Source organism: Rutilus rutilus, assembly GCF_951802725.1.
Source record: "Rutilus rutilus genome assembly, chromosome: 24".
NCBI classification, from domain to species: domain Eukaryota; kingdom Metazoa; phylum Chordata; class Actinopteri; order Cypriniformes; family Leuciscidae; genus Rutilus; species Rutilus rutilus.
This window is the reverse complement of record NC_140228.1, coordinates 939,699-1,001,143: the sequence shown is the minus strand read 5'-3', so window position 1 is coordinate 1,001,143 and position 61,445 is coordinate 939,699. Positions and strand designations below refer to the sequence as shown.

At 39.9% G+C, this 61,445-nt stretch overlaps 2 protein-coding genes across 2 annotated transcripts; one reads left to right on the top strand and one right to left on the bottom strand.

The window, feature by feature from the left end:
* Window positions 1-3,755: 3,755 nt before the first annotated feature.
* Window positions 3,756-31,867, bottom strand: LOC311284168 (uncharacterized protein). Its single transcript, XM_084399048.1, has 8 exons — window positions 31,845-31,867; window positions 16,640-16,706; window positions 16,443-16,538; window positions 16,260-16,309; window positions 5,332-5,486; window positions 4,693-5,156; window positions 4,353-4,558; window positions 3,756-4,224 (listed from the first exon to the last, which is right to left on the bottom strand). The coding sequence occupies exons 2-8, from the start codon at window positions 16,653-16,655 to the stop codon at window positions 4,015-4,017; spliced, it is 1,197 nt and encodes a 398-aa protein (XP_084255174.1). The 5' UTR covers window positions 16,656-16,706; window positions 31,845-31,867; the 3' UTR covers window positions 3,756-4,014.
* Window positions 31,868-50,615: 18,748 nt separating this feature from the next.
* On the top strand, window positions 50,616-56,093 carry LOC311284390 (uncharacterized protein). Its single transcript, XM_084399396.1, has 7 exons — window positions 50,616-50,654; window positions 50,728-50,794; window positions 50,895-51,079; window positions 54,172-54,326; window positions 54,502-54,965; window positions 55,100-55,308; window positions 55,627-56,093. Exons 2-7 carry the CDS (start codon window positions 50,779-50,781, stop codon window positions 55,834-55,836), a joined length of 1,239 nt encoding a protein of 412 aa, XP_084255522.1. The 5' UTR covers window positions 50,616-50,654; window positions 50,728-50,778; the 3' UTR covers window positions 55,837-56,093.
* Window positions 56,094-61,445: the final 5,352 nt, after the last annotated feature.

Below are 61,445 nucleotides of genomic sequence, written 5' to 3'. Positions count from 1 at the left end.
GACTTCAGTGTAAACGCCCTCTGCTGTGATTGGCTGCTGAGAGACTTCAATGTAAACGCCCTCTGCTGTGATTGGCTGACATGCTTGCATATGAAGTATCTGCATTACATGTGGAACTATCTGGAAAACTTTTACTATTACAGCTATTATACATTTTTACTATTACAGCTATCGGGATTAACGAATCGTGAGAAGTTTTTTAAGTATTTAGATCTATTTCAATCACATAAAAGATTGCAGTGATGACTGATGAGCATTGAGCAGATGACAGTATGTTGATCGCGTGAAAAAAGATCTTATCATGGCAAAGCAGTTTCTGCACTCTCACTAATGATTTCACCAATGCAAACATGAGGTATATAAATACAGTAAGAGCTTCGTTGTGCAGTGTAACAGCGTCATTGATTTCATAACGAGTTTTGGCAAGTGTCCAGATAAACTCGCACTGTGTGATTGACAGCTTGGACGTTTGGAAAGTGATTGTTCTTTGATCGCTTTCTGTATTTTAATCACAGTTTAAGTAAGATTATTTTCATCCTACTAAGAGAAACGATGTGAAGTTGATCGCTACTTCCATAGTAAATCACTACTTACTGCTTGCTGGAATATAGTTGAAATAGTCCCCTTCGTCAGTATGAAACGCTGAGAGAAGTCTGCTTGATATTATCCCAGGTTAGAAAAACAGTCCGTGGTGAAATGGACAGAGCAAACTAACAACTTCGAATTAAACTTTTGCGGTATCCGATTATAGATAAACATCAACCGTCTGTTGACATTTCGCCATCAATACGCCTGTGTTCCTGTGGGCGGAGGTCACAGACAGTATATAAACGGCGGAGGTTAGTCTAAACACGGTTCTGGTGATGTCATTAATGAAGGAAGTAGAGGGGTGTAGTTCAATCGAGCCGTTTTTTGTAGTCGACTTCTGTTAAATAAAATATCTCGCTTGGCATTGAACTTTGAGCTTTATAATTTTACAGATATTATTTATACTCTAACAACTACATTACACACTAACTAAAGTTTGAAACATGGGATCACATAGAACGGGACCTTTAAGATATGGGGATATCAGTAAGGAAAGTTACAGAAACTGGGGAGGAGGAGTATAGTGTCAGAGAAGACACTATAAAATGTCTGTTTTTGTTGAGTCTGTTAGGTTCTGTCTTCCTGATACCGGGTAGCTGCGGTAACTGTGAACAGAATTCTTAACTTTTTCCCTTTATACAATTTGTCTCTGAAAGTTTTCTTATGCCTTTTGATGCTGTTTGATTAACCTTTGAAAATTGCCATTGCATAGGCCAATTTACATCTGTGTACTAACCCTATATATATATATATATATATATATATACACAGTACAGGTCAAAAGTTTGGAAACATTACGTGTTTTTATATTTTTCAAAGAAGTCTCTAATGCTTATCAAGGCTGCGTTTATTTGATCAAAAATACAGAAAAAAAAAACAGTAATATTGTGAAATATTATTACAACTTAAAATACTACCCATACACAAAAGAAATATATTTTCAGAGTATATTTTGGAATATATGCAAATATTTGAAATTGGCCCAATAAATATATTTCACACTTAACATCATATATTTTTGTTATATTTCAGAATATATTTCAATGTATTTGGAATATATGCAACATATATTTTTGACACTTTTGGGGACCCATACAGAAAAAAATACATTGAAATATATTCCGAAATATAACAAAAATATATGATGTTAAGTGTGAAATATATTTATTGGGCCAATTTCAAATATTTGCATATATTCCAAATATACTCTGAAAATATATTTCAAATATATTTCTTTTGTGTATGGGAAGTTTTCTATTTGAATATACTTTAAAAAATATAAGAACCTCAGGAACTCCAAGGCACTCGAAGTAAGTAGAAAAAAAGTTTAAAAGCCTTTATTTCATTCATGGCTTAAACATTAAAATTGGTGACAGATCCACCTACGTGTTGCGGCTTTACATGCCTTCGTCAGGGTGTGTGTAACCAACAGCATCTCAGGTTCATTTTTAACAGCAGTTAATTAGGCCTAATCAAATTACAAGCGATCCCGTTGAAATTGAGAAAAAGTGGGTCCGAATACCTACGTACTATAGGAAATGGCATTCTTCGTGTCACCGGTCTGGATCTTCGCTCTACGTTGTGTTGACAATTAAAAGAGACCGGACAACAGGAATTCCGCAGACCACTTTTTATTCTGGGTGAATAAAAAAGGAACATTTATGAAAAAGAGGCCTTTCTTCACAGTTTCGCCATTGGCCTGTCAGTCAAAACAGATCATTTTAGCCACAGATCTTGGTTAAACACTTCAAACGAATACATACTTCATGTTCCATAACCCTTCAATAAGATTAACTTCATTTTTAACATAAAAATAGATATTAAATGACAAGAAACTAACTCATCTATCTTAAAATTTTTAGAGAGAGCTCGAGCAAACCTCACCTTTGCCCAGCCGCGCTTACCAATGTTAGTTTTTTGTGACAGCGCCACCTACCGAGTCGGAGAACCGCAGTCCCAGGAAAGCATTTCCAGGACCCTAGTTTTGGAGGACCGAAAAATGTGCCACCAAAGCAGTATTTCCACCCAGTTTTAACCATAGATATCATATTAATAAAGGCTAGATGTCTTACGGCGGAGTCACTTCCGGCATCACCGGCGGCCATCTTACTACAGGGCTCTGTGAATTAAGGTGAGTGATCAGCACGCACACAAATCCTCTTATCTCGCTGATATCTTGACGGATTTACAAACGCTTTGGTTTCATACAAACGTTATTAACGTGGCTATAATTCTTTCATATGGACGTCCATTGTTATAATTATTCATATGTATGCAGTGTAATAGCTACATCTCTGATGTTAATAACAAACCAAACCGTTTGAAAATCGGTAGAAAATTGAGCAAGTTATGGTTATTTAAAAGTGCATGCACCATGTTACGAGTGAGCGAGCTCCCTGTGGCAAGATGGCTGCCGTGTGCGGACGTCGACCTCCATTGGCCAGCAGCGCGGACGAGACATCTAGCCTTTATTATATGATATCTATGGTTTTAACATCATTAAAGTTTTAGAGGGTTTTTTTTATTAAGTTTTATTACACTCAAATGCTACTTTCTTTATTGCAATCAAACCTGGTTCATAGGAATGTTAAACAATTATTGGGTCTAAGTAGCATATTATAATAACTCAAGTAAAATAAACAAGGAATCATGTTATAGTCTTTTCAGTCACTAGATCGACCACATTTTTAAGTACAGAGGGAAGACAAGGATGATGAGAATTGGGTTGTAGCTCGTTGTCTAGGTTACTGTGAATGTAAATAGGTGCTGTTTGTGTTTTAATAACGTTTAGCTCAAGAATAGGGAAGTTCGAATAGCCTATGTGAATATTGCCAACTTCACTAAACTCATTGAGTTAAGCACTGACCACATTTCTTTATGTTTGAGTCCAAGTTCAAACACTATGAAACGATCCGTTAACGTACGGAGCTCTGAAACACTGCCAGCGGGACATTAAACAGGAAGTGTCTGTCAGAGCTCAAAACGGGTTTTGCATGGGAACGCAAATAACTTTGCAAAGAAACGCAGAGTTTCTCGGGGGAACGCAAACGTTTCTCGAGGGAACGCAAGATTTGGAAAAAAAAATTCCCCCAAATACATTCAGATACATTTTGGTATAGTTTTTTTTTCACTAGGTATGTAAGATTTTTTAAAACAAAAGTCAATAGTAATGTTATCAAACTTTATTAGTAGGAGCATTCGTCCATTTTTATCCATTCAACAAGAGTCTTTTAGCAAGAGCTCATAAGAGATGATACATACAGAGAGGAGTATATAAAGAGTGTTTTAGGCATTAAGTAGAAAGGATTACAGAACTCTAGTTTACAAGTACAGAGTTTATAAAGGCTAATCATCATCATACCAGGTTACCAGCATCATGAGGCAGAAAACTCAAAGAGGACGGTGAGTGTGTCAGCGCTCTGTAGATCATTCAGTAATGGCAGGTGTAGCAGAGGATGACACACTTTGTGGTGCGTCTATTTTCTCCAGTTTGACCTTTACACGTTTGTACTCTATTTGCCACTGCTCCTTGGAGAGAGAGGAAGGACTGACCTCCAGAAACCTGTAGGCATCTTTGTTCTGGAGCTGAAAGATGACAGATGCTTTTTTACAGTCTGCAGCAAAACTGCTCCAAGCCTGTGGAATTAAAACATATCAATCATCCCTCAGGTACAAATAAAGATAATAATAATAATAATAATAAGAAGAAGAAGAAGAATATCTTCCTGGAAATGTTCTTGTAATCATGTAAACATTAATTTTACCTCTGTGGCTTTTTTGATTGAATCAATAAATTCATCTTTTAGGATAAGGTCTTCGATAAGATCTTCTCCAGCAAAGGTCTTCTGTTCCAGGGAGACCAGCAACACACGAACTTTCACCCAGAAGTTTAGGAGCTCACCCAGAATGTCATGAATTTTTGTCAAGCTTTTCTGAACTTCAGGTAGATAGATGGGGTCGGGTATGGACTCTGCAGAGGGGAAATAAAGGTTTCAACAAGCCACACGTTCGCTCCTTGTCTTAAACTAGACTTGAATCTTGGCATAGTCTAAAGCATGACTTGTCATATAAGAATACTTAAAACATGAAAGAAAACAGACTCACTCCTGTCAGTACTGGCTCTGTCAACCTTCATCTGCCAATCAATGATCTGGAGTTGGATCTGCCACTGCTTCTGTTTCAGAGCGGTCTTATCAGCGATGAGGATATTCAGTTGAGCTGCAAGAGCCTTCAAATGTGCAACATGTTCAGGATCATGTGCTGCATCATAAATGCTTTTAACAATTGGCCCGATGCATGGAACGACTGCAGCGAAGATGCCGAGGCATCTACTTTTTTGAGTTATGGATTTGGCAAATTCTTGAATCTCGTGGTTTTTGCTGTTTAGCTTTTTCTCAGTTTCATGAAGCTCTGCTGTGGTTTCCTGGAGTTCAGATTTCATATAATTCAGGGCTTTTTCAGTCTGCTTCAACTCTTGGTCTTGTTCTGTAATCTTTTTATCTGTATCTTCTTTTTCCTGGTAAACATTACTGGCGGCCGATACTACATCTTCAACGTGTGAAACAAACCTATACAATGATGAAGAAATGTTGCTGTGAAATTAGCATTTTATAACAATGGGCTGTGTAACTAGCTTAAAAGTTTATCTTAAAATATGTTCATACTTTTGCCTGATTGTAGCAGTTGCATGTAGAAGAATAATTCAATTGTTCAAGGTATTTTTCATGAGGAAAATATTCTTACCTATCCACTATCTTTTCCACATTAGTGATGATGTCTGTGATCCAGGCTCGTGCATTTCCTAAGGATTTGACTGCCAAAATCGGCTTATTTTTCTCCACAGCTGTCATCAACATGGGAAACAGCGACTTAACCAGGTTTTCACTGGTCAAAATACACTAGAATTAAGAGACAAGTATCTTAGACCTTAAAAACCGACAGTCACACTGATGTGGCAAAACCTTCAGAACTCTTATTGCCTGTTGTCAGGGTGTGGTGCAGGCAGAAGGCGGCGAAGAGGCACAGAGCTCCAGTTGGCTTTATGAACAGCTTCCACTACTTCCTGAACATCAGCCAGCTCCTTTGTTTCCTGTCTGCCATTATTGGACAAACTGATTAATCCAGGTGTGTCTGATTATTGTTGGTGTGATTACTGAGGTCAGGCACACCTGGATTAATCAGTTTCTCCAATAATAGCAGACAGGAAACAAAGGAGCTGGCTGAAGTTCAGGAAGTAGTGCAGCTGTGCATAAAGCCAATTCAAACGTTTTACTACAATAATACAATTCTTAACAGAGGCAAGCAGGAACACACACTCTAAATACAACTTACAAAGGACAATGAACAAGGCAAAACACAGGGCTTAAATACATGGGGAAACAGATCAGGGAAATGAGACACAGCTAACAAGACTAACGAGGTAGCAGGTGAGACAGATGAACTAATAATGACACATGATATGATGACAGGTAGACAAATCCAAACTAAACAGAACACAACTGTGACATTACTCCCCCCTCCCGGTAGGCGCGTCCTCGTGCCGTAGAAGACCAACTGTGGGCGGAGGGAGGGGACTTAGGAGAAGGACGAAGAGCAGGTGAAGACATACAGAAGACAGGGGGGACCAGGGTGGTGCAGACGGCCAGGGCGGAGTCGACGGAGGGAGGAGCCATGGTGGAGGCAGGGCTGATGACTCCAGGAGGGCCGACTGACGGGAGCGGAGCAGGTGGGACAGGAGACTAGGGTGGAACCGAAGAGCCGACGCACCAGGGTGACACTGAGGTCCCGGCAGGACACGGCGAAGCTGGCGGCTCTGGCGACTGAAGCGCAGACGGGGACCCCGAAGGACGCGGTGCCGCCGAAGCGGCCGAAGCCGAAGCGGCCGAAGCGACCGAAGACCCAGGTGGAGCTGGAGGGAGTGAGGAGCTCAACTGAGCCTGAGGGACGAAGTGACGAGGCGAAGCCAGGGGGGTAGTCCCAGTGCGAGGGCGGGTCGATGAGGGACCAAGGCAGAGCCGGTGGATTGAGGATCCATGGTGGAGCTGAGGGCGGTTGGAGCCAAGGCTGCGTCAATGGCTCGACGGGCTGAGGTGGAGTCCAGGTAGCGGAGGTGGGAGGTGGAGACCGGGGATCCTCCGACCCTGATGGAGCTGGTGACAGGCAGACCAATGGCGACTCCAGGGCTCCGGGCTGGACGGGACCAGCGGTGAAGAAGTCTCTGGGCTGGACGGGACCAGCGGTGAAGAAGTCTCTGGGCTGGACGGGACCAGCGGTGAAGAAGGCTCAGCGGGCATGACGTTTACAGTCTCTGGCTCAACGGGCATTACATTTAAAGTCTCTGGTTCAGCGGGCATTACATGTACAGTCTCTGGCTCGGTGGGCATTACGTAATGCTCAGGCTCGGCAGGACTGACGTGAAATGCAGGCTTGGCAGGACTGACGTGTGCGGGCTCGGCGGGCAAGACGTGAAGATCAGGCTGGTCAGGCAGGATGTGAAGATTCCCTGGCTCTGGCTGTGCTCTGGATCGGGGCACGACGCTCTCCAGACACCGGATGACAGTTAGAGCTTAGATTCTCTGCCCGAGCCCGAGCCCGAGCCCGGACTCGACCCGACCCGACCCGCGGGCCGGGCCGGGCCGGGCCGATATTGCCCGCCACTGTCCTCGGGCCGGGTCGGGTCGGGCCCTTGATAAAGCACGTCACGTGTCATGCGCAGCGTCTCGTCCACTCGCAGTCTCGCACGCGTGACGCAACACACCTGCTGTGCGTGCTGTAGCCTACTATTCTGTAGCTTAAGTGCTTGAAGAAGCAAAGAAAAAAATTAAAACAGGAGAATTAACTTTGAGCAAGTTTGGAGGAAAATCGGAGGTATGGAAAGTGGAAACATTTTAAACTAGTCGTGGGGAGTGACAACATATGTGTTGTTGGCTTTGTTCTCGTGCAGTAAATGCGGCACGCTGCTCGCCCATGACAGCAAAAAAAAAAAAACGGGGACTTCGACGATGAACAGACACATGAAGTGTGTCTTGCCTTGACAGAAATTTTGATAGTCAGCCTCAGCCCTCGATGTCCTCTTTTTGTTACTTTTCCGATCCATTCAATTATTTCTGAATAAACAAACAACGCAATTTACATGCTTCTTCCTTGTCGCATTATTCATTAAGATAATAATTAATAAATGCACGCACAGTTATGAATGTGATAAATGTTACAGATATGTTTTACTATGCACAAACAAATGCCTTTCAATATGTGCAAAATTCAGAGTTAAATGAATGTGCTGCAATTTGTTCAAAAAGAGAGTCTGTAGTAGCCTACGTGTTTTAGCCATTGAATAAGCACATTTAGTTTCAAGTTTGTTAAGTTTTGTTTTGAAGAAAGCTTTTCTTTAAAGTGAATTTCGTTTAGTATAAATTGTATTTTAATTGTAATAATTTTTTTTACAATTACAATTGCCTAGATTTAATAAAAAGCATTTTACCAGACATCACGACATGGAGTCGCGGGCGCGCCACGGTCACTTACACCATTTGAAACTCGCGCTGTCACCGAATTTAAAAATGCACATCTTGCTTGTTGCTCACAAATATTATGTTGAAATAACAATATGTTGAAGTAACATTATAAATAATAATTATTCTTTAAGAATATTTGATTGAATGCTGAATGTTGTGCTTGTCCAATTTAATAAAATTTAAACTTTAATTGTGATAATTAAAATAATCGAATATTTAATATTGAGTGGCCAATTTTTGCTCATTTATTAATAGTATTTATATAATATATATAACTGCGCAGCTCCCCCCTGTAGCCTAAATGATCTAGCGCAGCAGCACCTGCATTAAAAAAATTATATCGCCGCCCCTGGTTATAACGGCCCACATATTAAAAATGGTCGGGTTTAAATCGGGCTCGGGCTCATAATTACAGTGAACGTGTCGGGCCGGGCCGGGCTCGGACACAACGGGCTCGGGTAGGATCGGGCTTGATTTGTTGGGCACGATCTAAGCTCTAATGACAGTCTCCCTCCAGTCCAGTCCGGTGGTGTCTGGGAGGTCGATGTTAGGGGTGTGAAAATGTATAATTTCTACGATGCATCGCGATGCAGACGAGGACAATTCAGTATGGGTTCAGTAATAGACCATAACCGATTATAATGTACTGACACTTTTCTGACGTCATGCTTTGTCCCGGTAGCATACAATGGCAGAGGGAGGCGAGACGCGAGTGCGAGAAAATAAAAATGCTCCAACTACTTTAAAAGCCTACATCTGGGCACATTTTGGCTTTTATAAACAACCTGGTAAGCACGACCCGCAGAAGACGTGCTGTGTGTGCTCATTTCACTTGATAAACCACATTAGCCGCTTTCACCCCGAGATGTTAAAGCCGCCTTTCCACTGCGCACGACATTCGCATTCGATTGTCGCATTTCGCCCCCTGGTGTCAGTCGCACGGAACTTTGAAATTGGTCGTGAAGCAACCGTTATTACCCTCGGCTATTCACAATGGTAAAATGAATGATGTTAATGAATGTAATGCATGCATGAATATATCCACACAAAACGAATGACCCTCAATACATCTAATATAAAAAACAGTCGATTTTATAGAGCTAATCAATATAAATATTGATTTAATAATGATACAAATATTTTTTCAGCCATAATTATTAATAACCGTCATTTTGCAGGAATAGCGTTTACATTAAAGTATTAAAATATTGGTAATTCTAGCTTCGCGCTCATAGTTTTGATTATAATACATCACATCCGGTCGACCGGTCGCATACGGTCTAGCCGCAGAAGTTCAGATATTTCAACGCATCCGAAGCTCAAATCGGATCCGAATTTTCCGCATACGCATATGATCGGAACTCCCCGCAGCTCCCGTACGACTCTCCATTGGAAATGAATGACTTCCGGTCCGACGGCTGTCGTTTGTCGTTTGCAGTGGAAAGGCGGCTTAATGGCTGCTGCTAGAGAGGCGCGGATGAGCTCCAACGCCGAATACGCAGCCAAAAATAAATCATCCACCCGCCCCAATAATTTTCTCTGATTTATGTATCTGCACCTGATGGTCAAATTACAAATATTCTGTGTTGTTACGCGTGATAATAAATGGATGATCGTCACCTTCAACATCGGATTCGGCAACGGTAGATGCGTGCATCTTTAATGGTAACATAATACACTGATTAATGAGCGCTGCTTTTAAATGAACATTTCTTTAAAACAAAATTTATTTGACAGATTTTCCTTTTCTTAAAGGTGCAGTGTGTAATTTTTAGCGGCATCTAGTGGTGAGGTTTGCGGATTGCAAACAGTCTGTCACTCACAGCCTATCCCTCAAATTGCAAACTCGAATGAGAGGCTACGGTGGCCGACGTAGGATCGGAAGATGTCGTCATCTGAGTCAGCAGAGAGTAGCAAGTCAAGCAATGAGGTTTCTTTATATTATATTTTATACTAAATTATATTTACTTAATTATTCAGTAAAACTACGTTATTGCGATTGTTATTTTTACTTGTTTATCATTGTGTTAGTCTTTTATTCACTGACTTTACCATAGCCTGTTTCCATGCAAGTTGGTATAAGATAAGAGCTATGGTTAAGAGCAGCTAGGTAAGAGGAAATAGCTAATGTTACGATGTCCGAGGCTTCATTCAGACAGCATGTTTTTCTCCACGTTTGCAGAGTCAGGGGCAACCTGAGTATTCTGCTGCGTCTTTTTCTGCTGCTTCTCATTCAAGTTAGTGACGAAACGCGCTCTGTAGCGCTGTCTGTTCGCTGTCGGCTACGGTACAAACATGACGTCATGATATGTCGACCTTCATAGAAGGGGTGCCCGCGGTTATGTAAATTACTCATTCTAAGGTAATAAAAACATAATGGTTCATTAAGTAAGGTCTTTATACACCACTGAAAACATAGTTATGGATCTTATATTGCATATCTGTATAGTTCTCAGAAATATCACACATTGCATCTTTATTGTCATAAACAAGCTTTACTCCCTTGAAACTTAAACTGTTTCTGTCACTGCGAATTCCCGAACAGGCGAGCACAGACATGCGCGCGCACATCACTTTTGAACAGGGCTCTCAAGTCTCACGCATTGGGCGTGAGACACACGCAATTCAACCAGTTCACACGCTCACACGCCACACCGTGTATTTCTCACGCTGAAAAGGCAATGCCAACCAAGTTGTCCTGCGAGCTTTATATATAACGTTGTATACGAGGCGCAGGCACACAAAGTGAAGTTTCCTGCCGCCAGCACGTATCTCAGCACGTATTGCGTTCGTTACAAGGCAACACAGATGCGCGAACACACGGAAGTTGACGGAACATTCTCGGCCACCGGACGTTCGTTACTAAGTAACCAACAACATTGCGCGAACACACGTCGTAATGGAGAAGGTAAGTTGGAAGAAAGCTCGTCTAACGTTTTTAGGCTAGAACATTTAATATATAGCCCATCGTTTACATTATTATTAATGCAGTTAAAAACTCTACAACTACTCTGCAACCAGGCCAGAAGCTTTGGCTCAGTTTGGCTAGCTTACATTTTCTTAAACTAAGGGAATGTTAGTGGGTATGGGAAGGAATGAAGATGTATTTCTTCATTTTATTTTAAATACATTTAAATTTGTTTATTTTATTTTAAATTCTATATTATACTGTATTAATAGTCTTTCTAGTTACATTAAGGCTATGTATTAAAGCAGAGTGCTCTGGGTAATATTTTATATCCTGTCAAAACATACATTAATCATTGCCATTGCATTTGTATTTTTCAAACACAAAACACATTTCATAAGCTGGAGTGTGTACTCTTGTGTACACACACACACACACACACACACACACACACACCTTAATAATACTCTAATATGTCATTTGTTCACAATGTCCCATGCACCACACAATAAATAATTACCGGTATACCATTTTGACTAGACATTCAAAATGCAAAAAGATTTGTTTTTCCAAACTGTTTGGAGCAATTTGTTATATTTTTGTAATTTTTGTATAACTTATTTGTAATTTTGAAATATAACATTAAAGAGTATATTTGATGTGATCAATTGCTCTGTCATTTATCAGATTTACCAATTGTTATAATTTCAATTTGGGCTGGTTAATTATGAACAATGGGTAAAATTGGGGGGCGGGGACATATGGGGGCGTGGCTTCATTAGGGCTCCTCCCCTTACCGCATGTGATCTCACTCCAAGCTTTTGGTAAAACTTGAGAGCCCTGCTTTTGAAGTAAAATTTTAAATTGAGGATGCGGTGCATCACGATGCATTGTGATATCGAATTGAACTGAATTGATGACATGATAATCGTAATCGAATTGTGAGACCAGTGGATCTCTGTTCACACCCCTAGTCGATGTGCTGGTTGAATGTGACCCCGATCCGGAATAAGGTGCTCAGGCTCAGGTCTTCGAGGGTGCTGGTGACAGCAATACACAAAAAGTCCTCCAAAAGAAAATACATTTTGGCTCTCTTGAGCAAGGAGGATGATTCTTGCCCTATCCTCCATGTTGGGCGCTCCGTTGCTCTGTCAGAGTGTGGTGGAGGCAGAAGAAGGCAAAGAGGCACAGAGCTCCAATTCAAACGTTTTACTACAATAATACAATTCTTAACAGAGGCAGAAAGGAACACACACACACTCTAAATACATCTTACAACGGACAATGAACAAGGCAAAACACAGGGCTTAAATACATTGGGGAAACAGATCAGGGACACGAGACACACACAGCTGACAAGACTAACAAGGATAGGTGAGATAGATGAACTAATAATGACACGTGACATGATGACAGGTAGATAAGTCCAAACTAATCAGAACACAACTGTGACACCTGTATTTGTCCTGTAAATCTGTCTGTTCCCAGCAAACATTTGGACGTTTAATGACCGTTGAAAAGACGTCCGTCCGAGACGTCCCGTCATGGTTGAAAAATAGTTCCAAAATGAAAGTTGAACCGACGTGTTTGACGTCGTCTGGCCGTGAATTCCACGTCTTTTCTGCGCGTCCCTGGACGTCTATATGGGTTTATTTTTTAGTTCTTCTGGATGTTTATAAGATAGGCCTATATATATATAATCCTGCATATAAAATAATCACACCCATATTGTGTAACATCGTGAAAGGCAATCATTTAGGCTATTTTTACACATCTTAACTTGACAAAGGTTCTAAAAAGGTCCAAAATCGGTCCGGTCAGACCTGGACGTCTATAAAACCGTTTAATCACGTGTACATCAACACATTATTTGTGGACAAAAGCAAAAAAATGCTATAATTTAGCACAACATTTTATTGTGAAAATTACATTTGAAATGTCTTCCAGTTGTTAAACAGCTACTATTCAAAAAAGATAATAGAAATAGTACAATGTGGTAAATTCTGTGGTAATGGCATTTTCTCTAACAGTTTCACATTAAGGTTAAGCAGACATTAATCAAACCAGAATATAGCAAAAGTACAGAAACAGTCAACACATTCTATTTGTAGAGTCTTTCTATAATATGCCATCATTGATGAATAGAAGTCAGAGCTGTGGCAGTACTAAGTTTCAGTTACTTACAGTCTTGCATTACTGTTAAACAGCCATAAATAAAAGTTTTTAGAGTCTATGAAGTTTGTTTATGGCTTTATGGTTTTTGTTTTGTTTATGGCTCATTTTTTAAATCCACCACCCTCAGCTGTTCCTGGAGCGTTCTTCAGGTGTTCCTCCACTGCTGCAATAATGTCTGAATCTAGCATTTGGGCTCCACCTCATCACAGCATCTGAGGAAAGAGAATATGGTTTAAAAGAAAAAGAAAAAAAAAGGCTAATTTCTAGGTAAATGACGTACTTTTTTTTTTTTTATGTCGGAAATGAACTATGTTATTGTACTGAATAAACGGTCCGTGGAGCACAAACGAGTTGCGCAGTTTCGTTCCGCTTTCATTTTTTATTTTATTTTTACCATTCGCTGCTGGGCAATGTTGCGGTAGCGCGACCTATAACAAAATGTGGTCTCACCGGCAGAAAAAATTAGCCTGGTTCTACCAGACTCTTGTACATAAATGTAAAATTAAATTAAATTAAATTTGTACAGAGAGTCTGGCCCCTCTCCATTGACAAGCGTTAACTTCATTGAAGGCGGGTACTCTGTTGAAGCAGAGAATGTCTAATTTACATTTATAATACAAAATGTACTTACCCAACAGCAGATTTTAGTAATTCGGCAACACATCAATGCACCCTCAAATCCTGCTCGCCTCGTGGTTGTAGAAAAACTGGAAAATGGCTATGTTTTCGCTTTATCGCGAGATAATATATCATATCGTGGGATTTTGCAATATCGCGAGATTTGCTACAACATCCCGGTGGCACAGTTTTGACATGTAAAGCAGTGTACGTCTTTTCAGAACCTCTTAAAAACTACTTGGGGCACTTAAATTCATTATTGCAGTATCAACCAAGGTGTATGTATAATACTTTTGCATATTTCATAAGGATTTCATAGAGGGTCATGATGGACTATAAATGCACGTGTAAAGGACGTCACCTACTGGACGTCCACTTAAAACGACTAAAATGCCGTGGCTTTGCAATCAATTAACCACACTGGGCACTTTGTGATTATAGTTTATTTAAACAAGATAAAGTAAATATATTTACTTTGTATACAAATCGAGTATTTCATAAAGATAATTCCTGTTTTTTTTTTTTCTGTCTTGCTTGACAAGACGTGTAAAGGACGTCAGTGGACGTCTATTCACAGCCTGACTAGACGTGTAAAAGACCTCTTAAAAACTACTTGGGGCACTTAAATTCATTATTGCAGTATCAATTCAGTACAATAACATGGTTATTTTCCGACATTAAAAAAAAAAAAAAAAAAGTAGGCTACGTCATTTACCTAGAAATTAGCCTTTTTTCCTTTTTTCTTTTTTAAACCATATTCTCTTTCCTCAGATGCTGTGATGAGGTGGAGCCCAAATGCTAGATTCAGACATTATTGCAGCAGTGGAGGAACACCTGAAGAACGCTCCAGGAACAGCTGAGGGTGGTGGATTTAAAAAATGAGCCATAAACAAAACAAAAACCATAAAGCCATAAACAAACTTCATAGACTCTAAAAACTTTTATTTATGGCTGTTTAACAGTAATGCAAGACTGTAAGTAACTGAAACTTAGTACTGCCACAGCTCTGACTTCTATTCATCAATGATGGCATATTATAGAAAGACTCTAAAAATAGAATGTGTTGACTGTTCCTGTACTTTTGCTATATTCTGGTTTGATTAATGTCTGCTTAACCTTAATGTGAAACTGTAAAATGCCATTACCACAGAATTTACCACATTGTACTATTTCTATTATATTTTTTGAATAGTAGCTGTTTAACAACTGGAAGACATTTCAAATGTAATTTTCACAATAAAATGTTGTGCTAAATTATAGCACTATTTTTTGCTTTTGTCCAGAAATAATGTGTTGATGTACACGTGATTAAACGGTTTTATAGACGTCCAGGTCTGACCGGACCGATTTTGGACCTTTTTAAAACCCTTTGTCAAGTTCAGATGTGTAAAAATAGCCTAAATGATTGCCTTTTTACGATGTTACACAATATGGGTGTGATTATTTTATATGCAGGATTATATATATATAGGCCTATCTTATAAACATCCAGAAGAACAAAAAAAAATAAACCCATTTAGACGTCCAGGGACGCGCAGAAAAGACGTGGAATTCACGGCCAGACGACGTCAAACACGTCGGTTCAATTTTCATTTTGGAACTATTTTTCAACCATGACGGGACGTCTCGGACGGACGTCTTTTCAACGGTCATTAAACGTCCAAATGTTTGCTGGGTAGCTAAAAGTCAAAATAACAATTATACATGCAACCCCAGAGAACAGTAGACATGTACAAATGAATCTGAATGTATTTTTAGGAAATGTTCTGTGTTACATATTTTTACCGATTAATGCCGTCCTACCGCGACTATTTTTGGCCAGGGACACGACGTTGCCGTCGGACCAATGTTTGCTGGGTTCATAATGCTGCTGCATTAACCGTTGTTATTATAATTTAGGTTAAAGGGATAGTTCACCCAAAAATGAAAATTCTATCATTGTTTACTCACCCTCAAGTTGTTCCAAACCTGTATGAGTTTCTTTGTTCTGCTGAACACAAAGGAAGATATTTGGAAGAATGTTTGTAATCAACAGATCTCAATCCCCATTGACTTCCATAGTAGGAAAAAAATATACTATGGTGGTAGTCAATGGGGACCGAGATCTGTTTGGTTACAAACATTCTTCCAAATATCTTCCTTTGTGTTCAGCAGAACAAAGAAACTCATACAGGTTTGGAACAACTTGAGGGTGAGTAAACAATGATAGAATTTTCATTTTGGGTGAACTATCCCTTTAACAGTTTTAAAAATGTAAGAATTGCATTTAAAATGTATAAGAAGCATATCCAACCAAGATTATGAGTACAAACTCTTAGGTTATAAAAGAGATTTTACCTTAGATTTTTCATGGCTCACATTATGATATTATGACACCATGCAGGGAGAGACTCTCATAGCAGTTTAGCTCAGATTAATCTCTAGCTAAAAGACGGACTATATGACATGCTACTTACTACAGACCCTTCATGTTTGGTGAGTTGATACACTTTCACCTTTTTTCTTTCTAGGAGACAAGATAATGAAATCAAGAGAAATCTGAAACTGTACTTTCAACATGGCTTTATCAGAAGAGCCGAACAGAAGCTGGGTTTCCACAGCGCGACTCCTGATGTTTTTCTCCAGGCCGGTAAACTTGCCCAGGCACAGGTAAGAGAGATGGTAGAGAAGCGCTGTCTTTTGGGCAACAGGGAGAAGATCTTGTACAAACGCCGGGCTCAATGGGGACACAGCCACTGGTGAAAAAAACACATTGTATATTTTTAAAGACTGAAAAGATCACATTGATGGCTGGTATTGTATTCAAATCGGTTTGATGAAATAAGATAATACTTGCTTTTGCTATCAGCCATCCTTAGTAGGTTTACACAAAAATGTGTGCAATGATTTTCTCCTACAATGTACTGAAAGCAGAACAGATGTCTCAGAAAATACAATATGTAACTGGAAGGATATCTGACAATTATTATACAAATGTTACATGAAACTGACTTACCTTTGTTTTAGTAAGTGATATGGACAATGTATCTGGTTCTTTTATACTAAAGCTATAACCATCCTGCCTCCACCCTCTCAGAGAAGGACTTCCAAAGAAACTGAAATTTAACTTATGTCTTTATTTAAGAGAAAGGACCACAGGTGCTTAGGAAACTATAGGCCTAGTTCTCGCCCTGGAGAACGCAGGACAGGAGGCAGGAATCAGTCCGAACACTTTACTGAACTTTCTTCTACTTTCACATTACAGGGCAGATTTGAATATAGTAGTTGCCTCTTAGCTTATATTGATGGAAATGGTTGGTTTACATTATGTATTTGAATGTATTTGTGTCGCTGCAAATAAACAAAACAGTAATAAATGTTACATATACTGTATAAAGTAGCATTATTGATGAAGTCTATCAGCTTAACATTATATCTAACACAATACACCAGCGTAACCAGGTGACTAATAACTTGTGAGTCACCATTCCTTAACGTAATCTGTACAGATAATGATATATCTGTTTGAATAATACAAGCGCAACACATATATATATATATATATATATATATATATATCGATCTTAAACAAGTATTGCGTAAAATGAAACTCACTTTTCTCATAAGGACGTACACAGTTGATTTTCAACACAACCACTGCACCGCGACTTCTGGAACAGTCTTACTGTGGAGAGCACAGCTGTTTAGCACCCATATCACCCTGTAGCCCAAGACTTGTTGCCCACTGAAGCTAAGCAGGGTTGATCCTGGTTAGTACCTGGATGGGAGACTCCTCAGGTTGCTGCTGGAAGAGGTGTTAGTGAGGCCAGCAGGGGGCGCTCACCCTGTGGTCTGTGTGGGTCCTAACCATAGATATTAAAGGCTAGATGTCTTAAGGCGGAGTCACTTCCGGCATCACCGGTGGCCATCTTACCACAGGGCTCTGTGAATTAAGGTGAGTGATCAGCACGCACACAAATCCTCTTATCTCGCTGAAATCTTGACGGATTTACAAACGGTTTGGTTTCTTACAAACGTTATTAACGTGGCTATAATTCTGAATGCTTAAACATTTTGAACATAATTATTCATATGTATGCAGTGTAATAGCTACATCTCTGACGTTTAGAACAAACCAAACCGTTTGAAAATCGGTCGAAAATTGAGCAAGTTATGGTTATTTAAAAGTGCATGCACCATGTTACGAGTGAGCGAGCTGCCTGTGGTAAGATGGCCGCCGTGTGCGGACGTCGACCTCCATTGGCCAGCAGCGCGCACGAGACATCTAGCCTTTATATGATATCTATGGTCCTAACGCCCCAAGGGGACACTATACTGAGACGTAAAAGCGAGGTCCTGACTCTCTGTGGTCATTAAAAATCCCATGGCGTGTAACCCCGGTGTCCTGGCCACATTCCAGCCACTGGCCCTTACCAATCATGGCCTCCTAATTATCCCCTTACATTGAATTGGCTCTATCACTCTCTCTCCTCTGTCCACCTATAGCTGCTGTGTGGTGAGCACACTGGCGCCGCTGTCCTGTGGCTGCCGTCGCATCATCCAGTGAATGCTCACACTGGTGGTGTGAAGGAGAGACCCCTGATATGATTATAAAGCGCTTTGGGTGTACAGTAGTACATATGAAAGCGCTATATTAAAGATATTTCTCGTATCATTTATACGCCAAAATGAGTTTTTGCATACATATGATACGCAGTTTTCGCGTGTAATATGCACACCCTCCTCACCCCTAATCCTACCCAAGGGGTTTACAGTGCATATCATTTGAACGCAATAAATTGGCGTATAAATGATATGAGAAATATAATTTGTGCAGCTATAGATACGTACTTTCATGAGGGCTCATTCTATTCTATTCTTCTTCTATTCTTGATATCATGTGCATTCCTCTGGCAGGCTAACGTGGCTTAAAGCTACAATATGCAAGTTTTTTTTGCCGCTAGAGGGCGCTGCATCCAAACAACAACAACGGCGTAGCCCATGGAATGATGTCGTTTTAAACTCCACCGTGAATGTAAATCAGTCAGACGGGAATCGAAAAATCATGTTAATGGATGAGGCTAAGTTCTGTTTTTATAATGACATGCTTTTTGTGGCGAGGGGGGCATGGTTCAGCGCGGTCTGTAATGGGAGAGAGAAGAGACGAGCGGGACGCAAGTAGGTCAAGTGCAAATGACGAACACCTGTGTCTTATTGCTGTGATCCGCGTGGAGAGACGCTTATAAGCCGCGCTGGAACGAGAGAGAGACTGAAGAGAAAATTGGACGCAGAGAAAGAAAACCGGTGGATCCGAGCTCGCATTTTTTAACTGTTTTATATCGTCGCGGTTGCCACGGTGAATGCGCGTTGTGCACGACTTTGGTTTGTTTTGCTTTATTTTAATAAAGTACGAGTCCCAGTCACGCGACCCCTGTCTTCTTCCTTCCCGACTCTTGAACCTCATCACACTTTTATTTCATTAAAATAAATTAACCGCAAGAAAAGTAAGGTTTAATACTACATTGGTTATCATAGATGTTACTGTATGTCGAATTCATTGTTGTGATAACGCGGCGCAGTTTTACGTGTTCTAAACAATTGTTGTAAAAGTACATTCGAACATACCCACATCATTTGCCAAAATACTGATTAATCTTTATGTATAACACATGCTATATTTATTTACATGGCCATAAACACCAGACGTGATAAACAATGTCAATAAACTAAACACAAATCTAAAGCAATAATACTTCCCTTACATAAACATAACTATTACCGAATGCTACATTTGGAAAATATAACATTAAATGATGTTTTATTAACAAGGTTCGGGAGGAGCACGTTCAGATAATTAACACAAGTGGAGAGCACTCAGCAATCAGTGGTAAGAGGTGTATATATACTCAGCAGTCTCACCTCATTCCATTGACAGTTTTGCAGCACACACTGCAGGAGCTCAGTTTCTCCAGGTAAGTTTATCCACTGCTGCAGCAGTGATGTCTTCTCTGGTCCTGGAGGAGCTCAATTTCTCCGGCTAAGTTTTCTCTAATATTGCAAAAGTGATGTCTCCTCCGCTCCCACTAGAGCTGTTTCTCTGGCTGATGTCTCCACTGCCGCAGCAGTGATGTCTCCTCCGCTCCCACTAGTGATGTCTCCTATACTCCAGCAGGAGCTCTTTTACTCTGGCTAATCTTCTCCACTGCCACAGCAGTGATGTCTCCTATACTCCAGCAGGAGCTCTTTTACTCTGTCTAATCTTCTCCACTGCCACAGCAGTGATGTCTCCTATACTCCAGCAGGAGCTCTTTTACTCTGTCTAATCTTCTCCACTGTCACAGCAGTGATGTCTCCTATACTCCAGCAGGAGCTCTTTTACTCTGGCTAATCTTCTCCACTGTCACAGCAGTGATGTCTCCTATACTCCAGCAGGAGCTCTTTTACTCTGGCTAATCTTCTCCACTGTCACAGCAGTGATGTCTCCTATACTCCAGCAGGAGCTCTTTTACTCTGGCTAATCTTCTCCACTGCCGCAGCAGTGATGTCTCCTATACTCCAGCAGGAGCTCTTTTACTCTGGCTAATCTTCTCCACTGCCACAGCAGTGATGTCTCCTATACTCCAGCAGGAGCTCTTTTACTCTGTCTAATCTTCTCCACTGTCACAGCAGTGATGTCTCCTATACTCCAGCAGGAGCTCTTTTACTCTGTCTAATCTTCTCCACTGTCACAGCAGTGATGTCTCCTATACTCCAGCAGGAGCTCTTTTACTCTGGCTAATCTTCTCCACTGTCACAGCAGTGATGTCTCCTATACTCCAGCAGGAGCTCTTTTACTCTGTCTAATCTTCTCCACTGTCACAGCAGTGATGTCTCCTATACTCCAGCAGGAGCTCTTTTACTCTGTCTAATCTTCTCCACTGTCACAGCAGTGATGTCTCCTATACTCCAGCAGGAGCTCTTTTACTCTGTCTAATCTTCTCCACTGTCACAGCAGTGATGTCTCCTATACTCCAGCAGGAGCTATTTTACTCTGGCTAATCTTCTCCACTGTCACAGCAGTGATGTCTCCTATACTCCAGCAGGAGCTCTTTTACTCTGGCTAATCTTCTCCACTGCCGCAGCAGTGATGTCTCCTATACTCCAGCAGGAGCTCTTTTACTCTGGCTAATCTTCTCCACTGCCGCAGCAGTGATGTCTCCTATACTCCAGCAGGAGCTCTTTTACTCTGGCTAATCTTCTCCACTGCCGCAGCAGTGATGTCTCCTATACTCCAGCAGGAGCTCTTTTACTCTGGCTAATCTTCTCCACTGCCGCAGCAGTGATGTCTCCTATACTCCAGCAGGAGCTCTTTTACTCTGGCTAATCTTCTCCACTGTCACAGCAGTGATGTCTCCTATACTCCAGCAGGAGCTCTTTTACTCTGGCTAATCTTCTCCACTGTCGCAGCAGTGATGTCTCCTATACTCCAGCAGGAGCTCTTTTACTCTGGCTAATCTTCTCCACTGCCGCAGCAGTGATGTCTCCTATACTCCAGCAGGAGCTCTTTTACTCTGGCTAATCTTCTCCACTGCCGCAGCAGTGATGTCTCCTATACTCCAGCAGGAGCTCTTTTACTCTGGCTAATCTTCTCCACTGCCGCAGCAGTGATGTCTCCTATACTCCAGCAGGAGCTCTTTTACTCTGGCTAATCTTCTCCACTGCCGCAGCAGTGATGTCTCCTATACTCCAGCAGGAGCTCTTTTACTCTGGCTAATCTTCTCCACTGTCACAGCAGTGATGTCTCCTATACTCCAGCAGGAGCTCTTTTACTCTGGCTAATCTTCTCCACTGTCACAGCAGTGATGTCTCCTATACTCCAGCAGGAGCTCTTTTACTCTGGCTAATCTTCTCCACTGCCACAGCAGTGATGTCTCCTATACTCCAGCAGGAGCTCTTTTACTCTGTCTAATCTTCTCCACTGCCGCAGCAGTGATGTCTCCTATACTCCAGCAGGAGCTCTTTTACTCTGGCTAATCTTCTCCACTGTCACAGCAGTGATGTCTCCTATACTCCAGCAGGAGCTCTTTTACTCTGTCTAATCTTCTCCACTGCCGCAGCAGTGATGTCTCCTATACTCCAGCAGGAGCTCTTTTACTCTGGCTAATCTTCTCCACTGTCACAGCAGTGATGTCTCCTATACTCCAGCAGGAGCTCTTTTACTCTGGCTAATCTTCTCCACTGTCACAGCAGTGATGTCTCCTATACTCCAGCAGGAGCTCTTTTACTCTGGCTAATCTTCTCCACTGCCGCAGCAGTGATGTCTCCTATACTCCAGCAGGAGCTCTTTTACTCTGTCTAATCTTCTCCACTGCCGCAGCAGTGATGTCTCCTATACTCCAGCAGGAGCTCTTTTACTCTGGCTAATCTTCTCCACTGCCGCAGCAGTGATGTCTCCTATACTCCAGCAGGAGCTCTTTTACTCTGTCTAATCTTCTCCACTGCCGCAGCAGTGATGTCTCCTATACTCCAGCAGGAGCTCTTTTACTCTGGCTAATCTTCTCCACTGTCACAGCAGTGATGTCTCCTATACTCCAGCAGGAGCTCTTTTACTCTGGCTAATCTTCTCCACTGTCACAGCAGTGATGTCTCCTATACTCCAGCAGGAGCTCTTTTACTCTGTCTAATCTTCTCCACTGTCACAGCAGTGATGTCTCCTATACTCCAGCAGGAGCTCTTTTACTCTGGCTAATCTTCTCCACTGCCGCAGCAGTGATGTCTCCTATACTCCAGCAGGAGCTCTTTTACTCTGGCTAATCTTCTCCACTGCCACAGCAGTGATGTCTCCTATACTCCAGCAGGAGCTCTTTTACTCTGGCTAATCTTATCCACTGCCGCAGCAGTGATGTCTCCTATACTCCAGCAGGAGCTCTTTTACTCTGTCTAATCTTCTCCACTGCCGCAGCAGTGATGTCTCCTATACTCCAGCAGGAGCTCTTTTACTCTGGCTAATCTTCTCCACTGTCACAGCAGTGATGTCTCCTATACTCCAGCAGGAGCTCTTTTACTCTGGCTAATCTTCTCCACTGCCGCAGCAGTGATGTCTCCTATACTCCAGCAGGAGCTCTTTTACTCTGGCTAATCTTCTCCACTGTCACAGCAGTGATGTCTCCTATACTCCAGCAGAAGCTCTTTTACTCTGTCTAATCTTCTCCACTGCTGCAGCAGTGATGTCTCCTATACTCCAGCAGGAGCTCTTTTACTCTGGCTAATCTTCTCCACTGTCACAGCAGTGATGTCTCCTATACTCCAGCAGGAGCTCTTTTACTCTGGCTAATCTTATCCACTGCCGCAGCAGTGATGTCTCCTATACTCCAGCAGGAGCTCTTTTACTCTGTCTAATCTTCTCCACTGCCGCAGCAGTGATGTCTCCTATACTCCAGCAGGAGCTCTTTTACTCTGGCTAATCTTCTCCACTGTCACAGCAGTGATGTCTCCTATACTCCAGCAGGAGCTCTTTTACTCTGGCTAATCTTCTCCACTGTCACAGCAGTGATGTCTCCTATACTCCAGCAGGAGCTCTTTTACTCTGGCTAATCTTCTCCACTGCCACAGCAGTGATGTCTCCTATACTCCAGCAGGAGCTCTTTTACTCTGGCTAATCTTCTCCACTGCCGCAGCAGTGATGTCTCCTATACTCCAGCAGGAGCTCTTTTACTCTGGCTAATCTTCTCCACTGTCACAGCAGTGATGTCTCCTATACTCCAGCAGGAGCTCTTTTACTCTGGCTAATCTTCTCCACTGCCGCAGCAGTGATGTCTCCTATACTCCAGCAGGAGCTCTTTTACTCTGGCTAATCTTCTCCACTGCCGCAGCAGTGATGTCTCCTATACTCCAGCAGGAGCTCTTTTACTCTGGCTAATCTTCTCCACTGCCGCAGCAGTGATGTCTCCTATACTCCAGCAGGAGCTCTTTTACTCTGGCTAATCTTCTCCACTGTCACAGCAGTGATGTCTCCTATACTCCAGCAGGAGCTCTTTTACTCTGGCTAATCTTCTCCACTGCCGCAGCAGTGATGTCTCCTATACTCCAGCAGGAGCTCTTTTACTCTGGCTAATCTTCTCCACTGTCACAGCAGTGATGTCTCCTATACTCCAGCAGGAGCTCTTTTACTCTGGCTAATCTTCTCCACTGTCACAGCAGTGATGTCTCCTATACTCCAGCAGGAGCTCTTTTACTCTGGCTAATCTTCTCCACTGTCACAGCAGTGATGTCTCCTATACTCCAGCAGGAGCTCTTTTACTCTGGCTAATCTTCTCCACTGCCGCAGCAGTGATGTCTCCTATACTCCAGCAGGAGCTCTTTTACTCTGTCTAATCTTCTCCACTGTCACAGCAGTGATGTCTCCTATACTCCAGCAGGAGCTCTTTTACTCTGGCTAATCTTCTCCACTGTCACAGCAGTGATGTCTCCTATACTCCAGCAGGAGCTCTTTTACTCTGGCTAATCTTCTCCACTGTCACAGCAGTGATGTCTCCTATACTCCAGCAGGAGCTCTTTTACTCTGTCTAATCTTCTCCACTGTCACAGCAGTGATGTCTCCTATACTCCAGCAGGAGCTCTTTTACTCTGGCTAATCTTCTCCACTGTCACAGCAGTGATGTCTCCTATACTCCAGCAGGAGCTCTTTTACTCTGGCTAATCTTCTCCACTGTCACAGCAGTGATGTCTCCTATACTCCAGCAGGAGCTCTTTTACTCTGTCTAATCTTCTCCACTGTCACAGCAGTGATGTCTCCTATACTCCAGCAGGAGCTCTTTTACTCTGGCTAATCTTCTCCACTGCCACAGCAGTGATGTCTCCTATACTCCAGCAGGAGCTCTTTTACTCTGGCTAATCTTCTCCACTGTCACAGCAGTGATGTCTCCTATACTCCAGCAGGAGCTCTTTTACTCTGGCTAATCTTCTCCACTGTCACAGCAGTGATGTCTCCTATACTCCAGCAGGAGCTCTTTTACTCTGTCTAATCTTCTCCACTGTCACAGCAGTGATGTCTCCTATACTCCAGCAGGAGCTCTTTTACTCTGGCTAATCTTCTCCACTGTCACAGCAGTGATGTCTCCTATACTCCAGCAGGAGCTCTTTTACTCTGGCTAATCTTCTCCACTGTCACAGCAGTGATGTCTCCTATACTCCAGCAGGAGCTCTTTTACTCTGGCTAATCTTCTCCACTGTCACAGCAGTGATGTCTCCTATACTCCAGCAGGAGCTCTTTTACTCTGTCTAATCTTCTCCACTGTCACAGCAGTGATGTCTCCTATACTCCAGCAGGAGCTCTTTTACTCTGGCTAATCTTCTCCACTGTCACAGCAGTGATGTCTCCTATACTCCAGCAGGAGCTCTTTTACTCTGGCTAATCTTCTCCACTGTCACAGCAGTGATGTCTCCTATACTCCAGCAGGAGCTCTTTTACTCTGGCTAATCTTCTCCACTGTCACAGCAGTGATGTCTCCTATACTCCAGCAGGAGCTCTTTTACTCTGGCTAATCTTCTCCACTGTCACAGCAGTGATGTCTCCTATACTCCAGCAGGAGCTCTTTTACTCTGTCTAATCTTCTCCACTGTCACAGCAGTGATGTCTCCTATACTCCAGCAGGAGCTCTTTTACTCTGGCTAATCTTCTCCACTGCCACAGCAGTGATGTCTCCTATACTCCAGCAGGAGCTCTTTTACTCTGTCTAATCTTCTCCACTGTCACAGCAGTGATGTCTCCTATACTCCAGCAGGAGCTCTTTTACTCTGGCTAATCTTCTCCACTGCCGCAGCAGTGATGTCTCCTATACTCCAGCAGGAGCTCTTTTACTCTGTCTAATCTTCTCCACTGTCACAGCAGTGATGTCTCCTCTGCTCCCAATGGAGCTCTTTTACTCTGGCTAATTTTTATACTGCCGCAGCAGTGATGTCTCTTCTGAAGTACTTCTCTAATCTCATCTTTCCTGTCTCCTCTTTCTGTCCAGTGAGCATTGGTCTCACAGCGGACGGAGTGAGAACTTTCCCGGTAGAGCACTTACGTTTTCTCTCTCATCCAGCGATGCAGTGTGAGAAAATCTCCCGGGCAAGCGCTCATTTTTTCCGCTTCCTCTTTCCGTCCAGGGAGCATTGGTCTCACAGTGGACGGAGTGAGAACTTTCCCGCGAGCATTTGGGCTTAGCGGAAAAGCACAAATCCTCCCGATCGGTCACTGTAAACTACAACCGCTCCTTGTTCGCAGACCAACAGGGGCCGTCAGTCCAGGCAGTGAGCCACCATTACGGGCCTCCCCGGTCAAGCATCCAGGCCCCTTCTTGAGATGCCAGCCAGCCAAACTCGGCACTCATTGGGGGGTCTTTAGTCCGGCGGCTGTCCTATGCTCTTTAGCCTTTGGGGGGAGTACTCTGGGTTCGGGCCGAACTCCGAGCTCGGAGCCCTCCCTCTGGACAGCACGCCAAATATGCATTAAACTTTACCCCTTCAAATTATATGTAAGTGTGAACTCATGAAATTATGTTTTATTAACAAGGTTCGGGAGGAGCACGTTCAGATAATTAACACAAGTGGAGAGCACTCAGCAATCAGTGGTGAGAGGTGTATATATACTCAGCAGTCTCACCTCATTCCATTGACAGTTTTGCAGCATCCCTCCACCACCCCTTCTCCACGCTTCTAGTCCTAAACACTTACATACTGGGGGAGTACTCTGGGTTCGGGCCGAACTCCGAGCTCGGAGCCCTCCCTCTGGACAGCACGCCAAATATGCGTCAAACTTTACCCCTTCAAATTATATGTAAGTTTGAACTCGTGAACTGCTTTGTCGACAGAACCAGCTGCAATCGGTATAGAATAATTGTGTTCAATAACGACTGCAAGAAACAAGCTAACGTTTGTTGCTTGATAGACGCTACAACTACAACTTCCGCATTTGTCCTGGACTCCACGCAGTACGAGCAGAAACCGAGGGTAACGCGGATATGACGCAATTGACCGGCGACTCCCATCTCTCCTGCTCTAACGCCCCGTTTCCTTGGTTAAAGGTCCCATGACATGCTACTTTTTGTAGGCTTTAATATAGGCCTTAGTGGTCCCTAGTACTATATCTGAAATCTTTTTTCAAAAATTCAGCCTCTGTGCAGAATTATAGCCACTACAAGCCAGTCCCAGAATGAGCTTCCTTCAGACGGGCCGTTTCGGTGTCTGTAGCCTTAAATGTTAATGAGGAGGAGAAAGGCGGCGCAAGGTGGAGGGTGGGTGTGGCCTTGACCATATTGCGCAACAACGGTATCATGCATGTTTACATTGGATATATTGCAATGGCACGAAGACACGCAGTCGTTCAAGCATTACGACCCAGATTGACCCAGAATCTGATCCAGATGGAGAAGCTGCAACTCAGCGGCTCCAGCAGGACGTTTCCGAATGGTTAGTTTAAAATATTATGTCTGGATACGGCACTTTATTCGGATGGTTTACAGTTATTATTATGTTAGCTAACGCTAACCTACTGTTGCCTTTTCATGAGAGATCTGTAACGTCTGTAATTTATCTTATTACGATTACATCAAGCTCTGCGATCTTGAAATGTGGATATCGCGCGTGCCAAATAACCAACAGGAAAACGGTTATCCAAATAACAAAGTGTACAACAATCGCGTTACAGTGTGTGTATTCACACACATAAACTGCATAGCTGCATAGCTAATGTTACAGCCACATTATACGTGTAACAATCCAGGTAACCATAAACAGTAAAGCAACACACTTATATATCATTAGTTGACTTACTTCGAGGTGTGTAGCTGAGCCAAAGAGAGTGATCCAGACTTTAGTTTCAGACGTTCAGCAAGCCCAGCTCTGTATTAACCCTTCAGTGTTCATTTGTACATCCAACTATTGAGCAATTATTATGCTTCGCTCGCTCAAAAGCCATGATATCTCTCGTGGACAAACTAAAATCGCGCGCGCGCATTCCTACAGTTCCTAGCGCATTTTCTCATGGGTGGAAAATATTCTCTGGGCGGGCAAAGAAGAGAAAGGGGAGGTAACATTTCCTCCTTATAACGTCATAAGGAGGAGATTCAAGATCAGCCTGATTAAGCCTCCATTTTCTCAAAGGCAGAGAAAGATAGCAAAAGCTCGATTTACACCAATTGAAATTTCTAGAAACTTGGGGACCATATACAGGCTAGGGGAACTCGTATTAATGTTAAAAAGTTCCTACCTCAGAAAGTGAAAATTTCATGTCATGGGACTTAAAATTGCAATTTTCTCACGAGTTGGAAACATTTGGGATATTGTAAGTAATCAACTTAACAAAATATATAACACTGGCCTTGAGATTATGGGATATTTTAATGTAAAATTCTTGCATATTGTACCTTGCATTAGACTGATCATTAAAAGAAATAAATGACATTATCAAACTCAGTAAACACCATACTAATAATGCATGCTACAGAAAAGCAGATGAGCACAAAATATGATGAAAGAAAGCAAATTTGTGTTCAGTTCAAATAAACCTGCTGCCTGTGTTTTATTAATTATAACGAATTGTGTGTGTTTTTCTTTTTTTATAACTGTTGGTCCATTAAAGGGATGGTTCGGAGTAAAATCAACCTAGGCTCCTTTGCACCATGACCTCGAGCCAAACCAGAAGCCTTTTTTAATTTCTAAAGACAAGTATTTTTCTGTCTTATTTCAGCTATACAAAGACAGTTCAATAGCAATATAAAAGGCATTTATACATTTTCAACTGACCAGGACAAAGGAGATCCAGGAAGCTTTCACGGGAGGGCAAGCATGAAAGATCTTTTGAGTCAATGTTTGGCTCGAGGTCATGCATGGTGCAAAGAACCCTAGGTTGTTTTTACTCCGAACAATCACTTTAAGCCTCATTAAGCTTTTTCTAGGTTTTCTTTAGGAGGAAAATGCTTAAAGGAGAACTCCGGTCAATTTTAACATTGAGCTCATTTTTTTGTACATTTGGAGTGCTGTCAATACAGAGAACAACGACAAAAATCGGTGTTGCCTACACCGAGTTATTCTATTTTTAAAATTTGCACCCTGTTGACTTCAATGGGGCAAGTACTAAACCTGCTTTTAGCCTCTTAACATCCTTGATGTGTCATTACAAGTGCACAGGTCATGTGAGTGATTCCTTCTGAGTGAACACGAGTGGATCTGACTGCAGTAGATGTGAAAGAAATGTATAAAAATGATGTTATTTAAGCCAGCGCAAATACCTTTGTTTACATCCTGTTTTTCGGTTGAAGTCCAAAGTAGTCGATTGCAGAGTTCACATGCATAGGTTTAATACCTATGATCACGCGCGTGAACTCGGCAATTGACTACTTTGGACTTCAACCGAAAAACAGGATGTAAACAAAGGTATTTGCGCTGGCTTAAATAACATCATTTTTATACATTTCTTTCACATCTACTGCAGTCAGATTCACTCGTGTTCACTCAGAAGGAATCACTCACATTTTCTGTGCACTTGTAATGACACATCAAGGATGTTAAGAGGCTAAAAGCAGGTTTAGTACTTGCCCCATTGAAGTCAACAGGGTGCAAATTTTAAAAATAGAATAACTCGGTGTGGGCAACACCGATTTTTGTCGTTGTTCTCTGTATTGACAGCACTCCAAATTTACACAAAAATGAGCTCAATGTTAAAATTGACCGGAGTTCTCCTTTAACGTACAATTAAACACGTTGCGTTCATATTCTGTGCTCATCTGCTTTTCTGTAGTATGCATTATTAGTATGGTGTTTTTACTGAGTTTGAAAATATCATTTATTTATTTCAGTATCAGTCTAATGCATTAAGCCGTGTAGCGTTTCAGAGAGCGTCCCAGAGGACCGCACAATATAAGTCCCATTTCATTGGCTAGGCGCCCACCAATAGAACGGCTCCTTGGAACACCCCGCTCGCGCCCCCTTTCTTTCTCGCCGCCACTGAGTTGCAAGTGCGCAAGTTAGTTTTGCACCTAAAATATCGCGAAAAGAGTAGCAAAAGTCAAGCCGCTAGATTTGAAATTGCAGTGACAGATTTGGGAAGTTGCAAGTGTCTAATAGAGGTTGTACTGCGAATTTGAATGTGAGAATAAATGCAAATATATATTACAAGTCATTGTATTTCTGTGAATGACATTTTACACATTTGTGACTACTTGTCTGCAGCTTCAAATTCAGAATACAGGTTTGTGACTATTGTCTGCGAGTGCAAATCTCAAGATTCAACTTCAGATTTTTATTTTACAGGTTTTCCCATCGGAGCTGTGAGTGTAAATGTTCACGTAGCCTACAAGTACAAATATTTATTGTACAAGTTCTCAAATTCACATCTACATGCTGTTGAGCTTTGCTACTCTTTTACCTTCATAGAAAGGAATCCAGTTTATAACCAACACTGTAAATGAGAGTAAATCCTGCTATATACACCCTTGATCTCGCAGATGTCTGATACTACTAGAACAGAGAACTGTCCAGCTTGTCTGCCATTTTTCCACTACTTGAATCTCTCCATCCGCCAAATCTTGGCTGAATTTCAGGAATCTGACCCCATCTGACGAAACCTTCACTGAACTGAATCTATGTGAGCAATTTACTGAACTCTTGCAGAAAAGTAAAGCAATCCAAGGTTTTATATGTTGAGAACCAAATAATGCTTCAAATAAAGGCCGACGCATATTTATGAAGTTAACATTAGCCTATAGTATATCAGATAATAGCCTAGTTTATGTACAGATATGAACTGTAAAATAAAGCTGCAGGCACCAAATGCCTGAAACATGTCATCTTTTATTTTTTGAAGTTACACTAGTTTAAAGTCTTTTCAGTAAACATGAAGAGAGATCATATCACATCTTAGATTTGAACAGAAATAAGTTATTTTTTAGGGCTGGGAAATGATTAATCGCGATTAATCGCAACCAAAATATAAGTTTGTGTTCACATAATATTTGTGTGTGCACTGTCCATAATTATTTTGTATATATATAAAAACACACACATGCAAGTAAATATTTAAGAAAAATGTGTTATTTATATATAAAATATTTATATTTATTTATAATACAAATTATATATAATACAGTGCTATGCATAAGTTTAGACACCCATGCTAAAGTTGACTAAAAAGAGGAATAAAAAATCATATTTTGGAAATTGAACTTAATGCCTTAATTAAAAAAATTAGGAAAAATCCAACCTTTAAGGACACCAATTTTCTTTGTGAATGAATAATGTATCGTACATAAATAAATGTTCTTCCTTTATAATACAGGGTGCATAAGTTTGGACACCCCTATGTTAAATTCCCATAGAGGCAGGCAGATTTTTATTTTTAAGTATTTAAAAAAAAAATGTTTAGGATACTATGCATCCTGATAAAGTTCCCTTGGCCTTTGGAATTAAAATAGCCCTACATCATCACATAGCCTTCACCATACCTAGAGATTGGCATGGTTTTATTTCAGTTTGCCTAAAAGCTAGTTTGATTTGCATTGCTCTCAATGCAAATCAAACTAGCTTTTAGGCTAACTGAAATAAATAGTATGCATAGTATCCTAAAAAAAATAATAAAAAAATACTTAAAAATAAAAATCTGCCTGCCTCTATGGGAATTTAACATAGGGGTGCCCAAACTTATGATACATTATTCATTCACAAAGAAAATTGGTGTCCTTAAAGGTTGAATTTTTCCTAATTTTTTAAATTAAGGCATTAAGTTCAATTTCCAAAATATGATTTTTTTATTCCTCTTTTTAGTCAACTTTAGCATGGGTGTCTAAACTTATGCATAGCACTGTATATATACAGTATATTTAAGCAAATATTTCTTAAATATATACATGCATGTGTGTGTATTTACAAAATAATTATGGACAGTACACACACATATATTATGTGAACACAAACTTTTATTTTGGATGCAATTAATCGCGATTAATCATTTCCCAGCCCTATTTATATTACGATGTAATGTATGCCTAGGCCTAAGCATTTGTTACAAATTGTATCTTTTATAAAGGAATTGATGGTGTACTTACATGTTCTGTTTCTGGTTCCTCCTTCATCTGGCCTGCAGCTGCTGCCTCAGTCACATATATAGTGTGAAATCACGTGCTTTCAGAACATTCTCACCATGGGCGTTGGACTCAAAACAATGTGAGAATGTTTTACTGGAGTAGATTAGGGGGTTTCCCGAAGCCAAGTACCTTATCTAAAACCTCTGTATGCAATAATGAGTGAGAGTAAAAGGGTCAAAATCACCATTAAGTGCCTTTGAGACTTCACAATTTCCTTTAAAAAAATCCGAGATTTTCCATTTAACTTCTTATGTGTTGTATTAAGCAGACATAAGGCTGTGAGAAATGCATATGGTCAAGCTCCAGCACTTTTTATAAATTAACTGCAAGCTGACAATATAGGAGCGAACCATAAAATAGGTCCACCCTGTCATGGACAAATTCATAGTAGAATAAATACTTTTTAATAGCATAGTGATTATAAAATGTAGATCTGAGAAAAGATAACGTGTCCCTTTCCCAACAAAACATTTTAGTTAATGGTAAAAGTATTTTGATAATAATGAAGTTACTGCTTAAAGGTTCTGTAAGTGATGCGACGCCAAAACATTTTTTGTCACATACAGCAAACATCTCCTCACTATCCGCTAGCTGCCTGTCCCCTGAACACACTGTAAAAAAACGCGGTCTTTCTAGACATCACAGGCTCCACAAACAGCAGCAAAAACAAACTGAGCTCACCCGCACCAAGAAACATAACTAGATGTACCGCATCGCGGTACAAAATATGACCGCCGCTCAGGCCTGCACTGGCTTTCCACAAAAATAAATGACGTGGAGTAATTTGGCTGTATTGCGTGTTTATGTATATACCTATAAAAAGTAATAGTGTGTGTGTGTGTGTGTGTGTGTGTGTGTGTGTGTGTGTGTGTGTGTGTGTCTGTGTGTGTGTGTGTGTGTGTGTGTGTGTGTGTGTGTGTGTGTGTGTGTGTGTGTGTGTGTGTGTGTCTGTGCGTGTATGTATGTGTCCGCATGTGTGTTTGTGTGTCTGTGCATGTGGATTTGTATGTGTGTGTATGGGTGTGTGTCTGTGCGTGTGGATGTCAGTGTGTGTGCATGCTTGCATTTGTTTGTATTCCTGCATGTGTGTGTGACAGTATCATCCTAAACCAGCAACCCTTCGCTCAACAGCACCATCTACAGGCCGATGAGTGTACAGTCACTAAATGTGCACATAAATGAATTTATTTTATACCCCCCCCATGGATGAAATTCTACAAAACTTAGCAGAGGATACCCCCAGAGGATGTCAAGTTAATCATACACATGAAATATGGTGCAGTTCTGAACATCTCCACTGAAGATAGGGGCGATTAAAGCAGAATAATATTGCATTTTCATTTTTTATGGGAGGGACGCAAATCACAAATGAGTGATTATGGGCTAGGTTGATGTGGGCCCTTAAGAGTGGGCCCTACATACCATAAAAATTTCTTCATCCTCGGTGCCACGGTTCAGGTAGTTATTTAGGAAAAACTGCATTTTTCAGCGCGGGGGGGGAGTGGCCCCCGGGGACCAAACGAAATTTTTCCTTAGAAGTCTAGTGGGGCTACATGCCCACCAAATTTCATGTTCCCCGGTGCTTCGGTGTCCCTGGTATCGTTGACGAAAAATTTACGGGGGCCCCAGCGCGGGGGGGGAAGTGGCCCCCGGGGACCAAACAAATTTTTTCCGTAAAAGTCTAGTAGACCAACATACCATAAAAATTTCTTCATCCTCGGTGCCACGGTTCAGGTAGTTATTTAGGAAAAACTGCATTTTTTTGGGTTTGGGGGGGACCAGCGCGGGGGGGGAGTGGCCCCCGGGGACCAAACGAAATTTTTCCTTAGAAGTCTAGTGGGGCTACATGCCCACCAAATTTCATGTTCCCCGGTGCTTCGGTGTCCCTGGTATCGTTGATAATCGTAAATAATTAAATGTTCTTCCTTAAAATACAGGGTGCATAAGTTTGGACACCCCTATGTTAAATCCCCATAGAGGCAGGCAGATTTTTATTTTTAAGTTTTTTTTTATTTTTTTATTTAGGATACTATGCATCCTGATAAAGTTCCCTTGGCCTTTGGAATTAAAATAGCCCTACATCATCACATAGCCTTCACCATACCTAGAGATTGGCATGGTTTTATTTCAGTTTGCCTAAAAGCTAGTTTGATTTGCATTGAGAGCAATGCAAATCAAACTAGCTTTTAGGCAAACTGAAATAAAACCATGCCAATCTCTAGGTATGGTGAGCCTTTGACAACAATTCGAATGTCAACAAGAAGTAACGTCTCCCGGGATCACTTACAGAACCTTTAATTATGTATTGCCCAATAAAATATGCAATAATTGCACATTCTATTCTAAATAAAATCTAACAACAAAGATATTTAGTCAAACTTTAAAACAATACTAACTGGCCCTTATTTGTTTATTAAGAAATCACACACAAAGTTTTGTTAACTTGTTAAAATAATTTGTTTATTTTCATCATAAAAGTTGAACATGACAGGGTGGACAAATGCTTTAATGGGTGAACTAGAACGGGGGAACATTAGAAAAACAACAGGAACTTCAAGAAACCATGGATACTCCACCGTTTTTTTCATATTAAACTGTTATTCTCTTAACTAAGACGAGTTGATACACATACCTCGATCTCTCATCTCAGTGTGTGCACTCAATCGCTCTGGCTCGCGGCGACACTTTGATAGCACTTAGCTTAGCCCAGTTCATTCATTAGGATCCAAACAGAGATGAAGTTAGAAGTGACCAAACACCTCCACGGTTTCCCTATTTAAATACAGTTACAAGAGTAGTTACACGACCAAGTATGGTGACACAAAATAAAACGTGGCGCTTTTCTAAGCGGGTTAAAAAGGATAACTATAATGTATGGCGGAATAGCACTTTTGGGAGTACTTCGACTGGCGCAGTAAAAAGTCACGCCTGAAAAATCCTCTCACTCTCACTTCTGTCATTAGAAGTAGAACCAGCGTGACTTTTTACTGCGCCGAGTCGAAGTACTCCCAAAAGTGCTATTCCGCCATACATTATAGTTATCCTTAGAAAAGCGCCACGAGTAGTACTTATTAGGGTCATTGTGTCAAAATGATTAATGGCTTTGACCTTTGGCCTTTTAAAAGGTTGAACTTCCGGTGAACCTCCGGAATGAGGTCATGGGATTAACCTTTGCCCTTCCTCCCTATCGATCCTGTAATTTTGACACTTGCTTTTGCCCTATTGACCTTCCTATGCTAAATCCAACACATTCTCATCCTAGGGCGTCATTATACTGATGCTTTTGACATTTCGTCAACGCACATGGCACCCTTTAGCGTCAATATGACACGCACAGAGCTTTGTTCGGTTATGGGTAGGTTTAGGTCTGGGGTAGGATTAGGGTTAGACCGTTAGGAGGCGCCTTCTGGCCCATATCTATCCGCGTCTCATATTGACGCTAAAGGGTGCCATGTGCGTTGGATGTAGACGAAATGTCAAAAGCGTCAGTATATGACGCCTTGGGATGAGAATGGGCTGGCTAAATCATAGTTTTGCCGGTTAGTTTGTCCTATTTTAACAGAACAGATGTTTTGACGGCCGGTGTCATGTTCTAGTTGTGTGTGTGTGTGTGTGTGTGTGTGTGTGTGTGTGTGTGTGTGTGTGTGTGTGTGTGTGTGTGTGTGTGTGTGTGTGTGTGTGTGTGTGTGTGTGTGTGTGGTTATACGGTGTGTCACGGGTGTCCCCAGCATCGCGCTCCCACCCACCTTCACATTCCTGAGCAGCGTATATAAATGGGACTAGTTATTTCATATATGTATATTTCACACAAATAACATAATATACAATAATATCTTACTAAAAACTACTGAAACCTATTCTTTCAGTTTTAGATAAATAAAAGAATAAAACATCATCTTACATGAAACATGCTGTTCTTTTTAAAAGTGTATAAATTAAACTAAGGTTGAAAAAACATTCTATCCTTTAAAAGTATGTAATGAAATGCAAAATATATCTTACTAAAAAGAATAAAAACAAAAATCATCTTACATGTTTGTAAGTCTAGACGGTCTCTGACTTCAGTGATCAAGATATCAGGGGCTGAAATTATTTCAAAGTTTAAATGATATCTTGTTAAAAATGTTTTAAATTTAATACATTATTAAAAGTGGTAAAACAAAAAGACTGTTTTTCCTGAATGCCTCACCAGCACACTCAGAGTGATGCGTGCGCGTGTCTGTGTCTGTCTGCATGTGAGCTTTGACCCCCCCTCCTTCGCATTCCAGAGGTACAGTAACAGTGATTTTATAAAATGATGTAGGCCTATATTTCACACAAAAGTTGAAAAACACTCTGTTCTTTAAAATTGTATAAATGAAATGGTTATAAAAATTATCTTGCCAAAGTTGAAAAACATTCAGTTTTTAAAAGTGTATAAAAATCTACTGAAACCAATTCTTTTAGATAAACAAAACAATAAAATTCATCTTACATAAAACATTCTATTCTTTAAAAGTATATAAATGACATAATATAATGTAAAATCACAGAATAAATGCAAATATTATATTACAAGTCATTGTATTTCTGTGAATGGCATTTGTGACTACTTTTCTGCAGCTTCAAATTCAGAGTACAGGTTTGTGAGTGTTGTCTGCGAGTGCAAATCTCAAGATTCAACTTCAGATTTTAATTTTACAGGTTTTCACACTGGAGCTGTGAGTGTAAATGTTCTCGTAGCCTACATACGAATATTTATTGTACAAGTTCTCAAATTCACATCTACGTGCTGTCGAGTTTTGCTACTCTTTTACCTTCATAGAAAGGAACTTAAATGACTGTTATATTGACCTCTTTTCGTGGTTGAAAAACACTAATTGGCCGATATTATGTATACTTTCGGTAAGTTGTACTGCATCTTTAAATAAAAAAGTAACAGGTGATCGGTTCACGTGCACTTGAACTGAGGCGCTCAGCGATCTGTCACGTCACATTTACAAGCGCCAAACGTATTTTTGTCTTAATTTCGCAATAAAATTGACGGAATCTAAGAGCTGAGAATTAGTTTAATATTAAAAGTACCTCTTTGCTCCGCAATTTCTCTGTGCGTGAGAAAATGGATGAGTGGCGTGAGAGCGTGTGAAAAGTGTCAATTGCGTGAGTCTCACGCTCAATGCGTGAGAGTTGGCAGCCCTGGTGTGTCTGATACTACTAGAACAGAGAACTGTCCAGCTTGTCTGCACTTTTTCCACTATTTGAATCTCTCCATCCGCCAAATCTTGGCTGAATTTCAGGAATCTGACCCCATCTGACGAAACCTTCACTGAACTGAATCGATGTGAGCAGTTTACTGAACTCTTAAACAAGTATTGCGTAAATGATGTCTGATACTACTAGAACAGAGAACTGTCCAGCTTGTGTGCGCTTTTTAGAAAATTAAAGGGTAACACTTTATTTCGATAGTCCACTTTAGACATTCTACTAAGTAACTTTGCAACTACATGTCAACTAACTGTCATTATAGTATTAGTAGACTGTCTGCTTAATATTTGCTAACACTCTGTTGGTCCCCTAACAGACATTCTACTGACTATAAGTTACTTGGCAACTACAAGTCAACTTATTCTCCTAACCCGAATCCTAACATCTAAACTTAACCTACCAGTCTATTGACTGTCTACTACACCCTGCTAATACTCTAATGAGAGTTAGTTGACATGTAGTTGAAAAGTTACTTATAGTTAGTAGAATGTCTAAAGTGGACTATCGAAATAAAGTGTAACCAATTAAAGTAATCCAAGGTTTTATATTTTGAGAACCAAAGAATGCTTCAAATAAAGGCCGACGCATATTTATGAAGTTAACATTAGCCTATAGTATATCAGATAATGAAGAGAGATCATGGGCCAGCACACACGCAAGTGTCAAAGCGCAAAGCACAAGTAACTTTGAGGGCGGGTCTCGGCGCTGTTGCTATTTTCCCGGCGGGATAAATGACTCTTGCGCCGGGCGCAAATCTAAAATGTGTTGGTCTGAAGTCGCTTCATTACTCATAGGTGTGGTTTGGGCGTAACGTGAAATAAACCAATCAGAGCGTCATCTCACATTCCCTTTAAGAGCAGACGCGCTTTCCTTGGCGGATTGCTATTATAACGGCGGATTTGCCAGGAGCGGTTCACAGCCGAGCAGAGCAACGCAAAAGAGAGAGAAGTGACATTGGGGATGGAGAAACACACCCAAATTAGCTTTGGTTAAACAGGTATATAATAATGTGGGTAAATGTGTAAGCTAGATGTATGCTTTTTATAATAAATTGTCTATCTATCTATCTATCTATCGTTCGTTCGTTCGTTTGTAATAATATGATTTGCAATAAAGAAAACTGCTGCTTCTGTGTAGATTAGAGAATCAAAGTGTATGCGCGTTGTGCATTATGGCCAAGCATGCGCCCTTAAAATAGCATAATGAACAACGCGCCACTGACTTTAGACTAGGTTTTTTTCTGGCCAGTGGCGCAATTGTTTTATGGAACAGGAAAATAGCACCAGGGAACGTTTGCGCCGGAACACGCCTCCTTTTTTTGCGCTGAACCGCCCCCGGGAGCGCAAGTTCATTCCCTAGTTTAGCGACGTGCTTCTGTGGAGGGAAAAGCTCGCTTTGTGCGGGTGCAAAATAGGTATGAAACATGCGTCTGTGTACAAAGTCAATTGTGCTGGGTGCAAGATAGGGCCATAAATCCTATATTTGAACAGAAATAAGTTATTTTATATTACGATGTAATGTAGGCCTAGGCCTAAGCATTTGTTACAAATTGTATCTTTTATAAAGGATACAAGGATTCCACTACCCTCTCTCTCTCTCTCTCTCTCTCTCTCTCTCTGACGGGCCTCACACCCTCCACATGTGACCTCTGACCCTCTCCTTCGCATACCAGAACACAGTAAGAAAGGGGTTTTCCTAAATATCAGACTAACTAAAGTTGAAAAACATTCTATTCTTTAAAAGTACATAAATGAATTGCTTATAAGATAATATAAAATCACAGAGTGGCTCTCTCTCCCTCTCATTTAAAAGCATAACCTTAAAAGTTTAAATTTTAAAAGACTGTTTAAAGTCCACATGAAATCAAAATTGACCATATTTACTTTGTTTGCCTAAATTGATCGTTTTGTGGTCAACAATTCATCCATGCAAGTCAATCCACACAAACATTTTTTTTGGCTTCGTAATCTTTAATCAAAATCTGAAAATGCCCCTCCCCTCTGCTTTGGAGGACCTTCCTTGATGACGTACATTTGATGGCTTGGTTTGGGACACGCTTAACCACTCCCCTCAAACCGTTAGTCTGTTATGAGCAGAGATGGAGAGGAGGAGCGCTAGAGTAAACCCCTGCCCTCTGTTCAATATTCCTTTTCACTGGGAAATACGTCACGACACTGGAGAAAAGTCGTTTGCAACTTCCGGTTCACACGGACTTTAAATCTTTAAAGTTTGAATACATCATGCGCATCTTCTATTTATCTTTTAGAAGATTCCTGGATGGTTTTGTTTAAAGGGGGGGTGAAACACTCATTTTCAGTCAATCTCATGTTAATCTTGAGTACCTATAGAGTAGTATTGCATCCTTCAAATCTTCAAAAAGTCTTTAGTTTTATTAAATTTATAAAAGAAAGATAGGCTGTAACGAGTCTTTCCGGAAAAACCCGAGCAGCTGGAGGCGGGCCGTGTGGGCGGAGCTAAAGCTGTGCTAACGTGCCGAGCTAACAACACACAGAGACATTTGAAGCAGTTTTACTCACCGCCCGGTTCCAACGCATGGCCGCGAACCTTCATCATTGTGACTGCTCGATCCTTGAGCATTAGACGATCTGCAAATCCGTCGATCTGAGCTTTGTTTATAAAACAATCACCGTCGACATAACATGAGATTGACTGAAAATGAGTGTTTCACCCCCGCCTTTAAAAAGAGCTGGGAATGACATGTCCAGTCAGACGCTGGTTCACCAAGGATGGCCTCTCCGGTGTTAGATGCCTTGCCACTTGCACCTCATGAAGATGAAAGCTTGTAAATTTATTGGTTTTACTTTTATTTTTATATATTAGTACCTTTAATGTAAACTAATTAACCTGTATTTAATAAAAAATATATATAATTGAAATTAAGAAGCTTGTCTGCCATAAGTCTCTGTTTATCAAAAGATTGAGCTGAACTGAGCACGGAGGAGTCTTCTGTGATCTAAATATTGTGAGTATGGAAATTCAAATGCTTATTGTTTAGGACAGATTTGACTTACTTTACCTAACCTGAGAATAATTACAATAAGGATAAAGGTGTTTAAAATTACGCACCATAAAACAAAACACATACAACTTGTTCGTGTTATACAGTGTTTATACATAAAGGAGCTTTTCACCCATGGGAACATTAATCTTTATTGAAAGTGGGTCATACAGGTGCTGGTCATATAATTCGAATATCATCAAAAAGTTGATTTATTTCAGTAATTCCGTTAAAAAAGTGAAACTTGTACAGTATATAGACTCATTACATGCAAAGTGAGATATCTCAAGCCTTTATTTGTTATAATTTTGATGATTATGGCTTACAGCTTATGAAACCCACAAAATCAAAATCTCAGAAAATTAGATTATTACATGAAATCACACAGTAATTACACAGTGATACCATGGTCATTGAACCAGGTTTTGGTTCTTTTGGCAGTGTGGGCCGGTGCAAATCCTGCTGGAAAATGAAGTCAGCATCTCCATAAAGCTTGTGTGCTGAAGGAAGCATGAAGTGCTCTGGAAATGTCCTGGTAGACGGCTGCATTGAGTGGATGGCACAGTGGACCGACACCAGCCGATGACATGGCTCCCCAAACCAACACAGACTGTGGAAACTTCACACTGGACTTCAGGCATCTTGGATTGTGTGCCTCTCCATTCTTCCTCCAGACTCTGGGACCTTGGTTTCCAAATGAGATGCAAAATTTGCTCTCATCAAAAAAGAGGACTTTGGTCCACTGTGAAGGATTAGTCCTTGTGTGTATTTAAGCCCTCGTGTAAGCCCCATGTTCCTTTGTCAAGTATTGTCCATGTATCACTGTTGGTGAGAGTATGGCCTGTTTTATGTAGTGATGGCCAGATCGAGGCTTCGTGAACCAATGACACTATTGAACCAAATGCGCCATATTGTTTCGAGGCTTCGAATCAATCTGACACCCGTCTCAACGGTGACACCTAGTGGTCACTTGCAGGTGTTGATCTGAAACAACCTTGACGAGCCATTAAAAACAATTTTTTTTTTTATTGTATTTATCTAATATGTGAAGCTTGTAACCTATAGGCTCCTCACTGTGCATAATGTTATTTTGGTCCTGCAAAATGAATATTAATAAAATAAATCAAGCCAGTATGTCTCACTTTTTTAGAGATTTCTATTCAAAAATATTAATTTCTCTGCTGTGGAAGGACTTAGCCTACTTTTTTTACAGATAATTTCTCCAGCTTTTTGAAAAAATCTTCTCACAAGGGACACTTGTTGCTGGCATGCAAAGATATTTTTTAAGCTAGGACATACAAATGAGGAAGATTACTGCTCTCTCTTTCCAGTAAGTTAGTGGATCACGAGTTCTATGCAAATACGCATCGTTGATGTATTTTTTCACTTCCACTGTGGCATCAGCTGTTGCATTGTGTGTCTCATATGTAGACCTATAAAATGTACACTACCAGTCAAAAGTTTTAGATCGGTAAGATTTTTAATGTTTTTAAAAGAAGTATATTCTGCTTACCAAAGCTGCATTTATTTGATTAAAAATACAAACAAAAACAGTCATATTGTGAAATATTATTACAATTTAAATCAGCTGTTTTCTATGTGAATATATAGTTAAGTGTAATTTATTCCTGTGATCAAAGCTGAATATTTTTAGCATCATTACTCCAGTCTTCAGTGTCACATGATCCTTCAGAAATCACTCTAATATGATGATTTGATGCTCAAGAAACATTTATGATTATTATCAATGTTAAAAAAAGTTTTTTACATTTTTATTTTATGATGTTATGATGAATAGAAAGTTTAAAAAAAACAGCATTTATCTGAAATGGAAAGCTTTTGTAACATTAAACCCTACCCTTCAAAAGTTTGGGGTCAGTAAGAATTTTATTTTTATTTTTGGGGGAAATAAATAAAATAAATCAATACTTTTATTCATCAAGGATGAGTTAAACTGATCAAAAGTTACAGTAAAGACATCTATAATGTTAGAAAATATTCTATTTTAAATAAATGCTGTTCTTTTGAACTTTTTATTCATCAAAGAATTTTGAAAAAAAATTGTACACAACTGTTTTCAACATTGAAAATAATAAAGAATGTTTTTTGAGCATAAAATCAGCTTATTAGAGTGATTTCTGAAGGATCATGTGACACTGAAGACTGGAGTAATGATGTTGAAAATTCAGCTTTGATCTGAGGAATAAATTACACTTTAAAATATATTAAAATAGAAAATGTCATTTTAAATTGTCATAATATTTCACAATAATATTTCACAATTTCATATATATTTTTTTTATCATCAAAAAAATGCAGCCTTGCTGAGCAGAAGAGACTTCTTTTAAAAACATACAAAATCTTACCGATCTAAAACTTTTGACCAGTAGTGTATATTCACACAATATTATATTATATTTGTCATAAAACATGAAGCGGAAGCAATGATGCAAGTAACTCTTTGTTGAGGGTCAAAAAGACACAAAGAAATACGGGAACACGGGTGGGCTGGTGGCGCAGGGACTAGATGGTCAGCGTGCTGGTGAAGACAGGTGATGGTGAATCCAGTGAGAGTGAACATCCAGACGAGATGAGACGAACACCACGAAGACACCGAACAGGGAACTCGAATCAGGAACAGGACTGGAAACGACACACACTGAGGACACCAAACAACGATCTGACAAAGAGAGGAGAGTGTGATGAGTCTTTATAGGTGAGTGAATTGGCAGCAGCTGGTGCGGGGAATGAGGTCAGCTGGAGCGCTGATCAGCAGGAACAAGCAGTCACGCCCACTCACACACACCCACACACACAGAACAACAAATACACGAGACACGAAGAAAACAGTGAATTCATGAACCGTGACAATATTATATTCACATTGAAGCTATTTTTAACATGATTGGCAGTTGTGATTGGGACATTAGTTTGTAGGGAATAGGGCTATGGACTTTCTAAACAGTGTCCCAAAAGTTTGTAATTATATTTCAATTATAATTATATTTCAAACAATGCATACCTTGCTTAAATGGCCCAGCAGTGTCAGTAGCAGGCCTAGGTACAGGGGGAATGCCATCCTCTGCACCCTGCAAAACGGCAGGATGAGTGCTCCTCAAATGGCGCATCATGGATGATGTATTGTCGCAGTATACAGGCTAGCTGCCGATCACAATACACACATCTCACTTTATTTGGGGTTTCTAAACGGAAATGCTCCCAGACCACAGATGTACAGTCTGACAGACTCTTCTGGGGAGCCTCCATTTTATCTATCTATCCAAATCTATCTATCTATGTATCTATCTATATGAATCTATCTATGTATCTAGATATGTTTCTATAATCTATCTATGTATCTAGATTTATACCATGGGCTGTTTAAATACTCGATTCTAATTGGCTGGAAGGTGTGCAGTAAAACCGTTTAATGCACAGGTAGTTCCAGTCAGTTTGATTACAGTTCGAAATTAATCCGCTACATTGGTAACCATAGTAACACAGATACACTTGCAAGCAGAGTGAGAGACGCATATGAAAACGTTTAGGTAGGCTAAATGGATGATTTTTGAATATCGTTTAATTTGTATCAGTGTTGCCTGTCATTCATAAATAATTGTAATAAATCCATTAAAGAATCATTAAGTTAGCTATATGCTTAAGCAATGAGGGGACTGTAGCTGCTAGACTTTAAAGAAGAGATCGACGCACACAGGTAACTCGCGCACGCATCTCTCTCTCTCTCTCTCTGTTCCTTCTCCTTCAGTTATCTGTCTCTCTCTTTTAATAATGAATTTAAATAAATGTGAATTCATTCAAATAAAAGCAATCCGATGGCTCTACTTTATTTAAAGCGGACGGAGTGCAAGAACTGACGAGCCTTAACTTAAGAAATAACCGTCATTTTTACACGTCTGTTAAAAAATTACACTGTAAACATCAGTTACAGCTTTAACTTGTTTTTAACTTGGCAAATAACCAAGGTATAAGCGGGATAATCCACGGCTAGCCATGCATTAAAGAATTTTAATGCACTTCATAGAGGCAACCACCCTCCGCTTCGCGTCGGGTGGTTCTTCGCCTCTACGTCGTGCATTAAAATCCTTTAATGCATGGCTAGCCGTGGATTATCCCTTACATGTACCTAGATATTAGGGGTGTGCATTGGCACTGCCCTCACAATTCGATTCGATTACGATTCACCAGGTAACGATTCGATACAATTCGATTCTACGATGCATTGCGATGCATCAAAATTCTACTGCACACAACAAGGCAAATTTTTCATCAGTCATGAGGCAATACAAGCAGTCAGATATTGAACAACAGATTTGATTGGCTGCTATGTGTGTACACACCACGTAAGTTCTGTCTAGTTTCCCATTAACTTCGTAGAATACAAATTGTGCCCAGATGTCCACTTTCCAAGCTTTGGGTTTTTAATTACCCGTCTATTTTAATTATCTGACTATAGTCATCTCCCTCCGCCTCAGCCATCTTGATTGTTGTTGTTGTTATGCCCCCGGAAATAATTGAAACAACTTTATTGTCCAACTCAAGGCCAGAAAATAAACAGTTAGATTATCGATTATGGCACTTTGCCGCATCGATGCTGAATCGCGCATACCCCGCATTGCGATGCATCGTCGAATCGATTATTGTTGACACCACTACTAGATATATATCTAGATATAATCTATGTATCTATCTATAATCTATCTATGTATTTATATATGTATCTATAATCTATCTATATGTATCTATCTATTAATCTAGCTGTCTATATATATTTATATCTATGTATCTATTAATGTGTCACTATATGTATACTCTGTCTGTCTCTATCCTATCAGTCAATGTGTTGTGTAAATTTAAATGTAAGCCTAAATAGCCTATAACTAATCAAATCGCACTATAACCATATATCCGCACTATATCACTATATCCTCAAAAATCCGCTATCTCAAAATCAAACTCCTCTCACAAAAACCCACGAGGTCAATATGCGTTAATTTCACTTTTATACAGATGTGCGATTGTGTGGTCTGTTCCCGACCGTGTCAATCAAACGCTGATTCGGCGGACCACACCTGATGAAACACTAGTGAAACACTTCGAGGCTTCGTTTGGCCATTTGGCCACGTGACATTGGTTTTATTTTTCAATCACGCTTTGGATCAGTGTTTCGAAACATCTGCGCTTCGGGATCATCCATCCCTAGTTCTTCTGCAAACTGTTGTGTAATATTCAGTTCCAGTGTAGTCCACCCAGTGGAACAGTTTCTTACAGGAACTGAATATTACACACAACATCACAGTTTTGATGCCCGTCCCTCATTTTAGAAATCTAGTCTAGCGATGCAAGAAGAGAAGCTCTTAGATCTGTGAACAAATCTTTCTGTATATTGTTTTATGTGTTATTAAGATGAATACAATTGTCTTAACTGCATGCTTCTATGATTTGGCGACGGGGTGAAATAGACAACGATTTATTAAGAATTATGTGCGTCATAATCTTGTCCATCTATTTATTTGTGGTATTCTAACTACTCTCACTTTTCATAGACAGAGGTTGGTGTACTTTTGATACAAAATACATTTTACCAGCAATTTTCCTAAACTATTGGCAAAAATCAATACAAAATATATCAAGCATTTCCATGACACCCTTCAGTCGGCCAAGGAGCATAAGCCTCCATTCATTCTTCAAAACCATATATGGCTTTATTATTCATAATAATCATTATATTTTATATAATCATCCATCTGGAAATGGCTGAGCACCCACAGGATCGGCACCAATGATTATTAATAACATTAAAGCATATTAAACTTAAAGCATATGTTGTATTGTCACAGATACAGCCACTGAAATATGCAGCACCAATCCTGCAGAAATTAAAAATAAAAAATTATTTTTTATTTATTCCCAAATGAATTTATTTCCATATGTATTAATTGATCAGTTTAGATAGAAATCAGAGTTTGCTACGGGATGTTTTAGATCAACTGAAGAGTTCCAAGTTATTTTCACAGATTCACATTATCGTGTCAAATTATTTTGAAGTGACTGAATCCAGCCAAACTTTATATACAGAAACACTTATTATTATTATTATTATTATTATTATTGCTCCTAGCACCAAGCAATGGTGCGAGAGGACAGCTGCCATCCTGATAATTCATTTGATATAATTGAGTAAACAGCTATGGAGCCAGAATTGGCTATTGTCAGTTTTATGTTTTACATTTGTACTGGAGGACATGTATTTTCGGCTTAGCCAACCATGGCCAGCTAAATTAAGATGGTTTGGGCCGGATTACACTTTAAACTGTTCAAGTATTGGGTGTTAACTTGCGTAATGTAATGATATACGAAAAGAAAGCTTACATGTTGCCTTTGGCTTGCTCAGTTAGGGATATTTTGGGGATATTTTATTTTATTTTATCAATCAATAAATTCCACTAGAAACAAACCTTGTTGTATTATTTTATTTTAATTTAATACTGTGAAGCTGCTTTGATACAATCTGTATTGTGAAAAGCGCTATACAAATATACTTGACTTGACTTGACATCGGCCTCTATATATTAAAAGGTTCAAATGTTCACTTATATCTTACCTTGATGTGATTTTGTAGGCTGGTGTATTATTTTTATTATGTACAGAAATGGACCATGGTGAACATATTTACACAGGTTTTCAACCCTGTTTGAATATAAAACCCAGTTGAATGTAAAAAAAATCCTTTGTTGCCAGCTAGCATGTCCTGAGTAAAAGTGATATAAAAAATGTAAAAAAACCCACCTAATTACTTCTTGTGGCCTGCGTATTCACAACCAGTACAAATAGTGATGCAGATTAACACTAGGCGATTTCCTAGGCAGATATTGACTTGGGACTATATTAGGGGGAAGCACAGGCGAAGCACTGCTACTTGGGCACAGAGATATCATGCCCAAGTAGCAGTGCTTCGCCTGTGCTTCCCCCTAATATAGTCCTTAAAATATAAGTCAATATCTGCCTAGGAAATCGCCTAGTGTTAATCTGCATCACTATTTGTACTGGTTGTGAATACGCAGGCCACAAGAAGTAATTAGGTGGGTTTTTTACATTTTTTATATCACTTTTACTCAGGACATGCTAGCTGGCAACAAAGGATTCCATTCATTATGCTAAGCTAAGCTAGCGCCGACCCTGTCAAACTAAAACAATGCATGCACTGAGACAAAAATGCATTTGCCCACCTATCTAAATGTAGGAAAGAAGGTGAATAAGCCCTATTTCAAAAAACGGTGGAGTGTTCCTTTAAGTAGGCTATTCACGTACAAATGTGAAGTAATCTGACCGAATTTACTTACTGAAACCTGGCACAAACCCATGGACTACATTGCAGTAAATCAGACCACCCCACCTGGATACTCCTTCATCGACAACCCCCGTCTGGACCGGCGAGGAGGTGACATCGCAGTCATTCACCGCAGCGATATCTCCATCCGCCCCATCCCCATCCCGGTTGTATCCTCATTTGAACACTTGGCTTTCAGACTTCCTGGTTCCCAATCCATCGGAAGGAATTGCTATTCAAAATCTTACAAAAATCTCAAAAGCTTACAATGACTTCAGTCAATATTAGGTAGTTATCATGTTTTTCACTTTAGATACTGATCCAAATAATTAGTAGTTCCTTTAGAATGGTGTAGTAATACTTGAGTCATTACTAGTGGGTTACCATTACCTTATATTATAAATTATGCATCATTCATGTTAATTATGAACCTGTAGATAGTAGTTCTCTGGGAGGTATGAAAAAAATAGTAGTTATTGATTAGCTAATGGTGAACTACTACATTAATCTGAGCGCTATTACTTACTAATTTGTTAATCAGAGTTTCTTGTTACTTAATAGTAGTTACTAGAATGTTAATAATTCGTTGCCCGTTTGTTCCTGTGTAATTATTCATTAATGAAGGAACAGTATACCCATCTTGTTTATGGAAACAAAGCTTATCCATTCCTTCCTAAGGATGGAAAGGTAGATGCTATTTGGCTTATCTTCTACTGGCAATGCGAGTAGTATCAGAGGATTATGTGAAACAATTTAATCAAGACACAAAGCATTCAATCTCTGAAACTGAAAAATATTTGGGATGATTTTTATCATTTTTAGGAGTAAGCGATTTACAGAATGAAGTGCAGGCCCTACATGAGACGTTTGAGGCCACAGCAAAAACTACACTTAGTTCTATTGCTAACATTTCAGAGGAAGTGCATGAAATGAGGAAGGTTGGAAGGTTGTTTCACAAACTCGAATGGCTCTTGATCTATTGTTAGCCTCCCAGGGAAGAACATGCAAAGTGATTGCAACTGAGTGTTGTTCATATATGCCAGACAACACTGGAAGAGCAGTGTACAATTCAGCTAAAGTTCTGCACGAACAGGCTAAACTTAATGAGGATCCTGGTCTTTTCTCCTCTGAGTGGGATCAATATTTGGGCCACTTTAGAATCATTTGAAAGCACCTTTATTAGTTACAGTTTCAGGAGTGTTTCTCATCTTAGTCTTGTACATTTCCATAAGAGTGTTGATTTGTTTTGTGAGATACGAGACTGCCTAATTCTGTTGTTTTCCCTTGGTATAATAACACTTGTTGGAATTGTACTGGCCAGTTGAGCATTGAGACATATGCAACTAAGATTATTCAAAAAACGATTATTATGACTTCGACTTCGTCTCCTGCTTCAGCTCTTTTCTGGCTTTCTCAGTTAACCAACCAGTCAAACACTCAGGCTGAATCTGATAGAAGGCTGTTAATAGAGTCTTGAGGTAAAAGACAAGACTTTCTGTTGACAGGTTTTCTGGGTTGCACACACCAGCCAAACGGATATCTTTTGACAAGATCCGGCGTCCAGGGCTGGATTTGATATTCATGACGTTGAGATTTTTATCCGATCTAACAGCAAGTTCATTTAGAATAACTAATCGGGTGGTAACTTTTTGATATAAGCCAGGTCGGACACGGGTCTAAACACGGGTTTAAAACAATCACATGCAGGCGTAAAAATATATGCATAATTTTAGGAACACATCTACAAATATATGCCTGTATTTTAAGTTGATAAAATAATTTAAAATCCACATCAGTTTATTTGTGCCCACGCGCTATACGCCATCCCAGGATCTATAACGTTGCCTAGGCTACTTTCACTTTTAAAAATTCCTCATAACCGCGCGCGCAATCTGCTTGCAGTCGTCGAGATGGATGCTGAGGAGTTGAAGAATAGCCTAGCTAGTGGAGATTGTAAAGTTGTCGACAATACGTCATCAAAAATCAAGTCCAGTGTGTGGGAGAAATTTGGAGTTATCTGAAGAAAATATTGTGAAAGGCTTATTTGCTGCATGCATTTTCGTGTTGGATAGCCGCAAATGTGGAACTTCATCACCGAGGAAGCACGCAGATAACTGTGGGAACAAACCAAGCCGTTCTATCGAACAGTATTTTTCAAATTTAACACTGTTAAGTATGTGTGGTGTGCAGGCCGTGTTTGAACCCAAAATTGTCAGATGTAGGCTAGACGAAATTGCGTGGCAGATATAGTGTTGTAGCCGCGTCTGTTCGATTGGTAAAATGTTATAAGGCTACTCAGTTTTGTGGTAAGTAACGTTTGCCATGTTCTTCATGTACTTGTCTTTTGACAGCTTCGGCTAAAGTTTTCCTTGTGTTAATTGTTGTGTAATAACTTCTGTATGACCTGGCAATAAACATTTTTGTAATTGTGTCTAATGTGATTGGCTAAACTAATTTTATTTCGGGTGCGGGTCGGGGGACTGAACATCCCGGTACCATGCAGTAGTTCACCATTTCAAAATAAATAGTAACAAGGAATAATTCAATGATGAGTTCGCCAAACAACAAAATTTTTTATGTGAAATGAATTTCAAACTCAAGCGGTAGCTAGCCTAGTGCTTTCTCTGATAGGCGGATTTCTCATAGGCGGTGTTCTGGATTAGTGGGAGTGGCTTGTGGAGCTGTGCAAATGTGTTGCATTGTGGGAGTTGTGGTTTTCCACACAAATTCGCCCTAAAGTTACTTTCTGTCATAACTCATAATTTTAATACATTTCGACTACATATATGACCAACTTTCAATAAAGATCAATGTTCCCACGGGTGAAATGCTCCTTTAATGTTATTAGGAAGTGCCTACATTTAAGCTGTGTACTAGTGAGTTAATTCAAACTCTGGCACAGATTGATATGGGATATGATATGGTAATTGGATTGCCAATAGATTGTAGATTGTAATCAATCATGCTAACCATTAACAAAACCACTTACTGAACATATGAAGCCGAACAACATAAACCTCCATGACTCAAGTGGCCCCCAAAAACAGAAGTTAACAGTTTCTTTCTAAGTCATTCTCTCTGAGGGCGGAGGCAGGATGGTCATAGCTTTAGTATAAAAGCACCAGATACATTGTTCTCCATATCACTTGCTAACGCAAAGGTAAGTCAGTTTTACTTCACATTTTTATAATAATTTTCATGTTTTAAACCAAACAAATCTGTTCTACTTTTAGTACATTGTAGGAGAAACTCATTGCACTTATTTTTGTGTAAACCTACTAAGGATGGCTGATAGCAAAAGCAAGTATTATCTTATTTCATCAAACAGATTTGAAAACAATACCAGCCATCAATGTGATGTTTTCAGTCTTTTAAAATATACAATGTTTTTTTTCACCAGTGGCTGTGTCCCCGTTGAGCCCAGCGTTTGTACAAGAGCTTCCCGTTGTTGCCCAAAAGACAGCGCTTCTCTACCATCTCTCTTACCTGTGCCTGGCCAACTTCCCCAACCTGGAGAGAATCATCAGGAGTCGCGCTGAGGAAACCAAGCTTCTGTTCGGCTCCTCTGATGCAACTATGTTGAAAGTACAGTGTCAGATTTCTCTTGATTTCAGTATTTTCATCTGGGTTTTTTTTTTTGTGTGTCAACTCACCAAACATAAAGGGTCTGTAGTAAACAGTGTTGTGCAAGTTACTTCCGAACTGTAATACATTATACATTACTTGTTACTGTTATTTAAAAGTAATTCTTTACCTTACAATATTACTGTCTCAGAATTGTAATGCGTTACATTACTCCTGTATTACTTTTGAGTTACTTTCACCAAAATAACTACAGAAGTAGAACTTAACATTCTAAAATTACTAGGGCGGTAACGATATGCGATATGAAACCGAAATCACGACACTCAGATCCACGAACCTGTGTCGCGGTGTGAGAAGGCAGAATCGTGACACACGTACCCCTTCCCAGTCCCAGAGTTATCCTTCCCGTCCAGATCCAATGTTACCACATCTTTAAATTACTATTAGCATTATTTGAAGTTAGCATTACAAAATACGTACACTAGTTCCTCACACGCGGCTGACCACGAACAGGTAATAACTTACTTGCATTTTTCATTCGTTAATGTCTTGTGGTCTTGCTGCCCCCCCCCCCCCCCCCTTTCTTTTTACAATTAAATTTTGGGCTAAAAGTGTGTTGTAACACAAGCGTTACTGAACATGTACCAAGTAAAATATTACTGAAAATTGTTTAGTAATGCCTTACATTACTGCGTTACAGCAAAAAGTAATATGTTAATGTAATGCATTACTTTTGTAACTTGTTACTCCCAAGTAAATAGCATGTCATATAGTCTATCTTTTAGTTAGAGATTAAATTGAGCTAAACTGGTTATGAGAGTCTCTCCCCTAACTGCAAATAAAGAAATGTGTCATAATGTTATTGTCTCCCAAAAGAAAGAATCGACTCTGAACCGCCTTTAAAGGGGGGGTGAAATGCTATTTCATGCATACTCAGTTTTTTACACTGTTAAAGAGTTGGATTCCCATGCTAAACATGGACAAAGTTTCAAAAATTAAATTGTACGTTTGAAGGAGTATTTCTGTGCCAAAAATTGTCCTTCCGGTTTGTCACAAGTTTCGGAAAGTTTTTTTCGAGTATGGGCATGTGTGACGTCAGATGGGGCGGAATTTCCTTATATGGTCCTAAGGGCACTTCTCCCGGAAGTACGCGGGCGTGCGCGCAACCGTAGACCAGAGAGAGAAGAGAGCGAAAGCAGTTCCTCATCAAAGCACTATGCTCGGCTTTAGGGAAGTCAATGTCACCAAAGAAGTGGGTTTTTGGTTGCCAGGGCAAGACAACCCTGCACAGATTCCCAAAGAATCCAGCGCTAAGGGACCAGTGGATGGAGCCCCCACACGGCCCGCCTCCAACCACTCGTTTTTTTCCGGAAAGACTCGGTACAGCCTATCTTTCTTTTATAAATATAATAAAACTAAAGACTTTTTGAAGATTTGAAGGATGCAATACTACTCGATAGGTACTCAAGATTAACATGAGATTGACTGAAAATGAGTGTTTCACCCCCCCTTTAAGAGTAATTTTTATCCGAATCCCACTGCTTTACGGTTCTACGCAACTAGAAGATACATTTGCATAATTCCCCCATAATAATCATTGTTTGTCTGCCCGCAAAAAACTTGACCAGCTCTCAAACGCCATTTTGCTGACGACTGCTTTTCAAATCTCTGAGTTCATCGCGGGTTTCGCAAAACTCTTGCTCGTGAAAGAAGGGTCAGTACTCAATATATTTGGACCAAGTTACTCCTCAGAATCACATCCTGTAAGTATGATTAATTATTGCTGTATTTTCTACCGGGTGTTCAAAATACGTAGTTTTGTGTTTTATATTGTGTAAGTTTCCGGCTAATGCGATATTGCTGTCTTACTACAATCGACGTCATCGTTACTGTCTTTACAGTGTGTACAGTCGCTGAGGACTGAGGAGCTCAGGTCTGTTATGGTGATGGACGTGTAGCTTCCGACAGGCACTGTACGCGGTAGACCAATCACAACAGACTGGGCCATCTGGCCAATCAGAGCAGAGCTTGCAGAAAGGAGGGATTTAGAGAGACTGAAAATGTTGCTGATAATTTACTCACCCCGATGTCATCCAAGATGTCCATGTTTTTCTTTCTTCAGTCGAAAAGAAATTAAGGTTTTTGAGGAAAACATTCCAGGATTTTTCTCCATTTAATAGACTTCAATGGAAACCAAATATTCAAATGTTCAAACAAGGTTCAAATGTCCGTCTCAATGCAGCTTCAAATTCAAGAAATAAGGGTCTTATCTAGCGAAACGATTGGTCATTTAAAAAAAATATATAAATATATATATATATATATACTTTTTAACCATAAATGTCCGTCTTGTACCATCTCTGAGATGCGCCACGTATTACATCATCACGTTGGAAAGGTCACGAAAAAAATAAATAATAATAATAACAGTTTAATAATAATAATACTTTTATTATTAATAATAATAATAAAAGTTTTGGACGATTTTGAAGTTGGAGGAGAAAATGAGATGGAATTTTTCACTCTTCCCTACCTTTTTGAACCAGAGCGCAAAGACGAATAGATGGATGACGTGACGCGTGACCTTTACAACTTGACGACGCAATGCGTAGCGCATCTCAGAGATGGTACACGACGGGCATTTGTGATTAAAAAGTATATAAATTTTTTTTTTTTTGGTGTGAAAATGGCCGATCGTTTCGCTAGAGCCTTATTTCTTGACTCGGATCGTTTTGAGCATTTGAAGCTGCATTGAGACGGACATTTGAACCTTCTTTGAACATTTGAATATTTGGTTGCCATTGAAGTACATTAAATGTAGAACAATCCTGGAATGTTTTCCACAAAAAAATTAATTTCTTTTCGACTGAAGAAAGAAAGAGATGGATATCTAGAATGACATTGGGGGTGAGTAAATTATCAGGAATAGTTTTTTTTTTTTTAAGTGAACTAATCCTTTAATGCAGCAGCATTATGAACAGCATTTCAGAAAGATACAGGACAAATACAGGCAATAAGAGTTCTGAATGTTTCGTCGCCATCAGTGTGACTGTCGGTTTTTGAATTCTAAGATACTTGTCTCTTAATTCTAGTGTATTTTGACCAGTGAAAACCTGGTTAAGTCGCTGTTTCCCATGTTGGTGTCAGCTGTGGAGAAAAATATGCGGTGTTTGGCAGTCAAATTCCTAGGAAAAGCACAAGCCTCGATCACAGACATTATCACTGATGTGGAAAAGATAGTGGATAGGTAAGAATATTTTCCTCATTAAAACATATTTCAAAATACCTTGAGCAATTGAATTATTCTTCTACATGCAACTGCTACAATCAGACAAAAGTATGAACATATTTTAAGATAAACTTTTAAGCTAGTTACACAGCCCATTGTTATAAAATGCTAATTTAACAGCAACATTGTATAGGTATGATTTACACAACAAAGATGTAGCATCGGCCACCAGTGATGTTATCAAGGAAAAAATAGATACAGATAAAAAGATTGCAGAACAAGACCAAGAGTTGAAGCGGATTGAAGAAGCCCTGAATGATATGAAATCTGAACTCCAGAAAACCACAGCAGAGCTTCATGAAACTGAGAACAAGATAGACAGCAAAAACCACGAGATTCAAGAGTTTGTCAGATCCATAACTAAAACAAGTGATGACCTCAGCATCGTTGCTGCAGTCGTTCCATTCATCGGGCTGATTGTTAAAAGCATTTATGATGCTGTACATGATCCTAAAGATACTGCACATGTGAGAGCTCTTGAAGCTCAACTGAATATCCTCATCGCTGATAAGACCGCTCTGAAACAGAAGCAGTGGCACGTCCAACTCAAGATCATTGATTGGCAGATGAAGGTTGTCAGAGCCAGTACTGACAGGAGTGAGTCTGTTTTCTTTCATGTTTAAAGTATTCTTATATGACAAGTCATGCTTTAGACTGTCCCAAGATTCAAGTCTAGTTTAAGACAGGGAGCGAACATGTGGCTTGTTAAAACCTTTATTTCCCCTCTGCAGAGTCCATACCCGACCCCATCCATCTAAATGAAGTTCAGAAAAGCTTGACAAAAATTCAGGACATTCTGATTCAGCTCAAAATCTTCTGGGTGAATGTTGGAAACTTGCTGGACTCCCTGGAACAGACGACCTTTGCTGGAGAAGATATTATTGAAGACCTTGCCGACCTAAAAGATGTATTTCTTTATTCAATCAAAACAGCCACAGAGGTAAAAGTCATGTTCACATGATTACAATAACATTTCCAGTAAGATACTCTCTCTCTCTATATATATATATATATAGAGTATCTTACTGGAAATGTTCTTGTTGTTGTCTTGTCTTACTGGAAATGTTCTTACTGGAAATGTTCTTGTTCAGGTATAAATGAAGAGAGAATATATATATATATATATATATATATATATTATCTCTTCATTTATACCTGTGGGAATGCTGGAGTGTTCCCTCCTAAATGTCAGTCTCATTTTGTCCAGCCATTACTAAGATTTCGTCTAATGTGACTTATAAATGTTTTAATTCCACAGGCTTGGGGCTGTTTTGGTGCAGGCTGTCAACAAGCATCTGTCATGTTTAAGCTCCAGAACAAAGATGCCTACAGGTTTCTGGAGGTCAGTCCTTCCTCTCTCTCCAAGGAGCAGTGGGAAATTGAGTACGAAAGTGTAAAGAAACAACTGGAGGAAATAGACCCACCACAAAGTGTGTCATCCTCTGCTACACCTGCCATTACTGAATGATCTACAGAGCGTTGACACACGAGTCCTCTTTGAGTTTCTGCCTCATGATGCTGGTAACCTGGTATGATGATGATTAGCCTTTATAAACTCTGTACTTGTAAACTACAGAGTTCTGTAATCCTTTCTACTTAATGCCTAAAACACTCTTTATATACTCCTCTCTGTATGTATCATCTCTTATGAGTTCTTGCTAAAAGACTCTTGTTGAATGGATACAAATGGACGAATGCTTCTACTAATAAAGTTTGATAACATTATTATTGGCTTTTTTTGTTTGTTTTAAATAATCATATCCCTAGTGAAAAAAAGGTATACCAAAATGTATTTAAAATACATTTATTTCATACTAAGTATCCTACAAACCCATTAACATATTTACTGACATATAAATATTATAATTGCACAATACACATTTCTTAACATTAAGCCTAAAATATCATTTTAAAATCACTATTAGTAAGTGTGGTGCTGTAATTTAACTTTACAAAACAACAAAAGATATGATGGCACAAGATTTCCTTGGTTAATCAATCTTTAATCCAGACTGAACTCTCTTCCATGTGTGTGCACACTACACTACACCCTCATCTTGTTCTATATCTCTCCCTAGTGTTCATTCTTTGTAATAAGTCTATGTAGACACAACATACGGTGGCCGGGAAGTGCAAAGCAACATTACAGAGAATGAAACACTTTTACAAAACTCGAGACAAATTTACATTTTGGAAAACATTTTTACCTTTCATAAAACACAATTACATGGGCTAAACACTTTTACCAAGGACAAAATAAATTAACATTTTAGAAAACAAATTAACATTTTAGAAAACAAATTAACAAGACGCAAAACCAGTGTGCGAAATACCCGTCAATGTTCGGGGGGGTCCCCGTCTCCCGATTGTTGCGCAATACCGATCTAAATTTTCTCAATATGCAATAGGCCTATAACACGCACACACTTAACAATTTTTGATAATCCCATGGTGCCTGGAGAAGTGGGTATACTCTTAATTTATGCCCCCAATATTTTTTTAAGCATCCCAGCAAAGGATGAACGCTCTGTGTTATAAACAGTGACATGTAAGATTATGGGATGAATATAGTATCAAAATTATTAACACGTGCAAGCACACTTATCAATGAACTTGATACATGTTGCAGAAATGTTTTTATCCATGCCTTTCAACTTGCGTGTGCAAAATTCAAAATTGAATGAATGTGAAGCAATTTGTACAAATGGAGACATTTTTGTGAATACAAATGTTTTCCTTTGTATTAGCGTATCATAATTTGTGCATGCAACAAAGAAGATGTGCATGTATGGATCAGGTGACAACTAAATTTGTTTCTTCAATATCACTCTCATTAAGCGTCTTAAATGGTGAAGAACGCTTTATTATGCTGCCGTTGTCTGTTTTAGCAGAATACTGCCATCTAGTGGTAGCAGGTTTTCTCAGACATCTGTGTGTGGATCGTGCAAGGCGAAACCTGCGAAATGAAAGTCTCAAAATCCAAATCAGAATCAGAATCAGAATCAGAATTCATTTATTCGCCCTGAATGTTTATACAGACAAGGAATTTACTTTGGCAGGAGGGTGCATACATATAACATACAACATATACCATATAGTATAAAATATAGGAGCACAAAAGAGCACCAAGAAATACCTTTTAAGGCATCGATGCAAATATGCAAGTGCAAATTGTAGCATTGAGTCAAAAAGTTTATACTTTAAGTCAGTGCAACATTTAAGGTCAGTGTCAATGAGGGATCCGTGCCTTATTGAAAAGGCTAGTGGCAGAAGGGAAAAAACTGTTCTTATGACGTGAGGTACTTGTCCTAACGGCCCTCAACCTTCTGCCAGAGGGGAGTAGCTGGAATAGGGAATTTCCAGGGTGGGAGGGATCAGCCACAATCTTTTTCATACGCCTCAGCACCCTAGAGGAGTACAAGTCCCCAAGGGAGGGCAGATTGCAACCAATCACCCTTTCCGCAGAGCGGATGATACGCTGCAGCCTGCTCTTATCCTTGGCCGTGCAAGCAGCATACCAGATGGTGATGGAGGAAGTAAGAATGGACTCAATGATGGCTGTATAAAAGTGCACCATCACTGTCTTCGTGAGGTTGAATTTCTTCAGTTGTCGGAGAAAATACATACGCTGGAGGGCTTTCTTGGCTAGTATGCTGGTGTTCAGCTCCCACTTAAGGTTCTGGGACAGGGTAGTACCCAGGAAGCAGAAGGACTCCACAATGGTTACTTGGGAGCCGCTCAAATTGATGGGAGTAAGTGGGGGTGTGTTCCTTCTGAAATCCACAACCATCTCCACTGTCTTTAGAGCATTTAGCTCCAAGTTGTTCTGGCTACACCAGGATACCATGTTGTCAACTTCCCACCTATAGTCAGTCTCATCCCCGTTGGAGATGAGCCCAATGATGGTGGTATCATCCGCAAACTTCAAGACTTTGACGGACGGGTGACTGGAGGTGCAGCTGTTGGTGTATAATGAAATGGTCCAAATGAATCAAATAGGATCGACTCAGAAACGAGTCAATGAATGCACGGGTGTCACCTCATCCACAAATACACATCTTGTTGCATGCACATTCTGGCCTACATTAATACAAAATCGAGGTTTCCGATTTTGTCGTACATTAATAATTAGCACCAGGCCTGTTCATTTGTAGTTGTTTGTGTGTGGGTTGTGAAATGCTTAAAAACCACAAAAAGAAAGTCTCAAAATCCAAATCCAAATGAATCAAATGAGATCGACTCAGAAAAGACGTCAATGAATGCACACGTGTCACCTGATCCACACATCTTCTGTTGCATGCGCAAATTACTGTATGATACACTAATACAAAGGAAAACATTTGTATTCACAAAAATATCTCTATTTGTACAAATTGCTACACATTCATTCAATTTTGCATTTTGCACATGCAAGTTGAAAGGCATGGATAAAACATTTCTGCAACATGTATCAAGTTCAATCACATTTACATTTATGCATTTAGCAGACGCTTTTATCCAAAGCGACTTACATTGCATTTCAAGGTACACATTTACAGTCTTATCAGTTGTTGCTTTCCCTGGGAATCGAACCCATGACCTTGGCGTTACAATGCTATACTGTTTGAGCTTCAGGAAAACTTCATAATAATGGAAAACTTCATCATAATCATTATTGTATCATCACCTTCAGTGTAGTCAACATTATATAATTAATTTTGCACACAATTTAAAAGATTACAATAATGCTGTCTCCACAACTCTACAATATTATCTACTCCAGAAGCTCCATCTAGACTAGAGTACATGGAAGAGATATCCTGCAATTATTAGAAGTTCTCACTCCTTTCCAAAAATCAGCAATATTATCATTGAACAACTTCATGGCCATAGAATCAGCCCTCAGGGTTTGCTCATTTTTACAAATAAAGCGAATAGCATACTTATATCTAGCATTAGCAAGTCTCTTAAACTCAAGCTCAGGCTCTTGTCTGGGTCTGCCCGCCAAAACCCATAATTTGGAAGCTTCCCTGACTTCAGCATGGTTCTGTCAGGACCGCTATCGTCAAATACTATTGACAATTAGCATACAGTTAGGATTGGCGGTCTGGTTCTGTTCTGGGCGGCCTAGCATGGATAAGAGCAGGAGAGCAGCAATAACCCTCCTCAGGGTAAACAGAACACAACCAACATGAATATATTGCAAATACATTTAATTCAAGATTTTAAAGTACAACATAATTTGATAATTTATTCTGATTCAAGGGGAATGAGAAGGCCAAACCCTGACTGGAGACAGGAGGAGCTGGGGAGGGAGGAGGGTAATCAGCTCCTGAGAAACACAACACTAATACTGAAGGAGCTTATATATCAATACAGTGATATATGAATACAGTGATAGAGTCGTATTCCTATAGGTAGAGGATCAGCTGAGAGTCACTGATGCGAGCTTGACTAACGTGGATTGATTACTCTGCCACATACTTGCTCAAACCAGGTTTAATATTATTTAGGCAAGGCAAGGCAAGTTTATTTATATAGCACATTTCATACACAATGGCAATTCAAAGTGCTTTACATAGAAGAAATTAAAATAATAAAAAGAAATAAGAATAATTAAAACAGTTTAGAAAAATAAAAAATAAAATACAGTACAGTACAAACAGTCGGACGAACAGTGGCACAGTGCTCATTCAGTAAATGCATAGCTAAACAGAAGTGTTTTGAGTCTGGATGTGAATGTGATACTGTAGGAGCACGTCTGATCTCCTCTGGAAGCTGTTCCAGCATAATAGCTAAAAGCGGACTCGCCATGCTTAGAGTGAACCCTTGGTATTTCTAGCTGATATGATCCTAATGATCTGAGTGATCTGTTGGGCTTATATTCAGTGAGCATATCTGCAATATATTGAGGTCCTAGGCCATTGAATGATTTATATACCAGCAATAATACTTTAAAATCAATCCTAAATTTAACTGGGAGCCAGTGTAAAGACCTGAGGACTGGTGTGATGTGTTCATATTTTCTGGTTCTGCTCAGAATCCTGGCGGCAGCGTTCTGTATGAGCTGCAACTGTCTTATGGTCTTTTTGGGAAGGCCAGTGAGGAGTCCATTACAGTAATCCACCCTGCTGGTGATGAAAGCATGAACAAGTTTCTCTAAGTCTTGTCTGGAAACAAAGCATCTAATTCTTGCAATATTTTTCAGATGATAGTATGCTGATTTAGTTATTGCTTTGACATGACTACTGAAACTAAGGTCTGAAGGTCTTTTTATTTACCTTACTCTTATATTTAAAATATGGCTTACTACAATCATACAAAACATTTGCCATATCTTTATACAGAGAGCAGATATCCCTCCCATGATTGACACCTTTACAGTTAACATCGCTACACATTATTGCATCCTAAACAGATATTATTATCTATACCAACATAATAAGCTAAAAGGTCCTCCTTTTTAAGTTCTGACCTTCTACAGTCTTGATAGTTAATAAAATCACAGTAGTCAAGTCAAGTCAAGTCATTTTCATTTATATAGCGCTTTTAACAATGTAGATTGTCTCAAAGCAGCTTCACAGAGATAAATGTATAATATAACGTAAGATTGTTTTGGCTTTATAGCGGTTCTTTAATAAAGTTATTTTCCAGCTAAAGTTAGTTTTGATTGATTCGCTTCCGTCGCAACGATCATTTGTTTTTAAATTAGGGGCCGCCAAGACGACACCATTCTCTCTACACAGACTTTAGCGAACCTGTGAGAAACGCTGAAGGCGTTCACATGCGCATTAAGAACGGGTTCTATAGTTATGTGCGTTTGAATATATGTGTGCAGGTTTGGAATTCCCTACAAACCAAACCTAAACAAATTACTGGTGTTTCCTTATAGTTTTGATTCAGAATTTTATTTTATTTTATCAATTCGGGGTAGATACGCAAATTGAGTTTTCCCGACAACGCGTTATCTGTAGAGTGGGAAAGGGATCCTCCATAGGGAGAGACTAGTTGGCCCTTCAGCACTGCGTTGACACCGGGTCCAGGCGAAGGTCCTTCATCAGATCTGGAAACGGCCTGGATCCGGCAGGCTGCGGGAAA

Excerpts from the sequence above, each read along its gene's own strand:
- LOC311284168 (XM_084399048.1), bottom strand. Across the intron at positions 5,487-16,259 it reads CCAAACATGAAGGGTCTGTA|TGTATTTTGACCAGTGAAAA; the intron begins GTAAGTAGCATG and ends TCTTAATTCTAG. Across the intron at positions 4,225-4,352 it reads CAATCAAAAAAGCCACAGAG|GCTTGGAGCAGTTTTGCTGC; the intron begins GTAAAATTAATG and ends TTAATTCCACAG.
- LOC311284390 (XM_084399396.1), top strand. Across the intron at positions 51,080-54,171 it reads CTGATGCAACTATGTTGAAA|TGTATTTTGACCAGTGAAAA; the intron begins GTACAGTGTCAG and ends TCTTAATTCTAG. Across the intron at positions 55,309-55,626 it reads CAATCAAAACAGCCACAGAG|GCTTGGGGCTGTTTTGGTGC; the intron begins GTAAAAGTCATG and ends TTAATTCCACAG.